At 40.5% G+C, this 67562-nt stretch overlaps 1 protein-coding gene across 1 annotated transcript; it reads left to right on the top strand.

Annotated features, from left to right (window-relative positions):
- Positions 1 to 35707: 35707 nt before the first annotated feature.
- Positions 35708 to 47919, top strand: Atg3 (Autophagy-related protein 3). The gene is made up of 7 exons (XM_080279190.1): positions 35708 to 35858; positions 38140 to 38328; positions 38467 to 38601; positions 40628 to 40750; positions 41950 to 42099; positions 43623 to 43750; positions 47447 to 47919. Exons 1-7 carry the CDS (start codon positions 35787 to 35789, stop codon positions 47595 to 47597), a joined length of 948 nt encoding a protein of 315 aa, XP_080135316.1. The 5' UTR covers positions 35708 to 35786; the 3' UTR covers positions 47598 to 47919.
- The last annotated feature ends 19643 nt before the right edge of the window (positions 47920 to 67562 follow it).

The following is a 67562-nucleotide window of genomic DNA, read 5'->3' as shown; positions in this document are numbered from 1 at the left end:
TTTTTACCATTAAAAAAAAAAAACTTACATTGCTGCTGCAGTTTCAGAAGCAGGAACACCTGAAATTAATACAATGCCATTAAAAACAAGAAAAAGAAAATTACATGTATCATGTAGACTGTAAACCCTATTTCACTGGTAAAGAAATAATTAATATTGCTACTACTATTACTATCATTATCATTACAGTATATGTGATGCTACAGAATCTGGTGAAAGTTTTCTGTGGCTTATCAGATGAGGCCAGGATTTCGTGGGCTTGAATGATGCGTGAATGGAAGCATCGCCCATTGAACTGCGTAACTTTTGGATGTCTGGATGCTGCTACTCCTCACCCCATCCTGGGGTGGGAAAAGAGGTCCGGATGACAATGTTGATGATGATGATTAGGTATCAAAACAGTTGTCACAATTCACTATTACAATTATGATGTTGATGATGACAATGAGAATGTTGCATGCTCTCTGACAGAATCTTATGTGTAACTCTTGGTACTCTTCCTTCCACATTCACACTCCTACATAGTATTCCAGCCCAATTTTCATCTTCCATTCTCTCCACATGCCTAATCCGTTTCCATCTTCCCAAAATCTCAACTCCAGCTCACACAATACAGTACAATCATCATCATTATCATCCTGACTTTTTCCCTCCTACGGATGGGGTAAAGTATGGCCCAGAAAATAAGGAAAGAGAAAATACATAAGAGGAAGAACTATCAACAGTATGGCCAATGAAATGGGCCAGGTACTCTCTCTCTCTACCATTCCCATCCCTGGAATAATGGCTCCACCTCAAAAACCTTATAATCTGTACGTATCATACGATTATATTTCTCTACATGTGGTGCACATTACATAACACATAGTCAAAAAAGTACATTGATAATAAAGGTGCTGGAAAAAGATACAAGATACCCTCAGATGGTGGTACAGACATACTAAAGTTCATCAACCCCTTTCCAATCCACGGAATAGTGGATGATGGACTGCAGTGTTGGTATAAAACCACCCTCTCCGAGAATAAACTTTACACTTTCTTCATCTAGGTCTGCAAATACTTCAGCTTGCCAGTAACACTTAGTCCTTCTAATAAGGGACAGTGAGACCCAATCAACCACTTGCCCAACATGAACCTGCTGTATCAGCATGCCAATACATGCATATTACACCTCACAGTGAGCATGTGGCAGCATCACCACACAAAATAACATATCTTACACACAATCCCCCCCCCTAAAAAAAAAAAAAAAAAAAAAAAAAAAAACACTAAAAACAAATCATCATTGTCATTGCAACAACTGAAAATCACCTCGGTGACACACGAGGACAGAAAGAAATACATAAGGTAACAGACTATTCATACAGACTAAACAGGTAATGATCCTTTTACTTACATACTAAGAAAACAAAATACAGTCAAAACTCACCTCACTAGTTCAGGACATTGTGATCACGGTTCTAAACTTGCCATCATGCTGTTGTTCTGAGATGTGCTGTTTAGTTCTGTCTACAGGCCTGAATACTGTCACACCCTGTGTCTTCTCACCCACAGTGAGGACAGGTTTGAAGACAGTTCTGAAAACACATACAGTTTGGTTATATGGAGCAATGTATTGGCTAAAAATGATCCTGAAATATATTTCCATATACAGTACATACATTTTCACCCTCATATGCAACATAAAGCTCAAAACTACAGCAGTCCCTCAATTATCCAACGTAATTGAGCCAAAAGCACATCTGGGTGTGGCAATGTGTGGATAATGAACAATATCCCCCCTACTATACTCAGACCCTACCTATACTCAATCTTCAGCCTATACATAACCTATTTGCACAGTACCTCTGCTTACTCTGGCAGTGTTTTCCCGTCATTCAGACATATTTAGACATCAAAACAAACATAGGAATATCAAGTATAATTTTCAACACCAAGAAAACCATACCAAAAAAACACTGAAAACCAAAAAACACCCTACCTATACACTACTGTATGTACAGTACCCCTCCTAATTTTGGCAGTTATCCGGTCATTCCACCACATTTAGATGTCAAAACACACATAGGAATATCGAAAATAATTTTTAACACCAAGAAAATCATGAAAAAAAAAACAAAAAAAAACACTAAAAACCAAAAAACACCCAACCTATACACTACTGTATGTACAGTAATCCTCCTAATTTTGGCACTGTTTTCCAGTCATTTTGTCATATTTAGATATCAAAATACACATAGGAAAATCCAAAATAATTTTAAACACCAAGGAAACCATGAAAAAAATAAAAAATATAAAACCAAGAAATACCCTACCTATACACTACTGTATGCACAGTACCTCTCCTAATTTTGGCAGCGTTTTCTGGTCAATCTGCCATATTTTGACATCAAAACACACATAGGAATATCCAAAATAAAATTAAACACCAAGAAAACTATGAAAAAAATAAAATAAATAAATAAATAAAGTTTCCTGCCAAAAGGCATTCGATTGGGGTACTTACCATCTACTCCACACAGCAGACAGGCTTTGTAACTCGCATACCTCCGGCAGGTGTACAGCTGTCCCATGTGGTCTAGTAGCTAACCTTCGCATTTAGCATAGGTCAAAGAACTCCTCCTCCTCTACCTGCTGATGCTGAGCGATGCATGAACATGCGGCGCGGTCATGGTGGCCTACCCACTTCAGGAAACTCTGAAGACAACCGAAAACTTAAGTCCAACAGAGACTTAATGGCTGTCGATGGGCTCGGTTGTAGGTCCAATGGTGAAGGTAGGAAACGAGGTGGCGGTGAGAATGGGTTGGCACTTGTAGGGGTTGCAGGCTTGAAGAAGGAGTCGATCCTGGTCTGATGATGGGACTGACGATGCTGCCGGAGGATGACAGCGTCCCTGACTGCGGTACTAACTCCCTGTCACAGTGCAGGTTCTCGGTATACTCCAGCACCTTCCCAAGACTCGCACGCAAGGCACTGAGACAAGGGAGTGATGGAGTTGCAGGGGGCTGCAAGTTAGGGTCCTCATCCTTGTCCTCGTCAGTGTCGCTGTTCTCTTTTGTTCCTGCAGAGGCAGCAGCAGTGATCTCCTCATCAGACATTGTCTGAGAACCAGGATCTCCACCCCCATCGTCCAGCCAATCCCTGATGTCGTCGACCTCCACCTGCTCCCCTGCTGTTCGAAGACGGCAGAGGAAATCATCCACGTCAAACCCCTCAAAGTCATGCTCAGCTTTGTTTCCCTGGAGGAAACGAGACCAACCACCTTCGAGGGTTTTCACGAAGACTTCCTTCCATGCATTCGCCCAATTGGACACTGTAGACTTTAGGTCGTAACACCGAAGAATCTGCAAGGTCTGCTCCCCACGTGTCCTTGGCCCCATCCTCATCCTTCAGCACCACAATTACCTCGTTGAGGAACCTCTGCCGGTACAGTCTCTTGGCAGCCACGATAACACCCTGGTCCACTGGTTGAATAAGAGCAGTCACATTAGGTGGCAGAAACATGCACCTAATGCACCAGTCATCAGCAACCAAATCCTTCTCAGACAGACGCAGAGCAGCATTGTCCAGGAGCAGAAATGCCTTCACCGTGTCGCGAGTGATACCAAGGACCTCTGTTTGATAATGGATAACCTCCATGACAAAGTGTCTGTGGAACCAGTCTCTGAAGATCTAAAAAATAAATAAATAAATGAATAATTTGGTTTTACGCCAAGTATCCCCGAAGGGCTAAGGCGTTGCTCTTGGGTAGAGGACTTTGAATTGGAGCGTATAGCATTTTACGACCGGATGCCCTTCCCTGATGTCTACCAATGACCCTTGGGTGGATTCGATCCTCCGACCCTTCGGTCAGAGCAGAGCAGTCTAACCCACTGAGCCACGGCTCAGTAAACCAGGCCTTCACAGAATGGTACCACACAACAGGTAGGCTATCCATCAAACTACGGAGACAACATGGTTGTTTTGCACACCCAACAATAATGGGTTTGAGGCAGTGCATCCCATTAGCATTAGCAAAGCACAAAACAGAGACAAGTTGATTGGATAATGTGTGACCAGGCACAGTCTTCTCCTTCTCCTCTGCCAGGGTGTTGGTAGGCAATGAGCGGTAGAGCAGACCAGTTATGTCAGCACTGTAGATTTGACCAAGGGCAAGACTCTCGTCCTTGATCAGGCGCTGCACTTTCTGGTGAAACAGGGTCTACATCCTCCGCTGCTGCATCCAAAGCCTCGCCATGTGCCTTACGACCTGTAAGTCCATGGCGAAGCTTGAAACAAATGAGTCATCTTCGGAAGCCTTGAAGTTGTGCACATTGTGCAGGCATGCAAACTTCTCGGTTACAGCCTTCAACTCGGTCCCATGCACAAGCACACCAGCAGCACATTGCTGGCAAACCCACAACAATATCGATCGGCTGATAACAGCATGCCAGGCCTGGGCCATGACCTTCCTGTCGTCCCTGTGTTTGCTTTTGCCGAAGTCCTGTCTGTACTGCGTAAGCTTGTCCCATGACTTCTTGATATCAAACAATGTTGAATGGGTTTGATCATATTCTCGCAGTACGTCCTGTGGTCCAGCCCGCATCAACCTTGCTCAATATTTCAAGCTTCTCCACAGTCAAAACCTTCCTCTTCTGCTTCTCATGTGGTGGTGGGGCCATCATCACACAAATCAAAATGCAACAGAGGAGGGCCACAACCTGAAGAAGGTAGGGGACCACCACAAAAACAACCACATTCACAGCCATGCTTGCAAGCATGACCACTCAGATGGTGACAAAGGTGGGAACTGAGGTGCGGGTTTGGAGGATGGCAAGCAGTATAGCAGTGCCACATCGCACCCCACACCTGCCTCCGAGCGTAGAGGAAGCAAAGCACAGTAAACTGACATCTACATACAAGGTTCACAGCTCAGGCAAGGGTTATCACGTGACGACAACAGTGGATGAAGGGTATATCACTGCCTCAGACAGTGTATGACTAATGCGGCCTGCCAGGTGACTCTGACCACGCGGTAGGGAAGCGGACATGAGCGCGTGGTGGAGGGTTTTGCACTAATTCCGGAGGCCGGAGGACTCCCACCATTCGTGGAGAGATGTACGGATGCTTTTACCGTACATTTACTCGTGGCTTGTGGTCTGTGTTGCTCGTTCGGTGGCCACTGAAAAACATAACTCCCAGTGACCAGGCGACTTTGGACGTTCAGCAGAGAGGCGGACGGCCGCTGTCACCAAACGTGTACTCATGGCTTGTGGTCTGTGTTTGATGTATGGTGGCAATTGGGAAAAACTAATCCCGGTGGCCGTGCAACTTTGGACATTTGGTGGGGATGTATACGGATATTTTGACACCGTTTGGGGTTATGGTCCGTATCACTTGGGTGCTGGAGGTTCACTGGGAGTGACTGGACCAGTGCATGACTTTGACCATTCAGTACAAGGGCAGACAGACATTTTAGCTCAGGTTGTGGGTTACAGCTTATTTCCAGCGCATGATGTGAGCCCAGCAGCCATGATACTGAATGTTTGAACATGTTAGTTGGCCAACCGAAGTTCTCAGGGACGTTTATGTCCGGATAATAGCAAACAACTAAATTCAGATACAGGTAATAGTTTAACAGAGCCAAGGTCCAGTATCCAGATAATGAACACATCCAGGTACTGCATGTCCAGATAAATGAGGGATTACTGTATGGGCTGTCAAAATGTACAGTATTTCATCATCATCATCACTGACTTTGCATAAAAATACCGGTAGCTAACTGAAATTCATATGCAAACATTTACTGTATATATACAACTTCTCTAAAGTATGATATTCAAAACCTCACATGCTGTCCCTGCTGTAGAGTAGCTTACTAAGAAAGTACTTTAGCTCCTAGAACCTGAGCACAGACTTACAAAGGCAAAAATTACACCATACCTTTCAGGCAATAATGAGTTTCTATTGCTTTCCTGTTCAATGTTCCTTCCACCAAGCCAAGGATTTGCAGGCATGTGCTTAAACTGGTACTGCCACTTCAACCTCTTCTGTTTCTGGTCCACATCCATACTGCCATCCTGCTCCTCCTTTTCTGTCTCTCCGCTCAATGCCTTACCTTCATTACTCAGCATTTTGGCATAGAACGAGAGCATTTCCTGTCTGTCATGGTCATCATCGCTGGACTGGTCTGAGTGTTCATCTTCTGAGTCCCAGTCCGACGGCTCTACACAACCATTCATTGTTCCGTAGGGGTAGTTCAAGTTTTCCTCTATTTCTTGGTTCAGTTCACCTGCTTTGTCAGGTACCTCTATGTATCCCCCATTTATCATTTCCACTCCATCATTTACAACATCAGAACCCACACATATTGAGTTTTCCACTTTTTCTTGGGTTACCTCATTACCCTTGTCGTATCTCACTTCCAGGATCTCACCTAATATTTCCACATCATTATTCGCTACTGGTATATTAACACTCTGCTGCTCAAACTCTCTCTCTTGGACAATTTCACTTGGTTTTTCATATACTTCACTGAAAATTCCTTCCAAAATTTCCATCCCTTCACTCAGCTGACTTGTATAGATGCACAAAGACTCCTGTGGTCTTTCCTCATTCAAGTTGGTTTTCTGCTGGGATTTGGCAACTAATACTTCTTCATTTATAATCTGAACCTTACTGCATGGTCCCTCACTCTGCTGTTGGTGTGAATCCTGCTGCTCTTTGTTTTCAGGTGTATGGCAGGTTTCCTCTACTTCTTCATTTATAATCTGAACCTCATTGCATGGTCCCTCACTCTGCTGTTGGTGTGAATCCTGCTGCTCTTTGTTTTCTGGTGTGTCGCAGTTTTCCTCTACTTTTATATCATCCAAAGATTCTGGACTTTCTTTATGCGATGGTTCAGTCTGAGGCACAGTTTGATCAGCCAGTGTTTCTTCATTCTTTATGCTCACCTGCTCAGTTTTTATGCAGTCAGAATCGTCATCTGATATTTCTGTTCCATGAATTTCTGCTACTGTTCTGTGCACAGTCAAGTTTTTATTTTTCTCTTCATCCACATCACTTTCTTCCAACTTTGAATCAAAAAAGGATTCTGTTTCATCACTTGCTGCTTCAGTTTTGATATGCCCAGAGGAGTGGAGCTTGTACAATTTAAAGTACTTCTTTTTCCACAGATCAGCAGATTTTTCTTTTCTCTTCAGTGCCCTGGTAAGCTGTATATTCTTAGCTGTTTTCACCCGCATGCGTGCAATCACTGCATCCTTCTGTGCACAAAGATTCGACAGCTTCTCTTTTTCCTTCTCTACCTTCTTCAAATCAGCACATTTAGTTTCAAGTTCATGTATCTGATTCTGCAAGCCACTTAAAGCCTGTCTCACATCTGCATCCAACTGCACAAGTAGCTTTTGTTTTTTGGGTTTGGGCTCTGAATTCCCCTCTTCTGATACATTAGGCATGGATCGTTTTTTAGATGTGGGCTTATGTTTTGGGACGACTGGTTCTGAACTGACATTTGCCGATGGGTCTGGGATGGGTTGCTTTTGTGATGTTGGTTTCTCCATTTTATCTCTGTCTGGAGCAGCTTGTTCTGAGTCTTCTTGATTTTGTGAAGACAATATTAAGAGAGAAGTTTCAGCAACATCTGTCTCTGTGGTACTTAGATGTGCTTTCTTTTTTGGGTGTGGTCTTTTAATACCAATCTGCAACTTGACAGGGGGCTTTTTTGACACACCTGTTGATTCTGACAGTGATTTATTAGGCATAATCCTCTTTTTCTGGAGTAATGTCTTGAGAATACTTTTTGAGATGTCTCCTGTTGTATTGGTGACACTCCCTTGTTTCTGTAAAGATGCATTCTTTAGCAAGACCTTCTTTCCTGATTTCTCTGCAGAACCAATACTTCTTGACTGCTTCTGTGAAGATGGATGCATCTGGGCAACTTTAGCATTTTCCTTTTTAATAGTTTTAAGAGTTGGAAATTTCTGCTTCTGTGGTTTCATATCTTTCACATCATCTTCAGCTGACATACTACAATTAAGCAGATTCCTTTTCTGTGGTGGTAAATAAAGCTGGTTCACATAATTGTTATATCTGTCAGCCAAGTTCTTTGAGCCAAACCTGCTTTTGTTATACCTTCTTACAGTATTTGCCAATTTCATCAAACTCCTCCGCAGCTGGATCCTTTTCAGCTGACGGCCATAGATGGAATTTATCCCAGCCAGCAAGATAGCATGAGATAATCTGTTACATCTGGTATTTTTCACTAACTCATACATCAAGCCATTTGTAATGGATTCAGGCTTCAGTTTTGGCAGTTCACTTTCAAGGTTTGTTGCAGTAAGTCCAAGTGCCTCCAACCTTGGCCCCAAACTACGAGCACAGGCAGGTTCTGAAAAGGGATGACGTGTTTTAGCATTATACTGGAAACAAATATCATCTACACCCTATTTAGCCTACACCAAATATATAGAGTAAGAATAAAAAACAACAGACCCTACTAGTCAGGGCTATAATATAATAACAACTTTCTCCACAAAACTGGTGCTGTCAGCTGCGGGAAGCTGGCAAACAAGATTTATCGATAGAAATGACACTTTAATGGGCAAATCTTCTGTAAAACACTGTGGACCAATAGCAAAGAATATATATATATATATATATATATATATATTTATATGTCCATCCATCATCCAATCCTATGTCGCCCCATGAGAAGCGTAGGAACCCAGGGCTAGGCAAGTTAATCCAGACATTTAAGACGAGAGTAACCCGCCTCACTCATCCTTGAGTGGCATTACATGAACAATAAACCCCATCCACCCCTTGGATATAAACCTACAAAGGCTGTCTGATTGGAGTACCTTAATTACCCACTAACCACCAGGTGCCATAATTTGGTTATATAGTTACCACCCAGCATAGTAAATGGTTTCCTGGTGTACAGGAAACCATTTGGCTTGTCACTCAGTGAGGAGTTACCCATAGGCAGAACCCACTCATGAATGGCTAACATTCCAAGAAACTGCTCATTAAGTCAATTTTCTGTAAGTAAAAAATTGCATTTAATACACCAAACCAACTGAACATCATTGCCTAGCCAAGCCTACTAAGCCTTTTAAATGTGCTTAGAACACTTACATTAGTCTACAATTGGGCAAAATTGTTAACACAAATCCTATTCTATAACAAAGTGTTGAATATCTCATGCAATTCCACGTAATTTATTGAATATTTTACCGAAAGTACTAACTCATTTTGTTTCGTTTTTAAAGGCTCCAACATGCTTGCATGCGTCGGCCTTGGTCACCTAATGGCGGCTCTCCATGCTGCACAATCCATTGCAGCCTCCCTGTTCAGTCCCTTAACCCTGAGGTCACACTTAATGACCTCGTCCCATGTCTTTCTCGATCTACCCCTCACAACCCCACCCCCAATATTAACACTTCTCACCTTCCTCACCCAATTATCATCCCCCATCCTCTCCACATGTCCAAACCATCTCAATCTACCACCCCTCATCACAACAGCAATACACTCCAGTCCCATCCTACCTCTCAACTCTTCCATCGTAAACCCAGCCCCCCCAAGACCTTGCACACAGGGACGCACTACACATCCACCTGATCATTGTCATTTCTGTACGTCTGAGCCGGCGAATATCCTCCTCCTTTACTGCCCAGGTCTCACTATCATACAGTATTACACTCCTAACACATGCTGCATACAAAGACCCCTTAGCACGTAGGGAGTGCCCTCTCAATGTCAGAAGAGGAAAGAGCTCCCTGAACTTCTTCCAACCACTTCTCACCCTAGCCATAGAGCTAGCTCCGGCCCCACCTCCAGCACATGTCTCCCAAATAACAAAACTCTTCCACACACTCAAGAGATTCACCAGCAAGTCCAATCCTTTCACGTCTGACAATCTCCACCTGCTCTCCCCGACACGCCGTACATATAAAATCAGAATTATCTCGCAGTATACCTCTGATACCACTACATCTCTTGTGCACCCATTTATCACAAACACCGCACAAGATGGAATTACTTTCCACGCCCTTGTGGCAAACTGCACATGGCCACTTTCCCTCGTCTTTGACAGTACCACCACCAACCCTAGATATAATCACTTTTGTTTTATCTGCATTTACCCTTAAGCCCTTGTGCCCCATACCACCTCTCCACTTCCTAAACCTTTCCTTTGCCTCCCTTTCATTCCCTGTTATCAACACCAAATCATCAGCATACAACATCTCCCACAGGAGTCTGTTTCTAAAGTTATGTGAGAAGGCTTCAAGTACCATGATAAACAACATGGGACTCAGAACTGACCCCTGATGCACACCAACATTCACGCAAAACTCATCACTCAAATCTCCATGCATTCTTACCTGGCTGTGAGCACTCACATACATAGCCATAACCACCCTAACCAGCCACTCCTCCAAGCCAAGCTTTCTCATTGCCAACTTCACCACCTCTCTAGGGACTCTGTCAAAGGCCAAATCAACAAAAACAAAATACAGATCCCTTCTCCTTCCAATATATTTTTCCTGATGCTGTCGAACAATGAATATGGCATCAGTGGTCCCCCTATCTGGCATAAACCCAAACTGCATCTCATCAATATTCACTCTTCTCTAATCATACCTTCTAAAACTCTCTCCATTACCTTCATTATCTGATCTACAAGCTTTATATCTCTATAATTTCCTCTTCCCAGGGCATCACCCTTCCCTTTATACACATTTACAATTACACTCTTCAGCCAATCATCTGGGACAACACACTCATAAATAATCCTATTTATCAGGTCAGTGACTAACCTCACCCCTATATCTCCATACTGTAGGCCTTCAACATTTCGGCAGTCAACCCAGAAACACCTGCTGCCTTCCTCACCTTCATCCTGCCTATTGCCTCACTCACAGTAGCAGCATCAATCAAAGGCCGAGGGCCAAACACTGGATCTGCTGGCTCCAAACCTTCCCTGTCCCAGTCAAACTCCTCATTCAACAACTGGCTATAATGCTCTCTCCATGCATCTTTAATATCCTCACTGTTCACCACTACCTTTCCTTTATCATTCTTCATACACTGCTCACCTATAATATCCCGATTATCCCTCTTCATCTGATTTGCCACCTTAAATATCATATTTTTCCTTTCCCCATGATTTAGGTTATCAAGTAAAAGTCTCTGTGACTCAGAATTCGCCCTGTGTACCTCTCTTCTAGCCATACGCTTGGCAGCCAAGTATTCCTCCTTGCTACCACCCTTCTTCCATTTCCGGAAAAGCCTTCTTTTCTCCGTAACTGCAGCTTCTACACCCTCATCCCACCACCAAATTACTTTATGTCTTGGTGGTCCTCTTGTCCAACCGCATGTTACATCAGCAACTCTCAAGAGATTGTGCTTGAGGGCTCTGTACTGTTCATTAACAATTCTGTCTACAGCTCCCTGTTCAGCCACCACTCTCCTCATCTCACTATAGAAGGCATCCCTTACTACTTGGTTTTTCAGCTTCCATATTTTCCTCCTAGGTACATAAGTCCTCTTTTTCATCACACGTTCTTTAAGCACCATATCACAAATCAATAGTCTGTGCTGCTGCACACACTCCTCATACTTCCTATAACTTTAACATCCCTCACGAACCTCCTATCAGCCCTCCTAACCAAAAAATAATCTATATGACTGCTATTTCCCCCAGACTCATACGTAATTAACCTACTCTCTCTCTTCCTCAAATATGTGTTGTACACAATCATGTCTGTTGCCTCCCCAAACTCGAGTATCCTTTCCCCTTCCACATTCCTTAAACCATAAGCACATCCCCCATGTACTTCATAACCTTGTGCTGCTTCACCTACATGACCATTTAAGTCCCCTCCCAAAACCACTATCTCATCATCCCACATACCACCTACTACACGTATTAAATCATCCCAAAATCTATCCTTCTCTGCTTCTTCCAATCCTGCCTGTGGAGCTTATGCCGATATAATTGCAGCTATCTTTCTACTGAATAGATTTTCACTACCAATATCCTATATCGCTTACTCTCATAACATTCATAACATATTCCACCCATTTCTCCGCAACCATCACACCAACACCCCCATATCCGTGTGTCCCCCCCTGCCAAAACAACATATAGTATCAGTCCTTCCCAGTAATCTTTCTGGCAGACCCACCCCTGTACCGGACTTCCTGCAAACACGCCACATCCACCCACCTCCCACTGAATGCCTAATTCGTGTGTCAAAATTTGTAAGTCGACCGTTTGTAGGTGGGGGAGGACCTGTATACATACATGAATAACTCAGCTTACGATCATTCAAGATGCGATCATTTCAAAGATGTGAACACACAAAAAAATAACAAACATTTCACAGGTACGAACATAACCACGAAAAACTAATTTAGTTTGTAGCAGACTGTTGCGACTGCATTTGAATGTGGCAGGTGACAGCAGTTCCGAGGTGGGTCGCTAGAAGCCAGTGTGGCTGCTCGGGGGCTTAACCCACCATCTTTTGTTTTTGTTTTGTTTGCCTTGAGGAGAGAGAATCGCTGCTCATTGTGCTTTTGATACTTTCACTCCATTTAATATGACTGATATATGCATGGAGCCTGTGTGGTACAGTAGTAAAGTGTGCATTTTTGTACACTGAAAAACGAGGGTTCGTGCCCCACCGGAGTAATAAACTTTGGGAGCATTTTTCTGGCCATGTACTACTTGGCAGATATCAGGGGTGCTGTGGCTGAACCAGTGTCGCATACTAAAAAATATGCTTGCACCCAGTCGGCTCACATGAGCCAATTACACTTGGTTCACAGGCTACACACACATCCAAAGCCACAACAACACTACAATTACACTTACAAGCACTTCTCATCCTACATACAATCTCTACCAGACAGCCTAAGCCACTTGGTAGAGATACATTGGCTGTACTGTCCCCACTTCGGCAGGGATAGGCCGGTCCTGCTGTGGAAACTCAAACAGCTGATGAAATGCGATGGGAGATGACATATATGCATGCGTGCTGATAGTGGTGCTTCTGGCTCATCTAGGAAGCGACGTGCTATCTCTATGGAACAAAAACTCAAAATAATTAAGCGTGTAGAAAAAGGTGAAAGAATTAGTGCAGTGGCGGATTCATTTGGGATGAACAGATCAACTGTGGGGACAACTGTTAAGGATAAGGAGCATATTCTTAAGCATTTGAAGGGTGCTGTGATCATGAAGTCCACCATCATTGCCAAAAAACGTGGGCTTATTATGGATGAGAGGGAGAAACTGGATGTGTGGACAACCAGACTCACCAGCGCATCCCTGTCAGGATGGGGCTGACACGGGAGAAGGCCATTAAGATGCTCCAGGACATAAAAAAGAAATATCCTGAGGAAAAGGATGTAGAGTTTAATGTAAGTCTTGGGTGGTTTTACCACTTTAAATCATGGGCTGACCTCCATAACATGAAGGTAAGCAGTGAGGCAGCTAGTGCGGATGCGGTTGCAGCGAAGGAGTTCCCGTCCACGTTGGCAGAGATCATCAGGGAGGGCAGCTATCTCCCTGAGCAAGTGTTCAATGTTGATGAGACAGGTTTATTTTGGAAAAGAATGCTTGACAGGTCCTTCATATCTAAGGAAGAGAAAACTTTGCCAGGATTTAAGGTCTCTAAGCAGAGGCTAACTCTCCTGCTGGGTGGCAATGTTTCAGGTGACTGCAAACTGAAGCCGATCCTCGTGCATCACTCAGCCTGAAGAACATCCCTAAGGCATTCCTCCCAGTGATATGGATGGCAAACAGCAAGGCATGGATTACCTTGCCCTTTTTGAAGACTGGTTCTTCAACCACTTTGTGCCACAAGTGGAGAAATACTGCAAGGAGGAGAACATTCCCTTCAAAATTCTCGTTGTCCTTGATAATGCCCCTGGACACCCTCCCAACCTTAATGATTATCACCCCAATGTTAAGGTTGCGTACCTGCCACCAAACACAACCTCACTCCTCCAACCCATGGATCAGGGAGTTATTGCCATCTTCAAGAGGTATTACCTCCATCGTACATTGAGACAGGCAGCAGCAGCAACTGAAGATGAGGAAGGCAAGACTTTGTGTGATTTTTGGAAGGATTATAACATTTACCAAAACATCGCTGCTTCCTGGCGTGAGGTGAAACAGACTAACATGATCGGTGTGTGGAAGCACCTTTATCCCCAGTTTGTGCAGGACTTCAGAGGCTTCACGGACACTGACATTGTTGCTAGCATGGTGGTACTGAGTAAGGAACTAAATATGGATCTGGAGGAAGAGGACTTTGATGAGTTATTGGAGGCTCATATGAAGAAACTGACAAATATGGAGTTAATGGAGTTAGACTTACAGCGGAAGGAGGAAGAGGCTGAGCTGGAAGTTCAGACCAGGAAAATGACTATCAAGGGGTTAACAGGTGCCTCTGGAATGATAGAGAAAGGGCTTGTTTCCTTTGAAGAACAGGATCCAAATGCCGATTGGTCTGGCGGAGTCTATGCTGCTGTGTATGATGCTTCCCAGTCGTCAAGCACAAGGTTTTCCTCAAGGGTGGAAATGAAATTTGATGAACCACAGCGTTCAACCTCCTCTGCTAAGCCTTCAGCCACGTGCATTCAGCCTGCTTCTCCCGAAAATCATGACCCGCCCACTGCTCTCTCACCCGCATCTTCAAACTATCTCCACTCCTCCACCTGCCTCCTCTCACTTTGTGCAAGTCCTGTTATGTCTGCCCCCAGGTGAGCTACTGTAATGTTTATAAAACAATATATATATATATATATATATATATATATATAAATAAAACAAAAAATTTCATACTCTTCTACATCCTTCTTTCCTTCCATCCTCTTCTTTCTTTTTTTTCTTTCTTTCCTCGTCCTTCTGCCTACGGGTGACTTTATACTCCCTCTTCTGTCTAACTTTCCTTCATTCTTTCCTCTTACTTCAGCCTGTGGGTGACTCTACACTGAGTGACAAGCCAAATGGTTTCCTGTACACCAGGAAACCATTTACTGTACTATGCTGGGTGGTAACCATATAACCAAATTTTGGCGCCTGGTGATTTAGTGGGTAATTACGGCACTCCAATCGGATTGAGCCGGTGAAGGTTTATATCCAAGGGATGACTGGGGTTTATTGCTCATGTAATGCCACTTAGGGATGAGTGTGGCTGGTCACTCTCATCTTAAATGTCAGGACCAACTTGCCTAGCCCCAGGCTCCTATGCTCCTCATGGGGCAACATAGGATTGGATGATGGATGGATGGATGGAAAAACTTCAGAACAACTTTAGGAAGAATCACAACAAACTTTAAGTGAGGAAATGGTGGTACAGTAAAATCTCGATATAACAGACTTCAACATACTGGAATTCGCTTTTATCGCAGTCGAAGAGAGGAAAAGGTTAAATTCTTACATATTGTAAAAGTCCAAGGGTGACGAGTGATATGTGAAATATACTGACAAAGTGAACATCTTTAGTTTGTAAGATCGTAAATAAAAAGATATAAAGTGTACAGAACTGTAACTGAAAAGTGTTTAAAATTAAGTTGTAACAATAAAGTATTTTCTAAGTGCTTCCCCTCTCCCTAGGTTAGAAACGAGTGCGTCTGAATGCAGGTGTGGTGGTGTACGCAGCTCTCTCAGTCCTTCCTCCATCCCCTCTCTTCTCCTACTATCCCTCCTTCATTCAGCTATGGGGGTTTCTGCCCGGGCACAAAGAAAAAAATTCCATGACCAAATTTGCCCCCGGATATTGGTAATGTTGGTACAAATTGTATACCATCATCTTTGGTGGTGTTCATACCATAAGCTATCTATCTATGCATAGCCCGACGCCCTAATCCCACAAATGGTGGCCGCAGACAAAACGCCTCCAAGTCGCTCTGTCACCCACCATTTGACTGCCCTCCCCCCCAACTCACTCCTCCCTCCCTCATATACCGTATTTCGCGGCATGTAAGATGCAGCATTGTGAAAGACGCACCCTAATTCTGGCAGGGCAGTTCTGTGAAAAAAAAGTTTGCCCCAACCGACTGCAGTAAGGTTTCTTGATAAGAGCCATTACCACACAGATTCACACTCACCTTTCAGAATCTATTCATTACTGATCATCAGCCTTTGGTTTCTTTTTTTTATATACAAAGAATGGTACAGGAAAAGAAAACAATGCCCCTTCTTGACAAAACTTGACTGATATGAGCCACTATCACTTAGATACACACCCACCTTTCAGAATCTATTCAGTACTGCTCATCATCCTTTAGTTTCTTCTTTTATGTACAAAGAATGATACAGGAAAAGAGAAAACAAAACCCCGTCTTAACAAAACGTGACTTCAAACCACGAGGCCATCACAACTTTGTTGATAAACATGTATCAGTAAACTGAGGTAAACACTGTTTTTAATATTTTATGAATTTAAAACCACAAATGAAGTCAATAAACTCTATTCTTTCATTCACTAACGAAAACATAAAGTACAATGAACGTTCACATCAGTTCCTTTATCCTAAAAGAACTCCGTCATATTCCACATCTGTTACGGAATTTCCTCACATTGCCTTGACTCAAGCACAATATCAGACTACTACCATCATTAATCATGCACTCTAACTAACCTGTAATTACCTCCACAAATAATATAAAAAGGTAGCACTTGTAAATACACAAATTACAATGTTTTACAACCAAAGTTCAATATAGCAAGGCTGCTTGGGAATAGGATAGACAGCTGTTTTTACTCTCTTCTCTCAGTATCACTCCTTCACTGTCAGCTATGTTTGCCTTGCAGCATCAACAATTAAAAATGCATGCTTCACTGATCATAATTTACTATAAACATTCACTTCAAATCATACTGAGTATGGTGAAAACATCCATTGTTACACCTTAGTAACACTGCTGCCTCCCAGTCACTAGACAGCAGTCTCTACCCCTTCCTCTCAGTATCACTTCCTCACTGTCAGCTGTTTCCCTTGCAGCATCAACAGTTAAAAATACGTTCTTCACTGATCACAATTTACTAAAAACAAACATTCATCTCAAAACATGTTGAGAATGGTGAAACTATCCCTTAGCAACACTGCTGCATCCCAAGCGCTAGACAACTGTCTCTACCCTCTTCTCCCAGTATCACTCCCTTACTATCAGCTGTTTTCCTTGCAGCATCAACAACTAAAAATGCATATTTCTCTTACCAGAATTTGCTAAAAACAGACATCCATCTCAAAACATTCGAGTACTGTGAAAACATCCATTTTTGGTCTTAACACTGCTGCCTCCTAGTCGCAATGGTACACATATACACACACACATGTACACACGACATGTAACATTCGCTCGCCTCTGAAACATTTACATCAGTCAGTTTTGGAGTACCCAGTGGCTTTATTATATGCCAAAAACATCAAAATGTATTTGGTTGTTCAATATAAATATCATCACTTAAGGACATGAAACATCTCAAACAATTCATTCATCCAAACATCGTCAGTGCAAGACTAAAGGTGTACAGCACCATTGATCCTAAATTTTCCATGGTTGCATCTGTCATGATCACCTAAAACCTATATTCACTTCATATTACTGACATGGTGAAAATTTCACTCGTCTTCAAATCCTGAGAATTCATCACACTTTCCCCAAGTCCTGAAGCATCACTGGAAGTCATCACCACAGTCATCATCACTGTTTCACTGTCACTCTCATACAGTAAATGGTCCTCAGTACCATCCATTGAATTGCTTATACCACACTTCATACGACTTTAACTTGGCAATCGTTTTAACTGAGCACAGGCGATATTCAGACTTGGGGCATTTGATACAGCCCACATTAACCTCCTCAGTACATGTTTCCTCAACTGAATAAAATCATATGGCGAGCATGAATAAACTACCCTATAAAATACATTGCTGGGCTGAAGGGATTATAATAAGCGGATTATCAGTTCCCTAGCCTGACTCTTCCCACTCCTACTTCCTTAACTACACCCACACCAAACTCTCACCTACACCTTAGGATTCTGGTCGTTTCGGCCGTAACGTCCAAAATGGCAAACGACTTTACAACCTAACCTAACCAATTTGGATGTTACGGCCTAAATGATCCCCATTGCCGATCATGAGAGCTTTGCTTAGGCAGCAGAGATGCAGAGAGTGAATCATTCTGATTGCTTTGTCTGCTAAGAATACAGCAGAAATGGCGGACACTGATATGAATGCCCGTCAGGCACTGCTATTTCAGATATTGCATCAGTTATGCTACTCAGTGAATTTTATCCTATTTTCATAACAAAATACTGTAATTGGGTGTGCCCTGAGTTGCATAGACACTGCTAAAGTACTTCACCTGGCTGAAAAAGTGAAGCTGTAACTTCAGGCAGTACTGTTTAACGTTACAACTGTTTTTCCTGTTTTTCGCTATTGGTATAATAAGATTGTTCACTTCTATGATACTCTTGTCAGGCATGAAACAAAATGTCACTAAGAGAAGGCAACCATATGAGGGTGACTGAATTTCCATATGCGACAAAAATCAATTCTGATGACTTGTCAGGTTCGCTTGCCAGCATCTCTCCAGTATGACTGCTTTGCTGATTAGTAAGTGGATGGCAAGCAAAGTGGTTATGACTGCCTTTCAGAAGGTTGGCAGACAGTTCACCAGTGAACATGTTAGCTTGCTAGAGTAGGGTGTACGCTAGACGCTAAACTGCTAAGTTGCTAAACCGCTAAACCCCTTGACGGTATTGGCCAGTTGAACTGAAAACAAACCGTGAATGCTTTGTGTTCTTGAACTTGTGTGTTTTAATATCTGCTGCATATATACACTTACAAAATGTCACAAAAGTAACTGACCTAATTAGGGTTACTGAATTTCCATACGTGACGAAAGTCTGTTTTGATGACTTGGCAGTTTCACTAGCCAGCATCTCTCCAGTATGATTGCTTTGGTAGTTAGTGAATGGATGGCAAGCAAAGTGGTCATGATTGCCTTTCAGAAGGTTAGCAGACAGTTCACCAGTGATCATGTACGTTAGCTTGCTAGAATAGTGCAGATGCTAAACTGCTAAATTGCTAAACCACTAAATATCTTCACAATGTTAGCCAGTTGAGCTGTAAACAAACCCGCAAAAGTTTTGTGTTTCTGATCTCGCGTGTTTCTTAAATCTGCTGCATATACACACTAGTGTATATTATTTTAAAAAATAAAATCAAGTCTGTATACTGTAGAAAACACCTGTGGTTGCTAAGCAGTGAGATGATCATCTTTATAGGAGTTTCTTCTCAATGGAGCCAAACTAACCTGCCTTAGTCTAGCGTGCAGGATGCATGGGGATATTTTAAGGTAACTTGGAGACAAAAAAGTGTGTCTTACATGCCGCGAAATACGGTACCTCTCGACTCCATCCCTCCGCCTCAAACTCAGTCTCCCCCTCCCTCTTCCCCCCTCCACTTCACCTACATACACCCTCTCAGTCAGCCTTTCATTCTCCATTCTCTCCACTTGTCCAAACCACCTCAGTGTACTTCTCCTAATTCTCTCAATCACATCCACAACCACCCCACAACGTTCTTTCACTTCTTCATTCGTCAACATGTCCCTCCATGCCGCTCCATATGCTCCTCTCAGGTAACTCATTTCCACTGCTCTCACTCTTGACTTGTTCCCCTCTTGCAAGGTCCATGCCTCGCTTCCATTCATCAGGGTAGGGATCACATTACTATCATGCAGCAACTTCTTAACTTCCATACTCACCTCCCTATTTCTCATCACTGTTTTCAGTGAACCAACAACCTTCCTTCTCTGCTGTATCCTTTCAAGTACTTCATCTCCAAAACTTCCATCCTTACTCATCACACTACCCAAGTACTGTACTTGAATGCACTCACATTCTCCATATCCTCACCATCCAACCTCACTATGCATTGTGACTTCATTCCTCTCAAACACCATGACTTTACTCCTGTTTACATGAACTTTCAGATTCCTCTTCTTACACACTGTCCCAATTCATTCACCAAACCTTGTAACTCCCATTCACCTTCACTCAACAATACTGTATCATCAGCAGAACAGCAACACCGGAATCTTCCACACCTCACCCTCATTCATTAGAGCCACCCCCACATCCACTGCCCTACCTTGCACCTTGTTTACAACTCCATCCATGAATATATTAAACAGCCATGGAGACATCACACATCCCCATAAGCTAAGCTCATAAAAACAAACAAAACTGATGAATAAATGTACAGTAATGCAGTGAGAATAAAGCTTGTTAAAGTGTACAAATAAATTCCCAACATCCTAGCCCGAAGGTCTGCTCATACCATGCAAGAGCAAAACATATGCCTAGATGCAGAACTTCACGAGCTTTCTTGTGGTGTCTTTGAAATTTTGATACAACCTATAGTTTTCGAGTAAATCGCCAAAAACTAAATAATAACAAAAAAAATCACTGAGCATGGCGGAGGATGGACGGAGGGAGAAGAGGAGGGAATGTGTGTGTGTGTGTGTGTGTGTGTGTGTGTGAGAGGGAGAGAGAGAGAGAGAGAGAGAGAATGTTCCTTCGAGCTTTTTTTTTTTTTCAATGCGAGGTAGAAGGAACCAAAGGCTAGGAGCCTGCAAATTACAGTTCCTTCCAAGAAAAAAACAAAAACAATACAAAAGAGAGCCAAATTCAAGATCCGTTCATTTCGAGATGCCTGGAAACACTGCGTTTGAAAGACTGGAGATCACAGGACGCAGGAAATACAGACAGAAGGAGACAGTTCTAGAGTTGACCTGTTGCATAAATGATGGACTGGGAGTAATGGTTAACTCTTGCATTAGAGAGCTGGACAGAAAAGGGATGAGAATTTTTTGCTAGACGGGTGCTATGCACTTGTCGTTGAGGTGGTGGGATGCAAGCAGACAGTTCAAAGGAGCGGTGACCATGGAAGGAGCGACAAAAAAGAGATAAAGAAGCAACAGTGTGACGAAGAGACAAAGGCTGAAGGGAGCCAGTAAGAGGAGGGGAGTTCTATCTATCTATCTATTGCCAGACGCCATAACCCGTAAAGGGTGGCCATTTGACTTTGAGTTATTTTTTACAGCAAGGGGCACTAACCCTCCACCAACCCACTTGCTGACACGTAGGGAGCACGTATGATTTGATTATATGGTTACTACCCAGCGTTGTAAATGGTTTCTTGGCTTACAGGAAACCATTTGGCTAATGAGACAAAAAGCCTGTGACTCCACCCTACTAAGAAGAGCTGTAGGTGGGGAGCCTTGCCATACATGAGAGTTGTACTCCACACAGAGGCGAATAAATCCCGTGTATAAAGTCAACAACTGTGCAGGGGCAAAAAAGGTACGGAGTCGGCTTAGCACACCTAATCTATTGGAAGCAGATTTTGCCAGAGATGTAATATGATCTTTCCAAGATAAATCCTGAGTGAATGAAACCCCGAGCATGTTCAAGGATGATGCTCGACTGAGCTGGATATTATTAAACATTGGTGGGTACTCCTGTGGAAGATTTTGTCGGATTGATAGGTGTAAAAACTGAGTCTCTGATGCATTAAGCCCTTAACCGCGGGCTTGTTTTGCTTTGACTTGCGGATCCCGCGGCCATATTCGCGCTCTGACAGATTCTCTAAAAATATTTGCCAAAAATCAGTTATTAGTCCTAGAATATTAAAATCAAATATGCTTATGGCACATAACTTCAGCTATCTCCTGGGGTGTTCGCTGAGCCTTCGTCGAGTACCGTAGGACTTGTGGAGACCTTTGAAGTTGGGTAACGAAGTCTCCAATTTACACTTCCCGACAACCCGTAATATGATTACCACAGCCTGATATTATCACTAGAAACACTATTCTATGATTCTCAAATAGTTTGGAATCCATACTTAAAAAAAAAAAAAAAAAAAAAAAAAAAAAAAAAAAGTGAAAGCAATGAAAATTACAAGCGCGTATATGACCTTCCCACTTGCGATCATTCGCTGCTGGTGTTCTGTCATTTATTATTCATAAAAACACTCACAGTTTATATTTCTATTACTATATAACACTTATATATATATCTACAGTCTTTATCCATAAGTTTCCTTCAGTAATAGTAGTTTATTGTCACTGTAGGCATTTAATTTCTCTTTCAGTAAAATACGTAGCATTCACTTTCTCATCTCGTATACTAGCGTTGGGAGTGAATGTCACTTTCACCTTCACTCTCATAACTCATAGTATTCATACATGCTAGAGTGAAACTTTCACTTTCATTACTCCTAGTATATATACTCGTATTCTTATAATTCTACTAATTTACATTTCTATTTACGTTCTCTATTTTATTTACATTCTTTACATTTCTATTTCATTTACACTGTGTTAGGCACTGTCACTTGCAGTAACTTATAAAACTATTTTCCACTGTTCACTTATATTTACATTCATTGCTTTCACTTGCTGTTTACATATTATTTACATTTCCACTTGCACTGTTTTACTCACCAGAAAGATCGTAGTCACTCTCTATCATTTGTCAGCCCTTTACCTCTTTCCACACAAGGTTTAGTAAGGGGTAGAGGTCACAGGGCCCTTTGCATGGGGCTAAAAAGCAGCGGAATTTAGCAGGCGCGAATCCCACGTACTTTCACTTTGAAAGACGATAGTAAACTGATACTGGTGGGCTGGGGTGGCCTACCTAGGGAGAGTGCATTACTGCCAACGTCAGCCTCGTGACAGCTGCTAATATATAGCTATGAAATGATTGGCAGGAAATATAGACAATACATTATAAATTAGGTAGTTCCAGGTGAATGTAAATATCACTTAGGCTTCTCCCTTTCCTCCTTATATATATTTTTATTATGAGAATAGATTATATGGCATATTTCAAGGGGAAATAAACAGAGAAAACTAACGAACGAGTGCACGTGAGGTGTTGTCAAGTGATAATTAGCCAATTCCAGGTATGGCACTATCACTTACCTTATTTCTTTTTTGTATATATTATTTGGTATAAGAATAGGGCATAGGGCTTATTTCAATGGATGAAATCAGTGAAAAATTCCAGGGAAGATTTACTTAGCGTAGATTACAGTGAGGTGGCCTGCAATAATTAGGTAGTTCCAGGTGAATGTAAATATCACTTAGGCTTCTCCCTTCCTTTCTTATATATATTTTTATTACGAGAATAGATTATACGGCATATTTCAAGGGGAAATAAACAGCAAAAATTAGCGAACAAGTGCACGTGAGGTGTTGTCAAGTGATAATTAGCCAATTCCAGGTGTATGGCACTCTCACTTACCTTATTTCTTTTTTGCATATATTATTTAGTATAAGAATAGGGCATAGGGCTTATTTCAATGGATGAAATCAGTGGAAAATTCCAGGGAAGATTTACTTAGCGTAGCACGGTCGGGCGGGAGAGAGGAGAGGGTAATGGAGGGGAGGTAGGGAGGGAGTCAAGAATGGGGAGAAATGGCTAAATTGTCAACAATGGATGGGAGTACAGATGAGATTAGGAGTGCTGACTAGTGTTGGACATTGGCAGTACTGATAGATGATACAAGCCACCACTTGAAAGTCAGGGCGAATTCAAAATAACACAGAATCACAAAAGTGACGCCCCGCGGTATGATCCCTTGCTCCCAAGTGTCACGAAAGTGACGCCCCGCGGTTAAGGGGTTAAAAACAAGATTATTTTTACCCTAGTCAGAGATATGAGCCAAGTCAGACATCAAGAGTGCCATAGCCTCATCCCTTGTTAGTTGAGGTATCTGCTGAGATGGACATTGGGGGAACTGAATGGAAAGGTGAAGGGTGGAATCATCAGCATACAAGTGGACAGGTTTAGATGTACAGTTTAGAAGATCATTGATGAATAAAAGGAAGAGAGTTGGTGATAGGACAGAACCCTGAGGAACACCAATGTTGATAGATCTAGGAGAAGAACGATGGCCGTCTACAACAGCGGCTATAGAACGACCAGAAAGGAAACTAGCGATGAAGGCACAGATAGAAGGATAGAAACCGTGAGAGGGCAGTTTGGAAATTAAAGATTTATGCCAGACTCAATCAAAAGCCTTCGAGATGTCAAGTGCAATGGCCAAGCTTTTGTCAAAGTCCCAAAAGGAGGATGACCAGGAGTCTGAAAGGTAAGTGAGAAGATCGCCAGCGGAGCATCTCTGCCGGAACCCATACTGACGATCAGAAAGAAGGTTGTGATAGGAAAGATGCTTTAAAATTTTTCTGTTAAGAACAGACTCGAAAACTTTTGAGACACAGGATGTTAAAGCAATTGGACGATAGTTATAGGGTTGGGAATGGTCACCCTTCTTTGGAACTGGCTGAATGAGAGCAAATTTCCACCAAGCAAGAAAGGTACAAGTTGAAAGACAAAGGCGAAAGAGTTTACCTAGGCAGGGTGTAAGCACAGAAGCACAGTTCTTGAGGACAACAGGAGGGAATCCATCAGGCCCATATGCCTTGTTAGTAATGAGGCCAATGATGGCAGAAAATACATCAGCTGAAGAAATTTTAATGTCGGCCATGAGGAAGTCAGAGGGGGTGGAAGTGATGGAGGAACAACTAGACCTTATATTAGGTCATACAGCCCTGCTGGGTGACAGGACACCACTCATCCCAGCATGGCAGCTACAGGGCATGGCTTGAACTCACGACCCCCTGGTCCCGAGTTCAATGCTCTACCATTGAGCCACCCTGTCCCCAGTGAGTGAGTGAGAAAGTGAGAATGAGAGAAAGAGAGAGAGAGTGAGAGAGCAAGAGAGTGTGAGAGGGAGAGAATAAGTGAGTCAGCGAGTGGGTGAGACGGGAGGGGGGTAGTAGGGCAGTTTGGCTTTCTTATCTCCCTCCCTGTCCCCCTACCCTCCACCACTTCTCCTAGTCTCCCTCCTCATCCCCCTGGCCTTCCATTCCCCTCGCCCTACCTCAACCCCATTTGTCTCCCTTCCCACCCTCCCCCACCCCTGCTTGTAACCCTCCCCCTGCCTTCCCTCTCTCCAACACCTGCTTGTCTCTCTCCTGTCCCCCTGCCCTCCCCTGCCTCCATATAGCTTGCTGCCACCTGCTGGCTGTAGCCTGTCAGTTGCCCTCCCACTGCCTCACCTACCTGCATGTGATGTTTGCTGTCTCATATATTAGCAATAATATTATATATGAGGGTAATAATATTACCTAAAATATTTCTGTGTCAGTCTCTGTTCAGTGAGTAACGTATGTGATATGAGAGTTTGGGTTCGGGCCTGGAATGCATCTCTGGCTTTTCTTCAGTATTTATGGGACATGAGAGTTTGTGTTTGGGCCTGGAATGCATCTCCAGCTTTTCTTCAGTATCTTATGGGGAAAACTGCTTCGATATGTATATCAGAAAAAGTCCAGGTTGGCAGGGGGAAGGCCAGATGTCATTTTTATCAGACTTTCACTTTTTTTGGACAGGCTTGGGTCCCAATCGGACCGTTATAGTGAGGTTTTACTGTATTTCATAGGAAAAAAAAAAAATCCCTTTTGGTGCACAGGGGCCCAAGGCTAGGTTACTGTTAGTCCACAACATTTATTGGCAGAGGACTGACCTATGCCCCTAGTAGCATCTACATGAAAGAAAAACATCTGGCCATCTCCTGGACCTGAACCGTGGCACTTAAGCCATAACACATTCCGACACAAGCACTCTACCAATCACATCACCAGGAGTATAACATGAAACAAATTCAGCAATTTAAGGACAAACTGTTGCCATCATACTCACTTGCCCACTTCTTCTTCTTTTTTTTCTTCTTAAGTGAAGCTGTTGTTGTTTTTGTTGTTTTTGTTACTCCAGGGACATCTGCATGTGGGGATGATGATGAGGAGGTGGATACTTTCTTGCCCACAAACTTTACTAGATCAGCCACTTCAGGATTCTTCCACTCTAACCTCTTTTTGTGCTTCCTCATCCAGATTCTTCGTGCCTTAATCCAACGCTGCTTGAGTAATACAAATGGCTCGCTTTTCACTCGATGTGGCAAATCTAGCAACTTGATCTCCAAAACCCACAAGCGGCAGATCTCACATGCCTCCGGGTCGAAGAAGCCATTCAAGATACAGGGTGAGTGTATAAGGCAGAAGATATGAGGGTCAGGTGTGAAAGGCCAGTTGGCCGAGCAAGTGGCATGAGCACACACCACCATATTCATCTGCTTCTTTGATTTTCAGTTTTGTCTGTGGAAGACACAAAGATGCTTAGATATTGGCACATAAAGGTTGGTATATACTGCTATAAAAATTATCCATCCATCATTCACCCCAGTACTGCCCCACCAGGAGCACCAGGGTACAAAAACAATACTGATAGTACTGTAATAATACTGCTCCCCCAACTGCTTATTCCATTTTAACTGCTATCACAACTTGTCTTCATAAACCTAACCTGCATGCTTGTATCTTTGATCCAGAGATTTGTGTATCTCCCCCATACCATCTCCATGTTTCATATCCACACTGACATTGAGTGAGGGTTGAAATGCTAGATCTGAGTTGGGGAGATGTATTTCTTAAAAACAGCATTTATGGCAAAAATTTCAGGTAGGTAATTAAGATATTTTTAGTATGAAGGAGGAAGCAGAGGAAAACAGGGCTAGTATGACAATGTGTCGTCCAGTGTCAGTGTGTAAGAGGCTCACTGTAAGGCTGTATCTCTCAAGGGCTGAAGGGAAGAAGACGGCTAGATAAAATACCTGGTAGCACTTTTCCATACAGACCAGGTGCAAACTTTGAGGTGTTTGTAAGTGGTGACGTGTATGTGAAACTCAGTTACAATTAAGTCCATGTGTGTCAGAGTGTTGTTAGCATGAAAGGATGGGATGCAGGCATATTTTAGCATAAAAAAAAAACAGGTATAAGTACTGTACTGTACTAACACACCAGCTGCCCACTGTAAGTATTTGCCATGATTGGGGTGTACCACCAAGAGCAGCATGATACCACTATGCTCCAGGATTGATACTGATGATTAGTTACTCAACCCATTTCATAAAAGAAAAAAATATATATATATATCTTCTGATGGTTTTACTTAACTTTGGTGAGACTTTCTAACCTGGAAGAGGGTACTATAATCTTTCATTAATCCCTTCACTTCTAAAAGTGCCCCTTCAAATGAAATCATCATGTAGCAGTGACAATTAACCAAGAAACCACCTGATTTTATTCAGCTTAGAATGAGACATGAGCCTGAATGTTAACTTCTCTGTCAGTACTGATACCAGAGCTGGGTACTTCCGCAATCACATTCGCAAACCGCAAATTCCACAAATGTGGATTTTTTTTTTTCACTTGCGACAAATTTTACGCATTGCCAATTTGTGTTTGGAGGTATTTCCACAAACATAAACTCGTCTGCAAACCAGCCTGACCTCTGAGAACTATGAGCAGTATGTTTTTATGAAGGGCATCATGGACCTGCTCAAGATGGGGTTGTCTCAGTTGTTGGAGGAGTCTGACTGTGACTGTGGAGTGAGGACTGAGGACGTTAGAGCTGAGGAACAGAGGTGGACTGGTGTGTCAACTTGTCAAATGTGAGCTGTGAAGTGTAATAGTTTCATTAAATTTATGTACAATAGTGAATTATATTTACCCTTGTTCTGTAGTAAAAAAACAGTCCAATATATTAACCCTTTCACTCATGGTAAGTTTCAATAAGTTTTTTGTTCCACAACACAAAGGCTTTCTCCTCCCCCACCCCCGCCCGCCCCGCGCTCCAAAAAAGTGTATTCTCGGCTTATTTTTGCCACCCAAACAGATTTATTTAGCCACAAAACCTACATATTCCTATTCGTCGATGCTTGGTCTATACGATAAAAAAAAAACTATACGTACATTAGGGCGGTGTGAATAATCATTTGGGAACATACATATCACTTCCCAACATCACAGCTCGAATGTTTACTATATACCGGTATCTCTGTATGTTGTACCATCATTTGAAAGAGAATATTATTAGCTTTCGAATGGTGCAGCTGGCATTTTGTTACGAGGTATGGTTTTCGATTAATAAGTGAAAAAATACAAAGTTTTTCCAACTGACCAGAGTTTTTATTCAGAGAGCTCTAGCACAAAAATTTTCTCAGCAGTGTTATGTTTTCATTTCATCATCTTATCTTATGCAGACTCTCATGGGCTTTCTCATGATGTAATAAGATTTCTCCTATGCCTTATTGTTTTCGAGAAAAATGCAAAAAACTATGGTGTACCCACCTGCGCCCTGAACCGTTATTTCACACAAGCATATGATATACAGTATATATCAATATAATACTCATACGTATTTATTTCACACTACAACCATACGGAATAAATAGTAATGAACATCCCTAAATCTCCTCTATTTCATTCCCTTCATAAAAACGGCGTGCTGTGGCTGTAGGGCGTTCGTAACACATGCCCAAGCCAATATTTTATTACGTACACTTGTTGCACTGTAATCCCATTTATTGCACTAGAACACTATCCCAGATACATCACTATAAAACAATGATTTCATCAACACCTCGGCAATTATTCCATTCATGACAACACCGTGTCGTGACTGTATGGCGGTTTCCTGCCTCCCCCAAAGCTGCTGCACATTTCACTATTTCCTTGCACACTATATTCACATGATTCACTGTCACAATTTTTATAAACACATATGGTGCAGGGTAGAGGCCAGGGTTAGAAACAGTAACATAATCTTCGTTGGCCCAACAGCTGATAACAGCCACGAACGCTTCACAAACACGTAATTTCCTATTGCAAACACCAAATCTGATTACAACAGTGCCCCAAAACTATACATATGCACTACTAGTATGATGAAATATGTCGTGCAGCCAGAACGGGGGTAACAAAGGAGTTTAAAGGGACAAGGAACTGTGCGCTACCTTCCCTGCTGACAGCTCATGTGGTACTGAAAAACCTGTATGTACTGTTGCGGGTATCAGGACCTGCTGTTGCCAACTTAAGACCTTTAGATGTGAGCTGGGAAAGCTATGATGCCTCAAAAAATGACCCAAATTGACCGAAAACCTTTTGGGCGGCGAATTTCTTTATGGTTTTATGACACGAAAGTCGTCACTGTGCATCTACGAAGAAAGACCCTTATGACAACAAACACATCATTGTGTACGAAAGGGCTAATATAATAATATTTAAAATGCTGTATACATTTTAGTTTTAATACAAATATTATTTTATATACCGGTATCCCATTCAGTACTACAGGCATTTTCCTGACTTCATAAAGTCACCTCATGTTAGTCAGAATGGAGTAAATAAAAATGTAATTGTAAAGGATGAGTAACTAGAGATGATTTTTAACCCCTCGATTACGAAAAATACCGTCTTAAACTGAAAAAATCCTCTAATGGTATCCAGAACAAAACTGATGCTGTGGTTTGGAAAGGGATACTAACGGTTTGTGTCCCCATTTGCAGAACTGTAAGTTTCAAGAAGTTTGCGGATTTGCAGTTGCAGAAGGTACCGTAATGGTCTGAGTTTGCGGAAGTGAATTTTCGTTTGCGGTGCCCAGCTCTGACTGATACAGTATATCATAATACAGTACCATTTACTGTTCTGGAAAACTTCAGAAATCTAAAATACAGATAAAAGCATGTACTACTGTAACTCAAAAATATACAGGTAAAAAGATAAATGGTAATATATCAACAATAATGGATTGCTGTACTTGACTCCCTCACTATGATGTTTTTTTTTTTTTTTTTTTTTCCTTTTTGCTCATATACCTCTAGGCTTTTTGTTTAACTTTTGACGAAAAATCCATTTGACTGACCTCCCCAGAGCTACTGAAAATCAAGTGGCAGGGAAAATATTGTAAACTTGCAATTTAAGCAGGTCAAGGTTATTCTGATTTTTTTTTTTTTGTCCAGAGCTACTGAAAATCAAATGGTTGGGAAAATATTGAACACTTGTAAATTAAACAGGTCAAGGTTATTCTGATTTTTTTTTTTTTTTTTGTCATAACAACCCTGACCTATTCTACCCAATCTAATTTACGTAAGCCATTCAAACTACCTTTAACCAACAGACCTGACCAAAGGGGTGACTGACTCAAGTTGCAACAATACCAGTACCCACAATATAATGAAACTGGCATTCTAAGGCTGATGGAGTTTGATTATAACTTGACCATGGTTGGGCCTTAAACACTGGAAAAACATTCCATAAGCCAACCTCTTCTATCACTGGCCATCATAATCTGCTTTATTCTATGACAAATATTTTTAAGAATTCTTGTTTCAATGTACAGTATGTTTTTATGAACTTATTCAAGTTAGTTCATATAGCTTATAGGCTCCAACATGCTTGCATGCATCGATCTTGGTCACCTTGTGGCATCCATCCATGCTGCTTGATCTCTGGCAGCCTCCTTATTCAGTCCCTTTACCTTGAGGTCGCACTCAATGACCTCATCCTAGGTCTTTTTTTGGTCTGTCTCTTGCAATCCTACACACAGCATTCACACTTCTCACTTTCTGCACTCAACTGCAATCTGCCATCCTCTCAATATGCCCAGACCATTTCAATCTACCCCTCCTTATCAATACATTCAAGACCCACCTTCTCTTTCAGCTCTTCAATCACACTCCTCTCCCCCCAGGCCTTGCATTCAAGGACGCGCTACATATCCATCTAATCAGTCTTTTCTGTATGCTTGAGCCTATGAATATCCTCTTTCTTTACTGTCCTCTCACTAACATACAGCATTAAACTCCTAATACAGTAAATGCTGCATACAAAGATCCCTTAGCATGAAAGGTGAGCCCCCTCAGAGTTGGGAGAGGCAGCAGCTCCCTGATCTTTTTCCAACTATTTCTTACCCTAGCCAAAGACCTAGCTACAACTCCACCACCAGCATATAATATGTCCTCCCAAATAAGATACTCCTCCACACACAGAGACTCTCCAACAAGACCAATCCTTTTATGCTTACCTAGTTCAAAGGCATGGGAGGTTAAGAGACTTTTTCTCTTGTACGGCTCCCAGCTCTCAGTCATCTTGAGTGTGTGCATTACATTATTTAATTGGCCCTTATTTTCTTTCTATCTATTGCCAGACGCCTCAATCCCGTTTGGGGTGGCCACAAACAAATCGCCTCCAAGTCGCCCTGTCCCCCGCCATTTCACTCCCCTGCTCCCAACTCACACCCCCCTCTCTCATATACCTCTCCACCCCATCCCTCCATCTCATCCTCGGCCTCCCCCTCCCTCTTCCCCCCTCCACCTCACTCACATACACTCTCTTCGTCAGTCTTTCACCCTCCATCCTCTCCACATGGCCAAACCACCTCAGTGTGTTCCTCATAACGCTTCCTATCACATCCACATCCACACCACAACGCTCCTTTATATCCTCATTCGTCAGCCTGTCTCTCCACGTGACTCCACAGGCTCCTCTTAAATAACTCATCAATAATCATATTTACTTTGCTTAAACTTTATTTATACCTTCTATGTGTGCAACCATATTTGTTTGTAAAACTATGTTAAATTCCAAAACCGATCTAGTCTTTTCTTAAAAATAGTGACTGATGGGGCAGTAACTACTTCTTCAGGGAGGCTGTTCCAGTTATTTACAGTCCTTATGCTAAAAGTATTTGCTCTTACTAATGTCATCCTATTACCTCTCTTTTTCAGTTTCCTTGGGTGTGATCTTGTACCACTGTCACTGTATTCAAAGAAGACATTTGATTCAGTGTTCTCCATATAACACTTAATACCTTAGGTAATTCAATTAAATATCTTCTTCTTTGTCTTCTCTTTTCCAGTGCAGGCAGTCTTAAGTTTTTGCATCTCTCTTCATAACAAAGATCTTGAAGTTCTGGCATCAGTTTTGTCATCCTCCTCTGTACTTTCTCCATTTCTGGAATATCCTTGACATAATATGGGGACCAGCTCAGAACTGCATATTCAAGGAGAGGCTTTACCAGAGTGCAGTGTAAAGTCTTACAAGTATCCTTGTCCATGCTGAGGAAATGTCTCTGGATAAAGCCAACCATTCTGTTTGCTTTAGAAATAACACTAGCTATGTGCTAAGCAGGTTCTAGAACAGTTGATATGTTCACCTCCAAGTCTTTCTCTAAATTTGTAGCCTTGAGGTTCTTACAATTTAGACTGTTCACTACTCCTGGGTTCCTGTGTCCTACATGCAGAGTGGCACACTTTTCTGCATTACATTCCAGCGGCCAATACTACTCCAGTCCTCCACTGCTGAGGTGCCATTGCACTACCAATATATCATTTTCTGAATTTATATATAACCTTAAAGATTTTGGCATCATCATCAAAAAGTAAGGTTGGACACTCTAGTTCACTGAAAAAGACTAAAAACAAAACAGGTCCAATAACTGACCCTTGTGGCAGCTACAGTACTCCTGATGTCACTTGCAGGCTATCTGACTTTACACCTCTTATTTCTACATAGCTACTGTTTTTGGTTTTGCACAAAGCCTCTAATCCATTCTAATATTTTACCACTTATTCCACAACTTTCCAATTTCGGTATTAGTCTTGCATGGGGAACAGTATCAAATGCTTTACAAAAGTCTAGGTAGTTGACATCAACAGGAATTTACTGATCAATGGATGCTGTCATTATTTCCCTGTTGGTCAACAAATTAGTAAGGGTATTTTGCTTACTTCTAAATCCATGCTGGCTGTCACTTATCAAATTATTGTTTTCAAGATGATCTACTAAGGCTTGCCGAATGATTATTTCACATACCCTGCATATTAAACAAGTTAGGGACACTGGTCGGTGGTTTAGCAGTGGCAGCTTATCACCCTTTTTAAATACAATAAGATCTCACTATAACGGACTAATTGGGGCCAATGCCATTCTCAAAAACGCGAAATTCCGATAAAAGTGGCATCCAGACTTTCCCCTGTTAAACTGGACTCTTTCTGGTATATCAGACATTAGTTTGGATTGTATGAACGGTTTTTAAACTGTTTTGACTACCATTGCGGTACTGTACTGTGTTATAACTTCACTATATTAATCATATGGTATAATATATATATATATATATATATATATATATATATATATATATATATATACAGTATATATATATATATATATATATATATATATATATATATATTTATACTGTACTGTACACTGATAAACATGTCTTTTATTTATCTTATTGTGGTGAACAGAGCTAAGTGGTCAGGCAGTCTGGACTGCTTCTGACTTTATCAGACTTTTTCCGATATGTAGAAATTTTGTCTGGTAGCTCCTCAAGTCTGATAAAAGTGAATTCCGATCTATTGAAGTCCGTTATATCGAGGTTTTACTGTACTGGGCAGACTAGCTAGTCTCCATAAAGAAGGTATTGTTCCCTTATCAAGAGGCTTTCTTAGTTTAAAGGTAATGGGGACAGCCAGGTCTTTGTAACATTCTTTCAACAACCTGGGATGAATGCCATCAGGGCCCATTGACTTATTTGCATTTACAGTACTCCCATAAAGAGTTTCTCAATCACCTCTACTTTTACAGTTATACCATCAAGATTCGGACCATGGTAAGAATTATTTACCGTACTGTTGGTAACTCATCGTGGTTTTCTTCTATATAAACACTCCAAAAGGCTTTATTAAACTCACTTGCACACATGAAATCAACATTATTTTGCAGCCTACCTCTAATACTACTACATCTTTTAAGCGCCCATTTATCACAAACACTGCATGAGATAGAGTTACTTCCCACACCCTTGTGGCAAACTGCACATGACCATTCTTCTTCTGCATTGATAGTGCCACCACTCCAAGATATCATCACTTTTGTTTTCTCCAAGTTTACTCTCAAACCTTTGTTCCCTATTGTCTCTCCATTTCCTAAATGTTTCCTCCACCTCCTTTGCAATCAACACCATTTCATCAGCAATACAATCTCTTTCATGGAAGTCCAGTTCTGAAGTCAGGTATGAGAGCTTCAAGCACCATGAAAAACAATAAGTAGCTCAAGGCTGACCCCTGATGCATGCCAACATTCAGAGAAAACCCATTACTGTATTTATATCTCCATTCCCTCTCACTTGGGTACATGCACCCACATACATAGCCACAACGACCCTAACCAGCCACTCCTTGATGCCAAGGTGTCTCACTGCCAACTTCACCACATCCCAGGGGACTCATTCAAAGGCTGGTAAACATTAAAAGCCACAAATGGAATTAAGTAGTCTGACGTGTTTTCCATTTATATCTCACCATCTGCTGACCCTTTTCTATGACATTTCCATCACAGATCAACTCCTTCCTCCATCTGACGTTATCAAATCCTCTCTGTGGGTCACTGATAATCCCAGGGGTCACTTACAATGAAAGTGTCATAGAACAGAAGAAAATGGTAGCAAATGAGATATAAACAGAAGACAATTCAAACTACTTGAATTCCAGTTGTGGCTTCTAAATTTTAACCCAAAGGCCTTCTCCAAATCAACAAAACTACAGCTCCCTTTTCTTTCCCATATATTTTTCCTGGAACTGTCAGATGATGAATATGGCATTAGTAGTCCCTTTGCCTGGGATAAACCCATACTGCATCTCATCAATATTCACTCTTTCCTTATCATGCCTTCTACTCTACTACCATCACTATCTGGTCCAAAAGTTTTATGCCTCTACAATTTCCTCTTTCCTGGGTATCACCCTTCCCCTTATACACCATTACACTCACATGCTTCAGCCCGTCATCTGGGACAACACATACATAACTGACAATTGAAACAGAAGGGTCACTGAATTATCAAGGAAAACACAGTAAAAATAGCCTTGAATAACCCCTTCACTGGCAAATGGCTCTCTTAAACTGAATCAAATTCTCAGGTGGCTCCAACACTAACCTAGAAGAGAATGTCGCCGTACTGAAGGGATTAATGAAAAATATCTGCAACATAAGTACTGTCTGCTTTTCCCTCTCACCAACATGACACCGAGAGAAAGCGAATTACAGTAAGCTTACCAAATCACAAGTACTTATCATTGTTAGGTCTCTAAAATATGGCCATGAGATGCTAATTATGTATCCTCATAATGGTCAAAATATGGAATTAAGACGAACTTTAAATTAAAATATCAAGCACTTGTTTGTTTATACCAATTAGCTAGCAAATCAGACCCTTGGACTTCCAGGCACCTAAATTCTGTTAGTGCTCATGACAGCAGCTACCTGAATAATGCAGTTAAGGGCACAATACAGAAATCAGATTATACAAAACCCTATGTGACAATAATACCTCTAAGGCTGAAATAAAAGACCAATAACACTCTTACCGCGCGAAGTTTTTTCTTGTTGTTGTAGGGTGGCCAGACGCCTTATAGGTACAATCCCTTATAAGAAGTCCATTGTAATTGTAAAAACAACCCTATTACATAGCCCCAGCAGAATCTATACAGAAATAAGACATTAACAACAAATAGGATGTTATGAATTTGGGGTAGCAAGAGAATTCAGCGCAACATGCGATATTACGGAATAAATCGTTACCTTCTTTCATCAATCGCGACGAAGCTTATTATCGAGTATCTTTATTATAATAATTGGAAGATTCCACTAAAAATCACGAAATATGTGAATTAACCTCAGCCTCCCTGCCTTCTCAGCTGTCATGTTGTTTTGCCTGGGAGCGTCTGCTGGGAGGGGTTCAGTTTCTTCCTGATTTCCTCTTATTTTCCTGCGTTGCAGATCTAAAAGATTACCACAGCCATGCAGAACATGATCAATACTGTCAAAGGCAAGGCGCTGGGCGTGGCAGAATATCTGACTCCCATTCTGAAGGTAGGAAGAAGACAGTAATTGAGAGTGCATGCGGGATGGGAGTGCGAAGTGGGTGTGTTCTGCCTGTAGTTGTCCATATACTGTACTTCAATATTCTGTATTGCGCCATTGGTTTTTTCAGCACCTTTCATTACATTCAGCAGCACAGTGTCAGAAAATGATTCGTTACGGTACCGTAGGTCTACCGTGCATCCTGTCGGTTTGTCAGTTTTATAGAGGTTAGGCTACTTAAAATTGGTTGTTTTCAGTTTGCTTTCTTGTTTCTGGATTATAGATATACCTTAATAGTTCATTCCTCATTTCGTGTCAGATGGCTGCCCTTTCAAGCAGTGTACCGTACTATATAAGGCATGTTAACTTATAGGGTGCAGAAATACAATTATTTACCGGTACTTGTTGACTTCCTGATTCTTTCTTTTTTATATTTATTTTTAGCCTATTGGTCTTTCTCATGTGTTATATGGAGTCATTAAAAAAGAGCATACCTAATTGAAGTGGGATGAAACCGGATTAGTGCACTGGGAAGCAGTTGTTACTTGGTAACTTTTTTGTACTTTAAATTTTCTTAGAAGATCTATACACAGGGTATCATGGGACTTACTGCACTAACTCACAAAGGTGATGCTAGAGCTTATTTTGAATGTTAAAAAATGCTATATCGAAAATGGATTCAATTCTTATTCTTTTTGGAGTTCAGTTGTTGATGACCTTTTGGTTGAAAAGGGTCACTCATATTATTAAACCATAAGGACATCATTATTCTAGGGCCATACAGTGGTAGGTGGTGGTGACCATCATCCACTCACTTGATATAGTGTTGCCTACTTCATCCTTCGTCTTTATCATTCTTTTTCTTTTTGCCCTCCTTTCATCCAATTTCTCCCATCATTCCTGTCATGTTATATTATCCTTCTTTCCTTTTCTGGTGGCTTTACATTGAGTGACAATCTTATTGGTTTCCAGTACACTAGGAAATCATTTACAGTGCTGAGAGGTAACCATATAACTAACTTATACGGGTTCCCTACGTGTCAGCAAGTGGGTTGATGGAGGGTTAGTGCCCCTCCCCATCAAGCAACTACCAGTAACTCAAAAGTCAAATGACCTCATCTCACGGGATTATGGTATCTGGCAATAGATAGACAGAAACAGACATAATGGTTGAGAATTAGACCCATATTAATATACAGCACTTTTTTTTTTTTTTTTCCAATAAATAAAATCAGCTGCAGAATCACCTGAAAGTACTGGTCAAGTCATGGAACATCCTGCATGGTACAGTTCTGACAGTTACTGTAAAGTGAGTGGATTTTATAATATAATATAACCTGTATGGCTGGTTAACTAATGAAATAAAATTTTACCCTTGGTTTGCCACTTACCTTATCCATATACAGTAATTGTTGATGACCATAATATATAAACAGTATACTGTACTGTATATCTATCTATCTATCTGTCTATCTATCTATCTATCTATCATCCAATCCTACATTGCCCCATGAGGAGCGTAGGAGCCCGGGGCTAGGCAGTTGGTCCCGACATTTAAGATGAGAGTGACCAGCCTCACTCATCCCTGAGTGGCATTACATGAGCAATCAACCCCAACCACCCCTTGGATATAAACCTTCACTGGCTCAATCCGATTGGAGCGCAAATTACCCACTAAACCACCAGGCGCCAAAATTTGGTTATATGGTTACCACCCAGCGTAGTAAATAGTTTCCTGGCGTACAGGAAACCATTTGGCTTGTCACTCAGTGTAGTCACCCACAGGCAGAAGGAAGAGAAAAGAATGAAGGAAAGAAAGACAGAAGAGGGAGTATAAAGTTCCCCTTTATATTTTATCCTTAATACGTGTAAAATTTTGCTACAGTAGAAACATTCCCTTTCAGTTTAGAAGATCCCCTATAAGATGGACAGAATAGTGTAGTACCGGTTTTAGACAAATTATAACCTAAAGGATGTTTGCTCTTAAAGTCAGGAGAAGAATTCCTTTACCAAGAGGGATCTTCAGTAAAAAAAAATGTCATTGTAGTGAAGGTGTAATTGCATTTCTGTTCCTTTCAGTGTGAAAGACATCTGACCTAAATAAAGTCACTTTTAGTTAGCCACATAAAGTAAAAAAAAGAAAAAGTCATAATCATAGTGAAGCTTATGGGAGGATATTTTTAATAAGACTTAGATACACATCATTAATCATCTGGCTGTAGCAAGAATATACGATAAAAAATATACGGTAACTCAGGTCTGAATGTGTTAACCTAGACTTACCTCACAGGAGTCCAAGTTCAAGGAGACAGGAGTGCTGACACCTGAGGAGTTTGTGGCAGCAGGAGACCACCTCGTACACCACTGCCCCACCTGGCGTTGGGCTGCGGGGGAAGTCACCAAGACCAAGCCGTACCTCCCAGCAGAAAAGCAATTCCTCATCACCAAGAATGTGCCCTGTTACAAGCGATGCAAGCAGGTGAGAGAGAGAGAGAGAGAGAGAAAAAAAAAAATTTAAGCTTTGGCAGAGGTGTCTAATTTTTTTTTTTCCTTGAGGGGGGGGAGTGTCCGGAAATACAGTAAGTGTGACCTGATGTGACCTGGCCTGACCCAACAGATGGAGTACCGGAGTGAACAGGAGTTAGTGCTAGAGAGTGAGGGTGACCCGGACGGAGGCTGGGTAGACACGCATCATTTTTCAGATTCAGCCATCTTAGAAGAGAAGGTGGCAGACATGGCACTTGAGGACAAGGTATGGGGCTTATAGAAATCATTTTCAGTATGCACTCAGTTGTCACATAAATTTTATTGTGTGTGCAGGCAGAATGGTACTTTAAAGCAACTTTTAATACTATTACCAATATATTTTAACAGCTTCAGAGCAAAACCAAAAACTTTAGCTTACCAGTAGCTAAGTAAATATTAGGTGATAGTTCTTGACCAACTTAATAATGAAACAGATTTAAAAGAAACAGCTTTAAATGAGGACTGACTGTAGTACAGGTAAGCATATATTAACTCAACAAGCTGTCCATGTAAGGGGCTCGTATAGTATCTTAGTGCTTTCCAAATGCTAAATCATATGTCCTGCTGGTTTTTGTTATTGATTTGATGGTACTTTTTTTTATTTTTATATATTATGAGCTATTTCAAAATGAATAAAAGGAAAAGTAATCAAATTTATTGTTGGAACTGTACATTGATATCTAGCTGTAGATACTCCTCACCTACCCTATTACTCCTTGGAGTTCTCTCAGCTGAACCAGATAATTCTGTTTAGTGAACAGAATACCTGGGTGTGCCTTTCCTTAGCACCAGCCAGGTTAATCAGTACAGCACATCCGTTATCCAATGGGGTTACGTTATGGAAGATGGATGTGATAATGATTTATCAGATGCAGAGGTAATTATAATATGGGCTCAGTGAGGTTATGTTTGAGGCCAAAGGGCACCCCCTCCTCCCAAAAAATAGTTCTTAAACATCTTATGATGCCTTATCTGTCTACAGTACTTGCTTTCACTGTATCATGTATGGGTATGATAGAAAGAGTAATAAGAGAGGTGGAGAAGAAGTAAGACGATTAATAATGTCCCAAAACAAGTGTAACCAACCTTAGGTGGTACTGGGTCCTAGCCGAGTCATCATTGTGGGTCCCCCCCACATGGCAGGCGGTGTCCTTCAGCACTTGCTTGTTGTCCTCAAGAACACTCACAACAGGTGAGGGAGAGTAAGGTGGAGAGTGATGTGGAGAGGCTGAGAGTTGGGACGGTTGATCAGGGTTACCGCAGCATATCAATGATGCTACTAGTGCCCTGGCTGCCTTGATGTTGCCTCACGATATCCAGCTTCACTTCAATGGTGACACTTTTCCATGGGCATTTCACCTTCCCTGTGCCATGGAGAATGTTCTGAGCACCACGTTTTCCACTGAGGGTCGTACCTCGGCCAGACACTATCACAGACTTTCAGTTATTTTGTGCAAAATATCCACATTAAAGGATTCACAGCGATGCATTTCGGTCTTTAGCACTGCACACAAATGATTGCAGGGATCTGCAGTGTTATAGAGGGGAGTGAGAAAATGGTGCACTGTGATGAACACTGGATGAGAGAGAGAGAGGGGGTGGGGGAGCAGCCCAGATATTTAGAGGAGTGGCAGGGGCTACAGGGCTTGTGCAGAAGCGTTGGAACGGGTTTCTGTGCATGTAGACATTGGCAGCCATCTTGGGCCTGACAGGTGACAGTCAGCTTGTATGTGTGTTGGTGGGTGTGGCAAGCTTTTCATCTGTCATCTTTATCATTATAGTAGGAATAATGCAGCAGATACAGGGAGATGGTCCCAACTCATTTCACATTGGTATAGTGATTTATCAATTACTGGGAGATTGGATAACGGGTGTGCAGTACCAGGTATACAGTACTTTATATCTCTGATTTCTGTTATTTCTTTCAGCTGCAAAATAGTGTATGGCATGCTGTTAGCCAGAATATAGTCCGAAGGTGCATATATAGCACCAGAAACTTTAGTGGTTGTCTAGGATGTGTGTAGGTTTAATGCTATATTAAATGAGCTGAAATCTTAATAATGATGTGCACTGTTTTGGTTCCTTGTTGAAGGGTAATAAGTACAGAGACCTTACTTCTTATTTCAGAAAAACCTAACAGTTTTCCCACTTGTATAATGCTTAACTTGTCTAAAGCTGGATTGTACCCTACTTTGTAATGGGAATAGAGCTAGCATAATGAATTCCCTGAAGCTGCGTTTATCTCATTCCAGAAGGCAAGCTGTTCAGATGGCAGCAAAGGTGACGATGATGATGATGACGAGGATGAGGATGATGAGGAGGCAGCTGATATGGAAGCCTTTGAGGAGTCAGGAATGCTAGAACAGGAGGATCCTGTACGTACAAAACATGGTAACACATACAGTTCTCTATAATCCCATGAGATTTAGGGCCCTGATGCTTAACTACCATATTGCAAAACATCTAGTGTGTACAGCTGTAAAGCAATGCTGCTGTAGTTAGAACATTTTAAGATGTCGGTAAGGGTGAGCATACTTTCAATTAACTGTGTTACCAATTACATGTGGATTTATCACAAGAACTGATATTCATTGCTACCTTTCGGTTGTAAAGTATATTGGTTTCATAAATTGTTCATTTAGAAGTGTCTTTTCTACGCTGAATATAATCATCTGGTGTTTTGAAAAAATTATAAATAAAAGGTACCATCATACACAGAGATTTTTATGACATTGTGTGGATCAAACCTCATTGATTTTTTGCAGAGTGCAATAGAGTCCATTGCCCCCAGTCAGTGTACACTGAAGTCGAAACAAGTATGTTAAGTTCATTATAGTCATCTGATGATAGGGAAAAAGAAAAAAGTGGTATTGTAAAAATGGGTTAAAAAGATGTCATTTCTGTATACTAGTTAAATCCATCCATCCGTCATCCAATCCTACGTTGCCCCACGAGGAGCGTAGGAGCCCGGGGCTAGGCAGTTGGTCCTGACATTTAAGATGAGAGTGACCAACCTCACTCATCTCTTAGTGACATTATGTGAGGAATAAACCCCAACCACCCCTTGGATATAAACCTTCACTGGCTCAATCCGATAGGAGCACAATAATTACCTACTAAACCACCAGGCATTTAAGATGAGAGTGACCAACCTCACTCATCTCTTAGTGACATTATGTGAGGAATAAACCCCAACCACCCCTTGGATATAAACCTTCACTGGCTCAATCCGATAGGAGCACAATAATTACCTATTAAACCACCAGGCACCAAAATATGGTTATATGGTTACCACCCAGCATGGTCAATAGTTTCCTGGTGTACAGGAAACCATTTGGGTTGTCACTCAGTGTAGAGTCACCCATAGGCAGAAGGAAGAGGAAAGAATGAAGGAATGAAAGACAGAAGAGGGAGTGTAAAGTCACCCGTAGGCAGAAGGGTAGAAGAAGGTGGAGGGAAAGAAGGATGGAGGAGACAACAGGGCAGACACCTGAGAGCAGCACTACATTGAGTGAGTGGATGGTGAGTGCCCCCACCTACCACATACTAGTTAAAATTAACTGATATTTTATAGAGTGCGATAAAAAACCCAACACCACCAACCAGCCGGAGGGGAGGAGGTGCAGAGGGTGGGGAGATCCTACAGACACGTACCTACGACCTGCACATCACTTATGACAAATACTACCAGACCCCACGACTCTGGCTCACTGGATATGATGAGGTGAGGTCTCCTTGTTGTGGCGTCTGTTGGGTTTAATCAACTAGTTCAGCAAGGGTCAGGAACAGTAACAGTTTTGTCACTGTACCACCACCACCACCACCTTGCTTCTTCCTGTGAACCCCTGTTTCCTTCAAGCTACATTCTCCATACATGTCTTTCTCATCCTGTCATTCCTCTTCCTTCCATTGCTTTAACCTGTGTATATTGGTCCACCTTTTTCAATGCCAATAACCTTACTCTTCTTAACTCGCCCCATCCCGACGTTTTCTGGGCAGTGGTACGCCCCAGTCCCGACATTTTTGGACTTTTTTTTTTTTTTTTTTTTTTTTTGGCTCAAACATCCGCTTTTGGTGAGAAACATCGAAAATTCATATAGAAATCGCTCACCTGAGGTTTAAAATACCCGATTTAGGTACGAGTACTTCCTTACCTGACTGGGTTTTCTAACAGGCTGCCACCAAAGAAAACGAGTTCTATGGCAGGGTAACTATTTTATCCACTCATAAACAGTATTTATTTATTTACTTGGTACGAATTTATATGTAGTGCAAGAGTATATTGGTTTTCAAACAGTAATATAGGCATTATAAGCATTGTTTCACTCACTAACTCATCACCATTCATGACCTTTTTTTTCCCACATTACCTGATCATCATTTCTGACTGTTTCTTTCCCTAATGCTATGTAAACTTTGCCCTCCACATTGTCATCGATTAGGGAATCACTCTGGCCCTGAATGTCTTTATTGGCCAGGTCACTGGTAACAGGTGAATTGCCGAGACAATGGCATGCAGGGGGGGGGGGAGAGGTTATGCGGTGTAAGGCATTGTCCCTGCTTGGCATCTTGTAGAGGAATAGAGGAATGTGTCCCATGTATACGTGCCAAAAATCACTCGCGAAATCACTCGCGAAAATTGAAAATTGTGCAAATTAGGGACCTTGCAATGTTGCTGCGTTAATTCACGTCACCAGGACATGAGTGCACATCATGTGCGGACGTTAATTCACGTCGCCAGGACGGCGCGGGTTAAATCACTTTCGATCTCAACCTCCATGTTTATACCATCTCATTTTATTTATACTGTCATTAATTCCTGTTGCTTCATTTTGCACTCCAGGCTACTCGGAAATATTTGTTGTGTTCCAAAGATGGTATTTAATGTGACTTGTAAACAGGAAAATTTATTCTTACTACTGAAAAGTTTATTTTGCTACTACCAGATCATTTTATTCAACAAAGGAAAGCTCTAAATATTGAATTATCTGCAGTCTGGGTTTACAGTAACTGCAGCAGCTGGTTTGATATTACTGTCTTTGAGGTGCAGAAGCTGGAGTTTGCAGTGTTCCATGTCTTGATGGCATTATGTGATCATAAACCTTCATTCACCTCTTGGGTATTGAACCCATGCATGCAAGGTAAGGCTGTCATTCAGAGTAGAATTTCCTAATCACAAAACCTCCAGGAGTTTAAAAATATATCTGAAAGTAGATACTATATACATTTTTCATTTTCTTCTACCAGAATCGACAACCTCTGACTGTTGAAGAGATGTATGAGGATTTCAGTCAAGACCATGCCAATAAAACTGTTACTATGGAAACACACCCTCATGTCAGTGGGCCCCCCATGGCATCAGTACATCCATGCAGGTAGGTTGGTGAAAGAGAGGGATGTCTTTCTGCCATGGTACTGATGTATACAGTCATCCCTTAACATTCGTGGGGGTTAGTTAACATAGACACCCGTGCATGTTAAAAATCCGTGGATATCTGCTGCCCCGCCTTAAAAACACCTCTGAACCCCCCATTTCCTTATTTAACTAAAGACAAACCCTATGTGCATTTACAACCACTTTATTTAATACAAGAACACTAAACGACTACTTTATTTAATACAAGAACACTAAAAGTTGAAAGTAATGAATAATGTACTCCTGCATGGCCTCTTCTGACAACTGTGCTCATCCCAGCTCCCTCCGAAAGGAAGAGTGTTACAGTATATTTCATTCACTGGATAATGCCATTACTGTACTAAAACAGCCACAAACTGTGCCTAGGATTATGTTACAGTGTCAGCAGACTTGAGATAATTTTTTTTTTTTCTGTTGCCATCCGCGGATATTCAAAACTGTGAATGTTAAAACTGCAGATGGTAAGGGATGACTGTACAAACATCCCTTGTCTCTCTACCTATCATTTGAAAGAAGAATGGTGGATTGCAGGAAGAGAACGCTTCAGCCTGCACTCCACTAAGGTCATGTCCAAATGAGCCAGGAGCCACAACAATCATTTTCATTAATAAGTTTGATAACCTGTCTAATATTGTTACCAATTATGACAAGTTGCACATATTTCACACTGAAACTACAAATGAGTGTTCAGTGTGCTTACCATCCCTCATCCACCGCCAAAAGTATGCGTGTAATTGGTACGATCGTAGTCATGATCATTATAAATATCATCATCATCATCTGTTAATTCTGTTGTAAATACTGTATACTGTAATATCATTATCATCTTTCATAGTTCAAGTCTTTGATTTGACCCCCCCTCCCCCAGTATTCTTATCAGTAAATGATTTTACTCATCTCTAGGTAGGAAGGACCTCATATTAAAAAGGTACATCATCCATCTCCTGTTTAAAAGCTAAGTAAAAGTTTCTTGAGACTGGAAGATAGAATGATGTATACATTATAGCAGTGAATGGTTCAGAGGCTAATAGTTGTTAACGTCTTCATTACAAGGAGTCTCCCCTCGGCTGGAGAACAGGTACTGCTTGGCTGTGGAAAGAAAGTATTTTTTAAAATGTCAACATACAGAAGTAGTCACTGAAGATGTTTCTAACCCCTTTACTGCGAGGCGTCTCTCCCTAACTAAATAGAATCACTTGGTGAAAGCTAGAAAAAAGGTATTATACTGAATGACTGAGAAAGTACTAGTGCTTATGTCTCCAGTTTCTCCAGGATCTGTCCGTTCTCCCCTTTGGGGCTAAGATGCGAATGAATGTGTTTGAATGGATGAGTAAATGGGGAGTGTGTCGTCCTGTCTCGGCTACCTCCCTTTCCTTGGGGGAAGCAGCCTTGGTATATAGATAGATAGATATTTAAACCTCAGCTGATGACTTAATCTCTTGTACTCTAATACCAGACAATTTTGCTAGCAGTTGTGAAATCCATGGAGGTCAAATGGTTAAATGTACTGGACTTGTAGCCTCCCCTCAGACCTGCATCTCACAGGGGTAATGCAGAATTTGTGCTGCTCTCGGGTGTCTGCCCTTTCCTTTCTTCCATCCTTCTTTCCTTCCATCCTCTTCTGTCTTTCTTTCCTTCATTCTCTCCTTGTCCTTCTGCCTGCAGGTGACTTTACACTCCCTCTTCTGTCTGCAGAATTTGTGCTGCTCTCGGGTGTCTGCCCTTTCCTCTCTTCCATCCTTCTTTCCTTCCATCCTCTTCTGTCTTTCTTTCCTTCATTCTCTCCTTGTCCTTCTGCCTACAGGTGACTTTACACTCCCTCTTCTGTCTTTCTTTCCTTCATTCTTTCCTTTTCCTTCTGCCTGTGGGTGACTGTGCACTGAGTGACAAGCCAAATGGTTCCCTGTACACCAGGAAACCATTTACTACACTGGGTGGTAACCATATAGCCATATTTTGGCACCTGGTGGTTTAGTGGGTAATTATTACGCTCTGCCGGTGATGGTTTATATCCAAGAGGTGGTTGGGGTTGATCGCTCATGTAATGCCACTCAGGGATGAGTGAGGCTGGTCACTCTCATCTTAAATGTCGAGACCAACTGCCTAGCCCCGGGCTCCTACGCTCCTCATGGGGCAATGTAGGATTGGATGATGGATGGATGCTGTTACCATTGTATGTCACTGTTTTAATGTTTCTTGCTATTAAGTGCACAGAACACAACAGAGAACTTGCCGAATGATAAGTCCATTACACCCACAAACCTTATATCAGTTCCCCAATTTACAGTACCAGTTGTGTGAATAAAAAAGTTGGAAGTTTTGAACACCTCTCTGACAATGAGGATGAACTGCACTTGCAGATGTAATGTTTTTGTTGATGAGCACCACTATCTTCAACTACACCACAGATACACATAGCTTCCTATGCAGATGATATAACACTTACTTGTACGCACCAAAACGCAAACACAGCTGCACACATCATTCAACTGTACCTCAACACACTACAAGAATGGTTCACCACAAACAGGCTCAAAATAGCCCCAGCCAAATCTACAGTGACTCTTCTCACAAACTGGACAACAGAACACAGTCACATCCCACACCTCACCATAAACAACACCCCCCTACCCCCCCCACACACACACACCTTGGTGTAACATACAATACATCAATGTCATTTAAACAACACATCACAAACATTAAAAATAAAATAACACCAAGACTCAATGCTTTGAGGTCACTTGCCCATACAACATTCGGACACAACAAAGAAACCACCACCACAGTATACAAACAATACATACGTTCAGTGATGAATTATGCAAGCCCTACCTGGGGTTCTAACCTGACCAAAACACACTACAACACTCTACAGACCATACAGAACATGGCCCTAAAAATAATCACAGGTTGCACAGCTACTACACCCACAGACCACCTACATCAAGAAACCAAAGTCCTCAAAGTCAAGGATCACCTAGACATGAGAGGCACCCAGTTTCTTGCTGCAGCCTCCACAAACCCACAACATCCATTACAGTACATGGCAGCACATCCACCCATACCAAGGAACATCAAAACAACACCCAGCACACGTTACCATACACAAATACTGTCATCTCTCCCCCCTCGCCCACCTCAGACCAGCTTCCAGAAGCATATCCACACTCAGATCACTCGCCGCTCCATTCAGTCACTTAAAGACAACACACAGCTGCATGCTTGGCCTCCTGACATCCACCCTCCTGAATCCCATCTTCCTCGTGGGGACAGGGTCCACCTGGCCAGGCTGGGGTGTGGGCACCATCCAGCCCTCTTAAGCTACCAGAAGAGGCTGGATGACTCCATCGCTGATGCCTGTCCAGGATGCAACACAGCACCCCATACTATTAAGCACATTATGGAAGACTGCATTGCACACAATCACCTACACCAACAACACAACATACACTCTTTGAGAGCTCTGTGGGAAAGCCCGGTCTAGGCCATGGCCTTCCTAAGGGACTCGGGGCTGTTCGGCCAGACTGCCTAGGGAACAACTACTACTACTACTACTACTTGACCTTCTGACATACATGCATTTTTTCTTTCTTTTTTATTTATTTATTTTTTAAAATAAGCATCAGTATCTTCAACTCAGTCTTTCCTACAGACATGCAGAGACGATGAAGAAGATTTGCGAGACAGTGGTGGAAGGCGGGGGTGAGATGGGTGTTCACCTTTACCTTATAGTGTTCCTCAAGTTCGTTCAAGCCATCATCCCCACCATTGAGTATGACTACACCCACAACTTCACCCTCTAGCCAGTCTGAGACAGAAAAGGTTACCTTCCCCCCCCTACTCCCATCTCCTTTCTTCCCTCCTGCTTTTGGTCAGGATTTAAACACTGGGACAAATTCTATTAACTTAGGAGGCTCTCTGGTACCTTTTCCTTAGTGATTTAATTTGAATATTACACCATGTAATTCTCTCATGTGTTATTTACATATTTTGAATGTCGACATACTTTGCATAAATGAAGGGGAATATATATTGGCTATTACACACCCTTATTCTTTTGTGTGTTATGTCTTGTGGATATTGATGTACTTTGCATAAGTAATGCAACAGAATATTTACATTTCATGTGCCTGTCCAAACTGGTAAGGAGGAGGTGCTAGAGAGTCTTTTAAAGGGAGAATATGACCCCTTGTGGTTTGGTGGTCTGACAACACTATTCAGGGTCATAATGATGTGCTGTGTGCAGATTTAGCCCTCACCACCAGTCCTATACCATTTAACCACTTCAGTATAGTGATGGACTTCGTATTTTATGCTTGCTACCCATGGATGATGATGCTCAGCCAGAGAGAAGGTTTTCTGACGTGAAAGAGATAGATACAATCATCATTAGGTACCATTCACTTCAATAGGTCTCCCTTGAGCTGCATGGTCATCTGGAGGTAGCAAGCATGAAGTACAAAAAGACATAAAGTGTACTGAAGGGGTTAGTGTTCCAGACTACAGTAGCCTTGTCTCACACCCTACACCTTTATATGGGTAATATGAGACGGGCTATTTTTATCCTAAATATGAGATGCGATATCATTATTAAACCCCTGTAACCCAAAGATGTATATTTTCTTGCTACTTTTAGGTAATTTTATTCAGCTTCTGAGAGATTTTTCAAACTGGAGAGATAAGACTTAACCATCTGCAACACATTCAGTACCAGAGTTCTTTCATTCACTCTTTCATATGCTGAATAACATCATCTGGAGGTAGTGAGAATAAACCATCATTGTACTGAAGTGCTTAATCTCTTCATCCTCCAGCCTAAGGATATCATTTTAATTTTATTACAGCTTTTACCAGATGATTTTATTCAGTTTGGAAGAACACTCTAGTAATGCAGGGGTTTTTGAATGGTTTATTTTCCCCTCCAGCTTTAAAAGCTTCCCCTGAAGTGAATAAAATCATTTGGAGGTAGTAAAAAGAAACGAACTAAGGCATTGTCATAGTGAAGAGGTAATTACTATTAACAAGAAGAACTACTATTTTTATGGAGTTAATCATTGCTGAAGAGAGGTACAGTAACAGAGAAGCATTTTGGATGAAAATAAAAGAGTTATCATCTCCACCAATCAGTATGACTAACCTACAGCAGCACACCAGTCTCTGATTCCAAACGAGATAAAAAATACTGTTGCTGGTTTGTTTTAACCTAACAAAACTAGGCCACTCCACAACTTAAATACTTGGTTGTTGCATGGAACTGATGAACCTTAGTTATGAGGCATGAGTCTAGTCAAATCAACTCTATAATCTGATTACAATTGGTCATCAACTGAGCTAGAAGGGGTTAGGAATCATCAGAAGAAGAAAAGCACTAGCTATTGTGCTTTCATCAGAGTAAAGAGAACTACTGACATGAATTCTGAAGTCAGTACATGAATTATCCCCATGATGACTGGAGTTAATACCCTATATATGTATTAATATCTTACAACTTCACAGAAACCTCTTATCCCCAGCAATACGCAAGTCTATCTATCTATCTATCTATTGCCAGACGCCTCAATCCCATACAGGGTGGCCACAAACAAATCGCCTCCACGTCGCCCTGTCCCCCGCCATTTCACTGACCTGCTCTCAACTCACACCCCCCTCTCTCATATACCTCTCCACCCCATCCCTCCATCTCATCCTTGGCCTCCACCTCACTCGCATACACTCTCCTCATCAGTCTCTCACCCTCCATCCTCTCCACATGGCCAAACCACCTCAGTGTGTTCCTCCTAATGCTTCCTATCACAACCACATCCACACCACAATGCTCCTTTATGCCCTCATTTGTCAGCAAGTCTAAATTAATAAACTCTGTCCACTTTACCTTGGCCTAAAACTTTCATTCATTCATCTTGAATGCTTAGCTGTAACAAGAAATCAACATGGTGTTAGTCTTGCAGAAGCGCAATGGGAAGAATGTAGTGTCAAATATCTCTATCACTAAGATACAAGAAATAAAATGCAAAAGGCCAAAGCTTGACTCTGGCTTTTGTTTTATGCTCATTTGTGTTTGGAAAGAACAAGTTTTGCTGGCTGTAAACCTTGGGTTTTTCTTTTTTTTTCATGAAAAATATACACGAAGTGTTTTACATTTTTGGTCATATTGTTTACTCAAGTCATATACTGAATATCTTTAAGTTGCCCTTTTGACACTATTTTTCTGATAATTCACCAATAAATTATGGAAAAATTGTCCATTAAATTATTTTAGCTTATGAAGCTGATTTGCCAGTACCTAGTAAATTATGGTCATAATTGTGTGGAAAAAGTGGTATTTTAAAAAACATCCCTTTTAGTGAAAACTCTCTGTATAGTCTTCCACTGTGCTAACAACCTCAAAGCCTTTAGTACAAGAGTCTTTCCTTAATCTTTTGGTTATGAAGGGTGTCTTCCATCTGCAAAAAACTGGCTGAAGTTAGGAAAACTTGAGCTGAGTATTGAATGAGCTATTTATCTTGATTATCAGATGAATGGTTTATTTTGATTTTCAGCTGATTGGTTATACTGGTTATTGGCTGAAAGGTTTATCTTGAATACTGACTGAACTGTTTGACCAGATAATACTGTAACACTTTTGTTGTGGCATGTTCACCTAGACTGGGTAAAACTGTCTGGGAATGGTCATAATATAATAGAGATTCTTTAACCCTCTCCGGAATGATGACGTAACTTGTGTCATTTTGGGCAGAAATATTTACCAAAAATTAAGTTTTAGCAGTAAGTGCATCAAACTTGGGTAGGTTACAAGGGAGGGTGTACATAATTTACATACATGTACATAATTTACATATTTATTAGTTACAGGTTCAATAATAATAGAAAAGTAAACAATACATTTTAGGCAATTTTTATAATTTTGTTGATTTACTAAACAACTACTGGCCATTTCGAAATTTCAAAAACACCACAAGAAAGCTCATGAAATTCTGCGTCTAGATATATGCTTTGCTCTTGCACAGTGCAGGCAAAATTTTGCGCTAGGATGTTGGGAATTTTGAAGTTATTTTACTCTTGAACAAGTTTATTCTCACTGCATTTCTGTACATTTACTCATCAGTTTTGTTTGTTTATTTGCATATCTTATTGTATAAACACCAGCCAAGGTGAAGGTATACAATTTATACCAATGTAAACAATTTCCTGGGGGCAAATTTGGCCGTGGAAATGTTTTTCTCTCTGTGTGTGTGGAAGCAGCCATAGCTGGGCTCTCTGATCTGTTCATGTTCCAGAAACTTATTGAAAACTTATGGTTGCAGTCAGTGGGTTAAGTCGAATGAAACTCAGGCGGTAGCAGCAATAAAATGATAAAAGACGTCACTGTGTAAAGAGGTCCATCCATCCATCCATCATCCAATCCTATGTTGCCCCATGAGGAGCGTAGGAGCCCAGGGCTAGGCAGTTGGTCCTGACATTTAAGATGATAGTGGGCAGTCTCACTCATCCCTGAGTGGCATTACATGAGCAACAAACCCCAATCACCCCTTGGATATAAACCTTCACCGGCTCAATCTGATTGGAGTGCAATAATTACCCACTAAACCACCAGGTGCCAAAATCTGGTTATATGGTTACCATCCAGCATAGTAAATGGTTTCCTGGTGTACAGGAAACCATTTGGCTTGTCACTCAGTGTAGAGTCACCCACAGGCAGAAGGAAGAGGAAAGAATGAAGGAAAGAAAGACAAAAGAGGAAGTGTAAGTGTAAAGAGGTTAATGGAGATAACGTGTTCAGTCTAAGATGCCTTTCTGAAAGTTAGGTAAGATAATGTAAAGGTGCAGATGTCACAAAACTCTGAGGGGCTGTGCTCATCTGTTACTTTGGCCTTTAAGACTGTGGCAGGTTTTTTCATTCATTGTCCTGAGGTACAAAGCTACTGCATCATCCAGGTTACCAGTTATCTGTACCCTTCCTAGATGTTACCAGCTGTTTGAAATTGATGGTAATAGGAGTAAAAAAAACAAAAAACAAAAAAAAACATAAGTACTATATGTACTGACTGGATCTATCACATCATTATAATGTCATATTCTGTGCTTGCTGCCACAAGATGATTTAATTCAGTGTAAGACAAACTTTTCTAACAAGTGGGTTTGGATTTTGGGAGTTTGTCTAAATGGTATAGAGGGTTTCAAGGCACCTTTTTCTTGTAATTTATTTTACTTACTGCACCTTATTTATTTATATAATTTTAATAATATACTTTGCATCAGTATCATACCCAAGAGGATATGGATGTGCAGAATCAATGAGAAAGAGGCTTTACCATCCATCCATCCATCCTCCAATCCTACATTGCCCCATGAGGAGTGCAGGAGCCCGGGGCTAGGCAGTTGGTCCCAACATTTAAGATGAAAGAGGCTTTACAAAATGTTTAAAGCCTCATAAAGTGCTGTTATTAGCCTTTCTTATCCCTTCCACTACAAGAGGTCTCCCATAAACTGCATAACACCATCTGCTAGGAAGCCAAAATAAAATAAGAAGCATCACTGTACTGAAGAGGTTAAGTTAATGTGGATGGCAGTTTATACCATTCAGCCCCATGGCATCTTGTTACTGTTTTTTTTTATTATTTTCTTTTAAACCTTGGTAACCCCCACTCCCCATTTTCTTAAAACTTATAATATGTACAATTAGTATATATCTATCTATCTATATATCTATATCTATCTATCTATCTATCTATCTATCTATATATATATATATATATATATATATACCGTATATATATATATATATATATATATATATATATATATATATATATATATATATATATATATATATATATATATATATATATATATATATATATATATATATATATATATATATATATATATATATATATATATATATATATATATATATATATATATATATATATATATATATATATATATATATATATATATATATATATATATATATATATATATATATATATATATATATATATATATATATATATATATATATATATATATATATATATATATATATATATATATATATATATATATATATATATATATATATATATATATATATATATGTATATATATATATATATATATATATATATATATATATATATATATATATATATATATATATATATATATATATATATATATATATATATACGGTATATATATATATATATATACATACATATATATATATATATATACGGTATATATATATATATATATATATATATATCTATCAATCAATCAATCAATCATTTCCTGTGGCACCCTCGGGATGCATAGGGCCTCGATGAACTCACACCACCACATCCTATCTTGTGCTAACTCCTCAAGATCTCCCCAACACTCATCTCCAGCTTCCCGTCTCATTGTCCTCACCCACGTCTCTTTTGGCCTTCCTCTACCTCTCCTACCAGGTGCCACCCACCCTGGTGTACCTCGTACTAATCCCTGTCTCCTATACATATGTCCTAGCCACTTCCATCGTGAGAATCTAACATATTCATCGATCGGCTGCACTCCCGTTATTTCTCTAATTCTACTATTTGGTATCCTTTCCCACCACTTAACTCCTAATATTCTTCTAAGTGCTTTATTTTCAAACACCAAGAATTTATTTTCCATAGTCACTGTGCTGTACCAAGACTCGTGTCCATAAATTAAGATACTCCTAACCATTACCTTATAAAGTTTGATTTTTGTATGCACAGAGAAATTGTTATTATTCCAAATATTTTTAAACATTCCCATTGCCTGATTAGCCTTCTTTAACCTTTCCTCGAATTCAAAGTTCAAAGAACCATCCTTGGCTAAATAAGTACCTAAATATTTAAACCTATCAACTTGCTTTACAAAAATACCTCCAATTACACATTCCTGCGCATTTTCCATATTCATATTGATTATTTCAGTTTTTCCACAATTAATAACCAAACCCACCTTGCGACCTTCACTCACCAAACAATCCAACACTCTCTGCATCTCTTCTGGCCCATCACAAATCAAAACTATATCATCTGCATAATCTAAATCCAAAAGTTTCCTGTTCTCTCCCCAAAGTATACCTGCACCGGTTTCTGTTCCAACACGTTTCATAATGTAATCAATGACCAATATAAATAGTAAAGGCGATAGAACACCACCTTGAATTACTCCGGACTTGACTTCAAACGAATCACTCGGACAACCATCAACCATCACTTTACAAAATGTGTCCTCATGCATGTTCATAATGACCCTCACAAACTCCTCTGGTATTCCATAATGTCTCATGATCTTCCCCATAGACTCTCTCGAAACACTATCAAAAGCCTTTTCAAAATCAACAAAACAAAAACTTAACGGTACTCTCATTTCATTAACTTGCTGCATCAAATGCCTAACTATAAAGATCTGATCATTGCAACCACGTCCCTTTCTAAAACCAGCCTGTTCATCCCTCAGAATACCCTCAACCACCGGCTCCAACCTATTTAACAACACTCTACTGAAAACTTTCAAAGCTATCGGTGACAAAGAGATTCCCCTCCAATTACCACATTCACTCAGGTCTCCCTTCTTCGGAACTTTAACAATTACACCATTCTTCCAAACTGATGGTAGTAACCCCGTCACCCATATCTTATTGAAAAGCTTGGTCAAGATCATTATTAATCTATCCCCCTCCACTTTAAACATTTCCGGAAATAAACCATCCTCCCCTGGTGCCTTATTATTCTTTAACTGTTTTACTGCTTTCTCCACTTCTGCAAGCCTCAACTCTCCTGTTTCTATATTTAAATCTTCCTGAGCAGACGGTATATCCTCTTCTGGTGGTATTGGTCTATTAAGAACTGTCTCAAAATGCTCTTTCCATCTATTTTTAATATCTCCATCTTTGGTCAATAAATTTCCTTCCCTGTCTCTAATTGGTATTTCCTTGCGTTTACCTGCATTACCACTCAGTTCTCTAATCGATTCATATGCTATTCTTTGACTCTGTCCATCATTTTTGTTTATTAGGATTTCAGTCTCTGCAACCTTTTCATCCACACATCTTCTTTTATCTCTCCTAGCTAACCTTCTTACTTCTGAATTCAAACTCCAGTACGCAGCTCTTGCTAATTCAATCTCTCGTTCATCAACGCATTGCATCTCACTCCTCAATTTAGCCTCACCTCTCTTTTTTATCATATCCCACGTTTCCTCTGATATCCATTTCTTTCTCCTGAATCTATGTCTCCTTCCAATCGTACATTCAGCAGTCTCATGCAAAACTTTGTTCACATCCTCCCACATCTCATCTACACTTCTCTCCCCCTCTTCCAACGTTTCCAACACCAAAACCAAAACCAAAACCAAAATATATATATATATATATATATATATATATATATATATATATATATATATATGTATATATATATATATGTATATGTATATATATATATATGTATATATATATATATATATATATATATATATATATATATATATATATATATATATATATATACCGATTTTGGAACATAACCCTAACTTGTGATGAGGACATAAGTAGAGACTGACAGGGCATGCACTGTAAAGCGAGGTAAATTGAGGGAATCAGCTACCTAACCAGCATTTAAAGTTTTTTAAATCAAAACTCTACACTTTAACCAGGCACAAAATTGCCATCCCCAGGTTGAATGGCAAGCTGTAATGAAGAGATTAATACTAGAACCTGGAGCTAGAAACATTGTAGAATTGTGCCTGATGTGGGCTACTCTGCCACTAAGTTTAAAATAAACTCCAAAGGGATGAAACTCCACCAAGTGGAGGTGGACGATCAACAGCACAGTGGAACATACCTAAGTCTTAAATTATTAATGGCACAGTGGAACATAACAAAGTCTTAACTAAATTATTAATGCTCATCTTGGATGCTTTAACTTTTCCATTCATCAGACTTTAGGTAGATACTTAATTTGTTGATGATACATATAGGTTGTCTGCTTGTTGTGGATGCTCTCTGGCACCTTTCCCATACTAACCTGTTTTTACTCTAATTTGGCTGAAAGTTACCATCTCTGTATCCTGAATTACCATCTCTGTATCCTAAATGCTGAGTTTTAACAACAGATTAACACTAAAATATTGTGCTAATTACAAAGCAGTGCTGTGAAAAGGATGTACGGCTGTGATATCATCTTATTATGTCACTGAACTGTGAAATAAGCTGGACAAGGACAAATCTAGGTCAAGTTAGGGTAAAGAAAAGTAAAGTTTACATCTACTTATGTCATAATAACACTTGGGCCCCTGTGACTCACTTTCATCTGAATAATATCATCTGGCATTAGCTGTGGTTACATACATGTACCAGAGCTTTCATCAACACAAGAGGTTTAATGGTACTGGTATTAACACTGCTGGACTCTTGTGACTCACTCTCAGCTGACTGAAATTGTCCATTGTTATCTATCTATCTATCTACCTATCTATCTATCCATAGCCAGATGTCTTCATCCCATAAGGGGTGGCCACAAACAAATTGCCTCCATGTCGCCCCGTCCCCTGCCATTACACTACTGTCCCTCAATTCATACTCCCCTCTCTCTCGTGTACTCCTCACCTCCATCCCTCCATCTCATCATCGAACTACCCCTCCCTCACTGCTGGTGTTAGATGGAATAAAATACAATCGAATATATGACCATAAGAGAGTTAGTTCCTTCACTATGATGAAGTTTTTTAATTTTTTCATTTCATCGGTGTGATTTTTAAATCAAACTTTTATGGTTAGGAAAAGACCTATACAGTACTGCTGAAGGGATTAATAAAGGATATACTGTACATGTCTCTCAGTTCAGTTTTTTTTTTTTTCCCTACTGAGTAAAATCATCTGGTGGTAGCAAAAATAACTTTAAAAGAAAGCTGTTGTAATGAAGAAGTCATTATTTTCATCTGTGATACTTGTGTGAATTCCATCAGTATTGAAAGATATATAAATTGAGCTCATGATAGATTTTTTGAATTGGAGGCCTTAGATATAGTCCTCCCTTTCACTTCCAGAGGTCTCTCCTAAAATGAAGAAAAGTGCCTAGTGGTAGCAAGAGTATAACGGAAATAATTCACCTTGAATGAAAACGTTAATACAGTATGATGATGCCTTTTTAATTTTATTCTTGCTACCACCAGATGATTACATTCAACTTATGAGGCATGACCCACAGTGAATGGTTAGAAAATTAGCACAATCACTCAGTACATGAGATCTCCCCTGAATTGAATGACAGCCTGTTGATAGCAAGAATAAGAAAAAAAATCATCCTATGGGAACTGATACAACAAATGTGATGTCTGGCAATCTAATGGTTAAAATACCAGTCATATAGGTTTGATAATCCAAGAGGTGGCTGGAGATTATTTAGTCATGGCATCAACTTTTCAGTAATGTGGACTAAAGTAGCCTAGCCTCAGACCCTTCCACCTTGAATGGGGTAACATGAAAGTGGGTAGAACCATTACTATGGCATGGGTTAAATATTAGTAGGTTAGAATTTTGGCAATCTATGATAAGCAGAAATCTGGTGATATGTTCATTCAATAAAATAGTTACTGAGCCTTCTATGTTCATTGGGACTTCACTAAAAATTCGGGATCATCATCATCATCATTATCATCACCATCATCATCACCATCATCATCATCTCCAACGTTGTGCTCCCTCCTTGGAATCTGTGTGATGGAGATGGCCATAACAGAACTACCCATGCTAGTTTGTCTTCAGTTCTCTCATTCTCTCAATTATAACACTCCTCTTCCTTCTCTCTCACCATGCCACCCTTCTCTCCTGCTACAACGGAATCTCCTAAATCGCATGATTCTAACAGTGGATTCATAATATGTGGCAACATCATGCTAGTTTGCAACATCAGTTAATCATGGAGATGACACGTAATTCACAGATGCCGCTATCAAAAGTGGTGCTTTTCAAATGCCTCGTATACTATGCGGCACCATTACCTCAAGTCCATGCAACTATTGGGCATAAACCAATCTTAGTCCAGAATGGCAATTACTAAAAAAATCATATTCAGTCATAGCACTTACTATATGCCAAACACAGCACTTCCTTCCCAGGCCAAGCAGGAAGGCTGTTACTGTATGTTGGTGACCAGTTTGGAAATAAGGGGGGCAACTTTTCTGAGATGACAGACCCATAAGTAATTTTCCCCATAAGATTAGTTATTTCTAAGTCAAGTCGCAGGTTGTGCCCAGTCTCATAAGACTGCGATTTAAGAGATTCCACTGTATATAAGGTCTGCCATTTCCACCATGACCCTCAGTCCCATGTTCAGGGACTTTCTTTGGAACCCTATCTATATGCATTCCTTGCATCTTGTATAACCATCTTTTTACCAATTCTGTAATTCCATACCTGACTTTTATTACACTCTCTGTAATCCACTAGTTTTCACTCTCATACAAGTCATTTCTGTAGTTTGTAACCTAGAAGATTCTCAGTCATTCACCATCTGGGTTTCATTCCCATACAAGAGTGTTGGTAGCAACACACTTTTATGTATTATACTCTTAACATCCATCTTGCCCTTAAAAACATTTCCAATTTCTCCAGTTACTTTTCTCCCCTGAAGTTTTATGCGTTAATCTCACACTCTATTTTGCCACATTTACTTAATACAGCCCCTAGTTATTTAAAACTATCACCCTTATCAAGCACACTGCATCTGATCTGCCAGATTACATCCAGGTTTTACAAGTTTACTAATACTAAAAGGATCACTAAGCATCTTCCCCACCCTTACACATGCAATACTACCCTCATAAAGTATTTTCTTGCTCTCAACAAATTTCTTCCTACACCAGAGCTGCCTAATACACTTCATTAACCCTCCTAATCCACCTTATCATAAGCCTACTCCAAGTCCATAAATGCAACATAATGATATGGCTTATTACTTGCAATATATTTATGTGCTAATGTCCCAATTATAAATATCTAATCTGAACACTCCTTACCCTTTTTAAACCCACCTGTTCCTCATCTGTATTATGATCTTTATAATGCTTTGCGCCCTCTCTGTAAGTGTCCTACTATACGCCTTCCCTGATGTGCTTAATAAGCTAACCCCTTTATAATTCTTACTCTTTTTCATACGGCCATTCTCTTTGTACAGAGGAACTCTTACTGCCTTTCTCCAGTCTTCCAGTACTTTCTATGTATCTCTTGCAGTTTGCTTTTCAGTTTACTTTGAAATGGTTTTGTAGTTGCTTGCAAAAGTTAGCCTTGTTCACCAGACAATGGCCCTCCATGCAATATGATCTCTGGCAACATCTCTGTTCTATCCCTTAACCCTGAGGTTATTTTGTAAAACCTTATTCTAAGTCTTCTTAGGTAAAATTCTTGGTGCATTGCCTTCCACACTCACACAAATTTTTCACCCAGATTTCATGATCTGTTCTTTCCAGTTGTGCAGTTTACTGTAAAGTATTTTATGCTCTTCGTCCTGCATTTCAAAATGTACTGGTAGAACAAATTGGAAGTCGCGATAACTTTTTGTTGACTGCTGTAAAGACTATAATATTGCCTGTCTTATAACGGTCCCACTGTATTAATCCCTTCACTACAGGAGGTCTGGCAGCTGTAAGAGTACAGTAAAAATGTCATTTGCTGAAAAGTTACCGGAGATCATTACCATCCATCCATCAACCAACCCTGTGTCGCCCCATAAGGAGTGTAGGAACCCAGGACTATACTTAGTTTTTTTTATCGAGGCGAAGATGCACTTGACAGGTTGGTGATGACTGGCTGAATGCGACATTACCTCATACCCTCTTTACTCGTTAGCATTATTAATTGACGACAAATATCTGAGGGGGAAATTTGGGTTCGTAAATGTTATTCAGATATGTTGCATTCAGCCAATCATCACCAACGTGTCAAGTGCATCTTTGCCTTGATAAAAAAAACTGAGTAGGAAAGTTGGTCCTGACATTTAAGATGAGAGGACCAGCCTCACACATCCCTGGGTGGCATTATGTGCACAATAAACCCCAACCATCCCTTGGATATAAACCTACACAGGCTCAATCCAAGTGGAGCACCTTAATTACCCACTAAACCACCAGGCGCCATAATTTGGTTATATGGGTACCACCCAGCGTGGTAAATGGTTTCCTGGTGTACAGGAAACCATTTATCTTGCCACTCAGCGTACAGTCACCCACCCATAGGCAGAAGGAAAAGAAAAGAATGAAGGAAAGACAGATGAGGGAGTGTAAAGTCACCCGTAGGCAGAAGAAAGAGGAAAGAATGAAGGAAAGAAAGACAGAAGAGGAAGGATGAAAAAGATGAAATGGGCAGATACCCAAAGCAGCACTACACCAAGTGAGTGGATGGTGAGCACCCCCACCTACCACAGAAAGATCATTACTAAACCTTAAATATGGGAGATTTCCCCTTAGCTGAGTAAAACTGTTTGCCAGCTGCAAGAATATACAGATAGATAGATAGATAGATATGTTGGATATAGCCTTCAGTAACTCATTCACCATGTGATGTCATTCCAAGAGTAAAATGTTGTCTGGGATACGAATAAAATGGGCTAAGGTTATAGATGCAGTTAGAACCATCCTATTTTACTAATTCTCTGTTATCTGTTTTTCACATAAAAAGCTCCATATTGTTGAATTTTTTTGCAGTTTTTTGGTATTTCTGCATTTCTTAAAAAATATGATATCATTTTACCATATATGTAGAAAATGGTGTGTCTTGCAGGCCTTCTTCGTAAGGGAACTTTTTTCTTTTTGATCTTTAATGGGTTCAGCACTGGGCCTGGACTTATCAGTCCATTCCCTAAGGCCCAACAATGCTCCTATACCTTGCACACCTTCACATGTTACCATGAAACATATGACATTTACGTTTATTCTGCTGATATATATTTTTTGAGGAAAGTCTTGTGTTTGTAACTGAAGTGAAAAATCTGTAACGGCAGGTTCTGGCTAGGAATATAATTTTACCCACTGGTGCATTTTGAATATTATTTTTGCTGTTTCCTAATGATTTTATTCAACTTACAACATTATTTTCAAACTGGAGGGGTGAATATCATCATCATCATCATCATCATCATCATCATCATCATCATCATCATCATCATCCAACCTCTTTTCCTGTTTCCAGTATAAGAGATCTTTTTCCACTCTATAGCCTCAATCCTGGAGAGGGTGGGCAAAAACATATCACCTTTATGTCACCATGTCTGCCATCCCACACCATCCTCACCCCGTAAACCTCTCTATTCCATCTCTCCACCTCATCTTTGATCTCCCTCTTCCCATCCTTAGTCTTCATCTTGCCCTCTCTCCCATCACTTCACTCAAATACTCTCTCTCTCTCTCTGATAATACTGTCATACAGCAACTTTTTCCATACCCACTTTTGTGTTCTTTGTCATCACCCTCAGTGTATCTGCAGCCTTACTTCCCAGCTGTACCCTCTCTCACATTTCATCCTGTCAACTTCCATCCCAGCTCAGGAAACTACCACCATTTAGCCTCATAATTCACTGAGTAACTTCAATCCTCCCAGACTTTACTCTTGGTATTCTCACTCAAATTTTGTTTCTTAGGCACTCTTCCAAACTCATTCACCAAGCCTTGCAACTCCTACTCATCTGCACTTAACAGAAAAGTATCATCAGCAAACAACAGTCCATGCTATTTTCACACCCTACTCTCTCTCACTAGAGATACTTCAACATTCATTGTCCAACCTTGTATGAATAAAATTGTCTGGTAATAGAATAAAATAAATGAATGAATAAATTAAATACAAAATGACCACCTGGATTCAACGATTTACTCAGTTTGGATGTTAATAGTGATTTTACACACCATCCAGATTGGAAGAAAGGATTTCTATTGTAACTGCAGCTCTTAAAATTTTCAAAGGGATCTATAAAGATCATATATATGTGTTAATTAGAGAATGTGTCTATTTTTCAATAGAGAAAACCTAAAAATTATTATATAAAATATGGTACAGTACTGTATATTATAAAATGTTATTGGTACATATATGTGGTTGTATTAATGCTGGAGTTTGATCATCATTTTGTTGGTATTGTATTTAAGGTAAGTTTAACCCCTTCAGTACAATGATGTCTCTTTGCAGTATATTCTTGAGGCTTCTTCTTCTTCTTCTTTTATTTTTAAAAAGCTCAGGAGAGATGTATAAATTTTGGAAGGTCAGGTGTAACCTTCATTAACCCCTTCAATATGAGAGGTCTTTCCTGAATATAAGAAAAGCATCTGGAGGTAGGAAGAATCAACCACAAAAAGATGTCACTGAAATGAAGGGGAAAAGTTTAAAATGAGATTATGCTACTGTATATGACATTAGGTGGACGTTTAGTTGTGGGGAAAACTTCTTAAAATATCCTTGAGTTTGATGACATTATTCCCATTTAACTCTAATTTGGCCACAGATTGCCATCTCACCATCTTTTTGACTGAACTGTAACAATTGATTAATGCTACAAACATGGTGCAAGTCATACAGAAGTACTATGGAGAGGATGTCAAGCCACAGTATTGTCTTCTGATGCTACTAGGCTCTGTGAAAGAAAATGAAGAAGGACAAAAATCTGGGCCAAGTTAAGGTAAAATGGCTTTATTTGTGATGTATACTGTGTTATTTTGTTACAGGGCCATGTTATCATTGGCTTGCGAGATTATGTAACACTTTTTCCTCAGTTACAATATTTATTTAGCACTTGAGACAATTAATATCCCGTAATACATTAAGACCTTGTTATGAGTTATATTTTTTGCTTTTACACCCTCATTGAATTCCCTGATAAGAATTATGGATACAATAAAGCTGATTGGTCAGTGCCCCCAGTCAGCAATACCGGTTCTATGAAAAAAGTTATATTTAAATCTCTTGATACATAAGGTCTGCCCTGAAAAAAAGTGGAAGAAAGTCTTGAGGTGGAATATGTTAAAAAAATATATATACTGCTTGGGAAGAGGCGGTATAAAGTCTCCATTGCCAGCGAGAACATGGCTTATTTTGTATGTAATGAGTCAGACTGGGAGCATTTACTGTAACATCAGGAAGTACTGTGACAAAACTAGAGAGTAAAAAAAAAACAGCACATTGATTCATTCAGACATTTTCAACATTCTAAGAGCTCATTCAGGGTGCCAGTGACACTTAACAGTGCTGAATGATATTGCTAACCTTTCATGACTAGTAAAAAAAAATCATGATTTGTCAAAGTTATTCAATCTTTTCTTTTTAATCATAGCACTTACAATATAGATAGATAGATAGATAGATAGACAGATAGGTAGATATATATCACATTGTTCATAGTCTGCCTCTTTAACCTTCACTGTTTTCCTTTTCCTTGGTCTTCATCTCCTCTTTCTCCCATCTATTTAACTGTTTTTGCCCAGTTATGAATTTTAAAGTCTTTAGAACTCATTAGCTACTGTTACAGTTTGCTTTTAAAGTATTTCAGATGATGGCAGAATTTAATGCAGTGAAAGATTATTTATTATTGCCTGTTTTCAAGGTTAAAGAATAATGTGCTGCTGTTTTGATATAATTAGTCTTCTTGGTGTTTTGAATAATGTTGCCATCTGAATGATGAGAATGAACTGCTTCTGCTCAATTACAGTTTCTTTCTTCATAAAGCTAAAACAAAATAAAGGCAAAGATGACCCATGTTTAGTGTTATTCCACCTTAAATTACAAAATTATAGAGGGGAGGTCACAAAGTTTTGACGTCTGGTAGTTTAGTAGTAGTCAGGTGCAAGTGGTGTGCTGTCTGAAAGGATGTGAGTTTGAATGCAGGTGTGGGTAAAGTATGTTTTTTCTGAATTCTGATAAATACACTTTACTGATCTTTCCCAAGACCCACTGACAGGTCAAAATCACCCCCACTAATATTATTACATCAGTCTTGAATGAGATAGCCCTAGTATGCATGCAATATGGATGGTGGGAATTAGCACTAAATGGTGACTTAAGGTGTGTAGACTGCTGGGTCTCAGGGAAATTAACACTTTCAGTCTCACACACACACACACACAAACACACACACAAAATCATTTAGAATGACCACAAGGTGCTGCATTAGTTTGAATACCTAAAGGCAAGGGAGCCAGAAATGGGGGGCAAGGGGGACACTTGCCCCCTGGACTTTTAATGGGGGCAACTTTTTTTTTATCCCTCCTCATTTTTCATTGTGGAATAATTTTAGCCCCCTAATATCTCGTCATAAATTTATACGCTATGTATCACTAGCAAGAAATAAATATGAATACATATCAGTGTGCTACGGTATGTTATTCTTCACAAAATCAGATGTCCTATATGAATCAAGCACGTGTTTATGTATAACACCGAAAAAAATTATATGCAGTAAACATACAGTACATACAGTATATATATATATATATATATATATATATATATATACTGTATACATTATACAGAGCAAGGAGGTACCAGAGAGAGAGAGAGAGAGAGAGAGAGAAACGGGCAGTGCACTTATACAACAAAGATGCACCATGACAAAAATTGCTTGTGTTCTTGGGAATACAAGCAACTGTCAAGTGCTTTTATCTTCCTGAACTGCGCAGAATGCCATACGTTTACATCAGAAATTCGGGGAGGCATATGTGAAACAGCTTAGCCATTTTTCTCGATAGAAAGTCTACACAGCAGTTAAATGTTAATGTGAAGTATTTTTGTACTATTTTTCACATTTTCCGCTTTATTAGTTAACTTTTTGGTAGTTGTCTGTCTATCTATCTATCTACTGCCAGACGCCTCAATCCCGTAAGGGATGGCCACAAACAAATTGCCTCCATGTCGCCCTGTCCAACGCCACTGCACTGCCCTGCTCCCAACTCACACCCCTCTCTCTCATATACCTCTTCACTCCATCCCTAAATCTCATGCTCGGCCTTCCCCTCCCTCTCGCCCCTCCACCTCACTCGCATACATTCTCCTCGTTAGTATCCCGTTCCCCATCCTCTTCACATGACCAAAGCACCACAGTCTATTTCTCCTAATGCTTTCTATCCCATCCACATCCACACCACAACCCTCTTTCACTTCCTCATTTGTCAATCTGTCTCTCCACGTAACTCCACATGCTCCTCTCAAATAACTTTTTTCCACTGCTCTCACTCTCGACTTGTGTCCTTCCAAGGTCCAACCTTCACTTCCATGCGTTAGGATTGGTATCACAATACTGTCATGCAGCGACTTTTTCACTTCCATGCTCTTTTTTTTTTTTTTTTTTTTTTTTTAAATGTGTGGAAGAAGGAACTAAAGGCCGTGAACCCACAAAATTGTTCCTTTCAAGAGAAAAACAAAATACAAGAGAGAGCCAAACTCAAGATCCGATCATTTCGAGATGCCTGGACACATTGCGTTTGGAAGACTGGAGATCATAGGAAGCTGGAAATACAGACAGAGGGAGGCAGTTCCTGAGTCGACCTGTTGCATAAATGAAGGCCTGGGAGTAACGGTTAACTCTTGCACTAGAGAGTTGGACAGAAAAGGGATGAGAGTTTGATACCAGACGGGTGCTACGCGTCCGTCGTAGAGGTGGAGGAATGCATGCAGACAGTTCAGAGGAGCAGTGACCATTGAAGTAGCGATAGAAAAGAGATAAAGATGCAACACTGCGGCGAAGAGACAGAGGTTGAAGGGAGTCAGTAGGAGGAGGAGAGTTAATGAGACGAAAAGCCTTAGACTCCACCCTATTGAGAAGAGCTGCATGTGGGGAGCCTCCCCACACATGAGAGTTGTACTCCACACAGGGGCGGATAAAACCCCTGTATAGAGTCAACAATTGTGCAGGGGTAAAGAAGGAACGGAGTCGGCTTAGCACACCTAATCTCTTGGAAGCAGATTTTACAAGAGATGTAATATGATCTTTTCAAGATAAGTCTCGAGTAAATGAAACCCCAAGCTCGTTCCTTATCACTGCTTTCAAAGAACCAGCAACTTTTCTTCCTTGTTGTACCCATTCAAACACTTCACCCTCTAAACTTCCATCCTCACTTATCACACTACCTAAGTACTTAAATCCACTCACATTTTCCGGTTCCTCCTCATCCAGCCTCACTGTACATTCAGTGGCCTCATTTCTTTCGAAGACCATAACTTTACTCTTCCCTACATTCACCTTTAGATTCTGTTTCTTACACAATCTCCCAAACTCATGCACCAAGCCATGCAGTTACAATTCGTCTTCACTTAACAATACAGAATCATCTGCAAACAACAGTTCAGGGAGTTTCCAAACACCGCCCTCTCATTAGGGTCCTTCCAACATCCACTGCCGTACTTTGAACCTCTTTTATAACCCCATCCATATAAGGATTGAACAACCACGGGGACATGACACAGCCCTGTTTCAATCCAGCATTCAAATGAAAAAAAGCACTCAGTTGACTAGCTATCCACATGCATAGCCGTAGCACCCTCATACATACCCTTCACGGCATTCAGTAACTCCCCATTTACTCCATATATTCTTAATACTTTCCACACTCCCTGTCTATCCACCCTGTCATATGCTTTCTCCAAATCCATGAAGGCCGCATACATCTTTTTTCCCATCTCCAGAAACTTTTCCACTAAGTACCTAATAATGAATATCTGATCTACGCAACCTCTTCCCATTCTAAAACCTCCCTGTTCTTCTCCAACTAATTCCTTTGTTATTTCCCTAACTCTGTCAATAAGTATCCTACCATATACTTTTCCTATTACACTAAGAAGACAAGTGCCCCTATGATTACCACACACTTCTTCTTCCCCTTTTCCTTTGTACAGGGAAAATAATTATACCTGACTTCCAATCCTCCGGGACTTTATCTTCCTCGCAGGCCAATCTGCATATCTTCCACATCCATTGTACTACTATATCTCCCTATGCTTCAGCACTTCACCACACGCTCCACCAATTCCTGGGGCTTTCCTCATATTGACTTTCTTTATGGCATCCACTACTTCCATCCTACTGATTTCTTCCTCTTTTCTCACCTCCCTCCTTCTCCCGGCCACTCTCCAGCCACTTATACTCGCATTACTTCCATTCTCTATGTTAAACAATTCCTTAAAGTGTTCTATCCATCTGCTCACTTTTTCTCCCTTCTGGCCTACAGCAATCTATCATTTTTATCTTTCACTCCCCGACTTACTTCTTTATTACCCTGTCTAACTCTCTTTACCCCTCTAGAACATTTTCTAACATTCCCTCCACTTTTCACTCAAATTCCTTCCAAATTCCTCATCCCCTCTTTTGTTACTCTCTTTTACTAATCTTTTCACCTCTCTCTTCCTCTCTACATATACTCTTGCTTCCGTCTCTCTACTTCCTCCACTCCCCTGTTGCTCATCCACCCACCATATGCTTTCTACTTTTGTGCCACAGCCTGTCTCACCTCTTCATTCCACCATGCTGATCCTTGCACCCCCTTTTGTCTTCTTTTCACCCCACACACCAGTGAGAATTATGGACAAATAATCAGTCTTCTGCACAACATAGGCTCAAAAATGTTTATAAGTACAGCCCACGATGACTTTTTTTCTTCTTTTTTTTTTTTTATCTAGAGGATGAAGTGCTTGAAAGGGTAAGCAGGGAAGAAGGGTGCTGGTTTTTTTAAGGCAGAGATAAGAAATTTGGTATGGAAACGAAACTTGGACG

Source organism: Coenobita brevimanus, chromosome 77, assembly GCF_032717465.1.
Source record: "Coenobita brevimanus isolate Jiangsu-jjx chromosome 77, ASM3271746v2, whole genome shotgun sequence".
In the NCBI taxonomy this organism is placed as follows: Eukaryota; Metazoa; Arthropoda; class Malacostraca; order Decapoda; family Coenobitidae; genus Coenobita; species Coenobita brevimanus.
The sequence above is the reverse complement of the archived record's forward strand: the minus strand, read 5'-3'. Positions and strand labels throughout refer to the sequence as shown.

Bases quoted from the DNA above. Each gene is read 5' to 3' on its own strand.
- Atg3 (XM_080279190.1), top strand. From the start codon at position 35,787: ATGCAGAACATGATCAATACTGTCAAAGGCAAGGCGCTGGGCGTGGCA. The intron at 35,859-38,139 runs GTAGGAAGAAGA...CTTACCTCACAG, and splicing joins ATCTGACTCCCATTCTGAAG to GAGTCCAAGTTCAAGGAGAC. The intron at 38,602-40,627 runs GTATGGGGCTTA...ATCTCATTCCAG, and splicing joins ACATGGCACTTGAGGACAAG to AAGGCAAGCTGTTCAGATGG.